Source organism: Vombatus ursinus, unplaced genomic scaffold (assembly GCF_900497805.2).
Source record: "Vombatus ursinus unplaced genomic scaffold, bare-nosed wombat genome assembly UNPS02014863.1, whole genome shotgun sequence".
NCBI classification, from domain to species: Eukaryota; Metazoa; Chordata; class Mammalia; order Diprotodontia; family Vombatidae; genus Vombatus; species Vombatus ursinus.
The window spans coordinates 30,317,145-30,389,233 of record NW_020954641.1 but is presented as its reverse complement, the minus strand read 5'-3'; the positions used below and the strand labels follow the sequence as shown (position 1 = coordinate 30,389,233).

Here is a 72,089-nt window from a genome sequence, read left to right as displayed (position 1 = left end):
TAATATAGGTCGGTGCCTGATCTACAATTTACAGTCTTGTTTAATGGCTCAGGGAAAGAAACACAGCCAGTGTATGTGTTAAAGGCATCTCTTGAACCCAGGTCTTCATGACTCTAAGGATGTCTTTCTATCCACTGTTCAAGGCTAACTTAAGTGCAAGTATTGTTAATTCTTTTTGACAGATGATGAAACACAGGATCTTCAAGGTCATACACTTTAGTAAGTGTAGAAGACCGTACTCATATTTAGGTCTTCTGACTACCAATAGTCTTTCCCCTAAAACCCCAAAGCCATCTCTGCGGACCCCAACTAACTGTATCCTATAAATTAACTCTCTTGGTTATTTTTTTCTGGGCCTTCTATGTAAACAAGGGCATCCTTTTGTATGTTTGAGATTACCAGAATGAGGCTTGGGAGTCAAGAGATCTGTGTTCTAGTCCACCCTCTGCCACTAAGAAACATAAATCAATGTTCATTTATCACCTCTCTGAGCCTCACTTTCCTCATTTAGAAAAATGAGAAAAAGTAAAGAAAATATATTTGAAAAAAGTTACAGCTTTATTACAGATGTATAGTATTAACAGCCCTAGTCTTTGTGTCAGAGTTGGTTCCTAATCTAGGAAATTTTACCAGACCCTAGTAATGAGGAGATCGACAACCTCCTAAAAGGTAGAAGAAAAGCAGTATGGGGAAGCCTCTAGGTAATGCAGGAGCCCAACCTCCTCAAAAAAGAAAAAAAAAATGATAAGCCAGAGATAACGCAGACTTCATACCACAGGTCTTGGTCAGGCCCCATGCACTCCTACATCAAATAAGGTAATATTTGCAAAGCATTTAGCACAGTGCCTGGGTACATAGTAGCATTAAGAAATGCTGGTTTTCCTCCTCCCCAACCACCTCCACCAGGCTCCTTTTATAGCCTCTGCATATTTTCTGAAGGGTTTTCGGACTAGGGCTCAGGGATCCCCAGGGGGCCAAAGAGTATGGATAGCATATGGGCGCCAGGGTCTGAGAGTACTGAATTGAAAGGCTACAGGCCCAAGATGTGGAGGGGCCCAAGGCTTGGCTGGGATCTGGGGGCTCCTCTCGAATTTTGCCCTAGGTGGTCAGGGTGTGGCAGGACTAGAGGACGGAAGAATCTCGGGAGGAAGGACCGAGCTCTTTCACATACCCTCTTCCGGGAGCCCGCTCTTTGAATCCCGGGCTCTTTAAACCTCGGCCCCCCGGCAGGTGCACGGCGGGGTGCAGGCAGCGAAATGTTTGGGAAGGGGCAGGGGCAGCGGCAGGCGCCGGGCTCAGCGAAGGGTCCCTCGGGCCGAGCGGATCCTGAACAAAGGAAAGCGGCGCGAGCGGCGCGACTTACCGGCATGACGGCTGCGGCTGCGAGAGGCTGCAGGCTGGGGACTGCGGACTGGGGACTGAAGGATGGAGAGTGCAGGCTCCCGAGGCGGGGACTGTGGAGTGCTGGGCGCTTCCGGATGCGCGGCTACGCGGGCCCCAAGCCCTGCCCCCGCCCAGGGCTGGGCCACCGCCCGGCCTTCTCTGGTGCAGGGCGCAGGGCGGGGCTGCTGCGGGAGGGCGGGGCTCCCTCGGTGGGCGGTGCGGGCAGCACCGGGCTACAGGGGCTAAAGGCGGTGATGCCACAGATTGGGAAACTGAGGGAGGAAAGCGTCTGGATCCTGGACAAATGTAGAGATGCTCAGAGATACGAGGATGGGCAGAGAGACCGACGAGAAATGGAGGGGCAGAGGCAGGCGCAGGTAGCCAGAGGCGGAGACCCCCTCCATCAGCTTGGCGTCCCCTCCGCCGCCGCTGACGCCAAAGATGCCTCCCTGCAGCCCCTCTCCTGCTCGTCTGTCTGCCTCCATGAAGAGAGGAGCCCACTAATGAGCACAACGCGAGTCATACTGTAAGAGCTTAATAAACGTTTGTTAGCTGACTGGCACGATGCCTGTAGCTCCTCCATTGTGAAAGAGTGCTGACTTTAGGCTTGGTCCTACCAGGTTTCTCCAGGCCACACGTGGCCCTCTAGGTCCTCAAGTGCTGCCCTTTGACTGAATCCAAACTTCACAGAACAAATCCCCTTTATAAAAGGATTTGTTCTGTAAAACTTGGACTCAGTCAAAAGGATGCACCCGAGGACCTAGAAGGCTACGTGTGACCTCGAGGCCGCTGGTTCCCCACCCTACCTAACCCCCTTCAAGAAATGGATCTGACATACAAATAAAGTCAGATCTAAATAATTGTACCCATCAGTTGCTCATGGGTAGGCCGAGCTAATGTAATAAAAATGACAATTCTATCTAAATTAGTTTACTTATTTAGCACCATACCAATCAAACTACCAAAAAATTATTTTATAGAGCTAGAAAAAACAATAGCAAAATTCATCTGGAAGAACAAAAAGTCCAGAATATCAAGAGAACTAATGAAAAGAAATGCAAGGGAAGGTGGCCTAGCTGTACCAAATCTTAAATTGAATTATAAAGCAGTAATCATCAAAACTAGTTGGTACTGTCTAAGAAATAGAGTGGTGGATCAGTGGAATAGGTTAAGTATGCAAGACACAACACTCAACGACTATACTAATCTACTATTTGATAAATCCAAAGCCTCCAGTTTCTGGGATAAGAAATCACTATTTAACAAAAACTGCTGGGGAAACTGGAAAAATGTATGGCAGAAACGGCATAGACCAACATCTTACACCCTATACTAAGATAAAGTCAAAATGGACACAGGATTTAGATATAAAGACTGATACTATAAGCAAACTAGAAGAGCAAGGAATAGTTTACCTTTCAGATCTATGGAGAAGGGAAGAATTTATGACCAAACAAGAGATAGAGAACATTATGAAATGTAAAATGTGTAATTTTGATTACATTAAACTGAAAAGTTTTTGCATAAACAAAACCAATGTGTCCAAGATTAGGAGGAAAGCAGAAAACTGGGAAAGAATTTATATAACCAGTGTCTCTGATAAAGACCTCATTTCTAAAATATGTAGAGAAATGAGTCAAATTTATAAGAATATAAGTCATTCCCCAATTGATAAATGGTCAAAAAATATGAACAGGCAGTTTTCAGAGGAAGAAATTAAAGCTATCTATAGTAACAGTAAAAAATCACTATTGATTAGAGAAATGCAAATCAAAATGACTCTGAGGTATCACATCACACCTATCAGATTGGCTAACATGACAAAACAAGACAATGATTAATGTTGGAGATGTGGCAAAAGCGGAACACTAAGGGGCAGCTAAGTAATGCAGTAGACAGATCTCCAGCCTTGGAGTCAGGAGGACCTGAGTTGAAATCTGACCTCAGACACTTGACACTTACTAGCTATGTGACCCTGGGCAAGCCACTTAACCCCAATTGCCTCACCTAAAAAAAAAAAAAATAAAAAGAGCAAAGTGGAACACTAATGCATTGTTGGTAGAGTTGTGAACTGATCCAACCATTTTGGAGAGCAATTTGGAATTATGCCCAAAGGGCTATAAAATTGTGCATACCCTTTGACCCAGCAATACTACTTCTAGGTCTGTATCCCAAAGAGATCATAAAAATGGGAAAAGGACCTACATGTACAAAAATATTCATAGCAGCTCTTTTTGTGGTGGCAAAGAATTGGAAATTGAGAGGATGCCCATCAACTGGGGAATGGCTGAGCAAGTTGTGGTATGTGAATGTAATGGAATACTATTGTGCTATAAGAAATGATGAACAGGCTGACTTCAGAAAAACCTGGAAAGACTTGTATGGTCTGATGCTGAGTGAAGTGAGCAGAACCAAGAGAATGTTGTACACAATAACAGCCACATTGTGCAATGACTAATATTGATAAACTTAACCCTTCCCAGCAATACAAGGATCTAAGACATCTCCAAAAGCCTCGTAATGGAAAATGCTATCCACATCCAAAGAACGAACTATGGAGCTGCCTCCTTCTTACTATAGATACTATAGATAGCTTTAATAATATAAGCTCTCAAGGAGCTTATATTATATTGCCAGAAGTAACATAAATATAAATACAAAAAATATACAAAGTAATTGTGGGGGATACTGGCAACTGGGGCAATGGCTGGGGGAAGCTAGAGGTTCTTTAAGTCAGAGGGAAGGTGGGAGTGCATTCCCAACAGAGGGGGACAGGTTCTGTGAAGGCACAGAGACTGGAGAGGGAATGTTATGCACAAGGAACAACAAGCAGGCCCATTTGGCTGGAATGTGGGTTGTGTGGAGAGGGATGTGTAAGAATAAGGCTGGCTGGAGCTAGATTATGAAGGGTTTTGTATGGAAAGGGAATAAGCATTTATGTAGCTCCTACTATGTGCCAGGCACTGTACTAAGCAGAATATTCCCATTTTATAGTTGAGGAAACTGAGGCAGCCAGATGTTAAATGATTTGCCCAGAGTCACACATCTAGTATCTGAGGCTAAATTTGAATTCAGGTCTTGCTGACTCCAGGCCCAGCCCTCTATCCAGTACACCACCTAGCAGCTTCTGCTGTAGGCTGGTTGCAAAGTTTGTACTTTGGCCAAAAGGAAATCAGAAGCTTCTTGAGCAGAACATGTCATGGTCAGACCTGTGCTTTTTCAAATATCAACTTAGCTGCAGTGTGGAGGATGGAATGGGGAGAAGAGAGACTGGAAACAGGTGGGACAATTATTAGGCTATTTTAGTAGTCTGGGTAAAAAGTGAAGAGGGTCTGAACAGGTGAGGTCAACCTGGGAACGAAGAGAAAAAAAGGGATAGATGTGAGAGATGTTATGGAAGTAGAATAGACATGCTTGTTCAGTGGGTAGATACGGGTTATAAAGAAGAGTGGAGTCTCCTAGACTGCGAACCTGGGTTACCAGCAGTATCACAAAATCACAGAATTCTAGAATCTGAAGGAACTTCAGCAGCCCTCTAATCCAATCCATCCCTGAAAAGGAACCCCTACTATAACACACCCAACTAGTGGTCTTTCAGCCTCTACTTGAAGTCTCCCAGTGGGAGCCATCCACTCCCCTACACTGCCCACAAGGAAGGCTCTTCCACTTCTGGAGAGCTCTGATTGCTAAATTCTTTTCTGATATCAAACCTAAATCTGTTTCTTTGCGCCTTCTACCGCAGTTCTGCCCTCTGGGGCTAAACAAAATAAGTCAAATGCTTCTTTCATGTGACATTTCTTCAAATACCTATCATGGAATCTTTTCTTCTCTAGGCTAAACATCCCCAGTTACTTCAACCAATACTCATATAATAGGACTCAAGGTCTTCTACCCAATCACATGCCCTCCTTTGGATCCTCTCCAGCATATCTAGGTTCTTTCTAAACTGTAGTTCCCAGAATTGAACACAACTTCCCAGATGTGCTCTGACCCATGCCGAATATAGAGGGACTATTGCTTCCTTTTTTTTTCTAAAAGTTATGACTCTCTGGATCCCAAGATATTTTTTAGCTCTTTTTGGCTGCCATATCACACTGCTAACACATGTTGAACTTTTGGGACAGTGAAATCACCAGATCTTTTTGAGATAAACTGCCGTCTAACCATGCCTACTGCCATCTTGTACTTGTGAAGATTTTTATTTTGAACCCAAGTGTAAGATTTTACATTTATTGCTATTGAATTTATCGCTCATTGCATTCAGCCCAAAACTCTGGTCTGTCTACATCTTTTTGGATCCTTACTCTGCCATCCAGTGTGTTTGTGATCACTCCTTTGTGTTATTTGCGGATTGTACTGTCTTTATCCAAGTCATTAATAAAAATGTTAAGAAGTGCAGAGTTAAGCATAGGTCCCTATGGCACAGCATCCTAGACTTTCTTCCCGACTGACATAAAAATATTAACTACTTCTCGTAGAGTTCTATTGTTCAACCAGTTCTTTAATCATAGTTATCATTTAGTCCACATCTCTCTTACTTTTCCAAAAGGATAGTATGAGATCCCTTCTCTCTACTCACATAGTTAACTACATTAGTTTAGGCCCTAATTGCTTCTCACCTGCTCCTCACCTGCTATAATCCATCCTACACACTGCTGCCAAAGTAATTTTCCTTAAGCACAGATCTCACCATGTCACTCCCTTAATCAATTTCATGACTTCGAGAGCCTCTAGAATATATATATATATATATGCATGTATGTTTGATGTGTGTGTATATATATAATATATATGTATGTATATATAATATATATCATATATGTCATATACACACACATACATACATACGTGTCTGTGTGTGTGTGTTCTTCTGTTTAGCTTTTAAAGCCCTCCATAACCTTGTCTTAACCTATCTTTCCAGGCTCATTGTCCATTACTTCCCTTCTTACTCTCTAAAATTTAAACTGGCCTTATTTCTGTTCCTGACACGTGATATTCAATCCTCTGTCTCTGTGCCTTTTCACAGGCCATTCCCTAGGACTGGAATAAACTATGTCCTGACTTTCACCTCATAGAATTCCTCTCTTTCTTCAAGAGGTAATTCACACAACACCTTTCAAGTGAAACCTCACACGATCCTCTCAACTGCTATTGTACTCCTTTTAAACTATGCTATATTTAAACACTTTGTATTTATATTTATTCTATAATACTTATATATGTTCTTACTATCTCCTCCACTGTAATGTTGAATTTTTTTTCAAGCAGATTTTGTGTCATTGATTGTATCTGCACAATGGCTGGCACATAGCACATGTTTAATAAATCCTTGTTGATTAAGTGCTTGTTTGATTGCTGATGCCCCCTTCAAGGACACTCTCAATGTATGTGTAGATGACTCTCATAAACATTACCCACATATACAGTACTAGTTGTTGACGACACTAAAAGCAAGTGTGGTTGTTCAGTCATTTCAGTCATGTCCGACCCTTGTGATCCCATTTCGAATTTTCTTGGCAAAGATACTGGAGTGGTTTGCCATTTCCCTGTCCAGCTCATTTTATAGATGAGGAACTGAAGTAAACAGGGGTGAAAGTAACTTGCACAGGGTCACACAGCAAATAAGTGTCTGAGGCCAGATTTGAACTCAGGAAGATGAGTCTTCCTGACTCCAGGCCCAGTACTCTATTCACTGTACCACCTAGCTGTCCCAAAGAGCAAGTAACAAAGATAAATATCAGAGCGTGGCACAATCTTATTCAAATTACAAATTGTGTCAAGAATAATAAAGCTCAGAATGAGCTGGGGCTGTCAAGGGAAGCTTTAGTTAATAAAAAGAATCTCATAGCAGTAATCAGTCATTTCCTGCCTATTAAAATACAATCAGGGGCAGCTAGGTGGTGCAGTGGATAGAGCACCAGCCCTGAAGACAGGAGGACCTGAGTTCAAATCTGGCCTCAGACCAAACACTTGACACTTATTAGCTGTGTGACCCTGGGCAAGTCACTTAACCCCAATTGCCTAAAAAAAAATATAATCAGCTTATTATTATTATTTTTTGGTGATGGTATTCAGTGATCACCATGTTTAGCACCTACTGATTTTTTTCTTGAAGAAAGTATTCAAGATATATAGACTTCTGTGTGCTATATAATTCTTTGGCCTCTCTCATCCTTTTTCTTACTGATCCATGTTTTCCAGTCTCCTTCTTGTCATCCTCAACTAGTCCCACCTTTAAACTGAAGTTACCAGGTATTAAAGCATATGTTGATTTAATTTGAAGGGTCTTGAGTTTTTCATGGAATTTCTCTACCTCTTGATTCTCTGCAACAGATGTTGGCTCATATGGTACAATTATTTTCATGACAGTCTTTTTGAAAGTGATTATCATGGGTATGACAATGTAAAATAACCACATATCCCATGAAATAATGTTGTCTGTTGCCTTTGGGTGTTTGATGAAAAACAACTTTGCAAATTCCTCTATTTGCCTCTTTAAGGAAAAACTATGATCCATCCTTTTATTTGGCTGTAACTTCTTTCTTTCATTTAATTTTGTTTACGGAAATCAATTGATATGATTCAGTTCTTTCAATAAAATGTCTACTTATAGGTAGTTGATGGTGCAGTGTGCAGAGCACAGATCATGGAGTCAGGAAGACTTAGTTCAAATCTGATCTCAGACACTTACCAGTTATGTGACCCTAGGCAAGTCATTAACCTCTGTTTGCATTAGTTTCCTCAACTGTAAAATGGGGATGATAATAGCACCTACCTCACAGGGTTGTTATAGGATTCAAATGAGATAATATTTGTAAAAGTTCCTGGTGTATAGTAGACATTATAAAAATGCTTATTCCCCTTCCCTACTCCTTGGTGATTGGACAAGGACTTTTCAGTTAGAGTACCGTCACACTAAAATATATAGATGGCTTATAAATTGTATGATTCTAAGTTATCCTCCACTTCCTTTTCTGCTACTCTGCCACCATCGCTTTAGAAACAGAAAGGGGACCATAGAGGACTTAGTGTTATTTTATATTTTTCTTTGTTTCATAAGTTGCTATAGCCAAAGACTCCATCACCAGGCAGCCAGTCTGCTAATGATCAAGTTTTTCATACTACCTAAGCCAGTCCTCAAAAAGTATTCTGTTGTTGGGACTGTATTTGAAGTCTTTTCAGTGTAAGTGTGGGACCAGTCAATGAGGACGCAGTCCTTGATGAACCTACTTCCAGAAGTACAAAATGGAGAGGCCCTTTCCCTCCTTTATTCAGAGTGTGTGCAGATATCCAAGACCCTTTCTTATCAGCTTGCTGTATGGTGATGAAAAACCTTTTAAATGGCTGCTGAATTGGAAATGAGTATGCATACAAAAGGTCAAATGGATGGAAGAACTCTCTTTTCTAGTGTTTTTCAAGGAAGAAGAAATGCTGTCAGTCTCTAGATGGGGGTAGAGGTAGAAACCAAGATAGCAGGAGCCAGCTGCCAACTCTCCCCACCTAACCATTGTCACGAAGACTTAGTGCCATCTGTTTATTTTTTAAATTAAAAAAAAATTATTTATTTTTAGTTTTCAACATTAGCTTTTATAAGATTTTGAGTTCCAAATTTCCCCCCTTACTCCCCCTCTCCCCAAGATGGTATACAATCCAATATAGGCTATATAGGTATGATCATAGTAAGCATATTTCCACATTATTCATGTTGTATAAGAAGAATCAGAACAAAAGGGAAAAACCATGAGAAAGAAAACACACACACACACACACACACACAAAAACCAACAAAAAAAAGTGAAAATAGTATGCTTCGATCTGCATTCAGACTCCATAGTTCTTTCTCTGGATGTGTATAGCATTTTCCATCATGAGTCTTTTGGAATTGTCATGAATCATTTCATTGCTTAGAAGAACTAACTCTAACAAAGTCAGTCATTGCACAATATTGCTGTTACTATGTACAGTGTTCTGATTCTGTTCACTTCACTCAGCATCAGTTCATGCAAGTCTTTCCAGGTTTTTCTGAAGTCCTTCTGCTCACCATTTCTTATGGAACAAATAGTATTCCATTACATTCATATACCACAATTTGTTTAGCCATTCCCCAATTGACGGGCATCCCCTCAATTTCCAGTTCTTTGCCACTACAAAGAGTTGCTATAAATATTTTTGTACATGTGGGTCCTTTCCCCTTTTTTTATGTCTCTTTGTGATACAGACCTAATAGTGGTATTGCTGGATCAAAGGGTATGTACAGTTTTATAGCCCTTTGGGCATAGTTCCAAATTGCTCTCCAGAATGATTAGATTAGTTCACAACTCCACCAACAATGCATTAGCATTCCACTTTTCCCACATCTTCTCCATTTGTCCTCTTCCTGTTTTGTTATGTTTGTCTGATAGCCACCTCTCTTTCTATTTCCATTGGGTTTATTCTCTAAAACATCTCTCACATCTGTACCCTTATTTCCATCCATACAACCACATGCCTATTTCAGACTCTCATCACCTCTTACCTGGACAATTACAACAGTTTCCTAGTTGGACCCCTGCCTCAACGCTCTCCCCATTCCAATTCTTCCTCTAAATAGCTGCCAAATTAATTTTTTTTGGCAAGGCAATCAAGGTCAAGTGACTTGCTCAGGGTCACACAACTAGCAAGTGTCAAGTGTCTGATGCTGGATTTGAACTCAGGTCCTCCTGACTCCAGAGCCGGTGCTCTATCCACTGCACTATCTAGCTGCCTTCCCCCTCAAATTGATTTTCTTAACACACAATTCTGTCCATATCAGTCAACTAACCATTCAACAAACATTTACTAAGCACTTACTATGTGCTTGACATTGTGCCAAACACTAGGGATACAAAGAAAGACAAAAATACTGTTCCTATACTTAAGGAACTCATATTCTAATGCTGAAGATAACATGCAAATAATTATATACATACAAGATATATAAAGTGTAAATGGGAGTGGTGGTGGAAAGGGCATGGAAAGGCTTCCTGTGGAAGGTGGGATTTGAGCTGTCTTTAAAGAAGCCAGGGAAGCTAGGAGGTGGAGGCAAGGAGGGTACTCAACATGGATGGCCCTTTCTCAATAAATTCTCAATTATCTAGTGGCTCACTATATTCTCTATTCTCAAGTATTAACTCCTATGTTAGCATTTAAAGCCATTCACAATCTGGTCCCAACCTACCTTTCTGGCTTTATTACACATTACTCTTCTTCTCACACTCTATAGTCCAGTCAAAATAGCCCTCATGTTCCTCATACACTGTGTTTCATCTCCCATCTCTGTGCTTTTGGACTGGCTAGAACCCAGTCCCTCTGAACCTCTACTTCTTATCATCTCTGGTCTCCTTCAAGATTTAGCTTAAATGCCATATTCCACAGGAGGCCTTTACTACTCCATCCAGCTACTACTGCCCTTCTCAATGACCTCATATCTATTTTGTATATACCTATACATATATATGTTTTATCTCCACAATAGAATGTCAGTTGCTTGAAGGCAGGCACTTTTACTTGTATCTCTGTATCCCCAGTGCCTTGTAGTAGCTCACCAGTGTGAATGTTGTGAGCTGGGGACACAAGTTCATTTACCACCTCCGTGCAGAGAATGATTTTGCTATGACCACCTGGTTTTCAGAGGAAGGGATAGAAATAAAAGAAGGCAAGGGAGATGGAAATATCCAGAAAGAGAGAGCTTAGCAAGTGTCATGAGATGCAGAGATGTTAAGTATGATAAAGTCTGATGAAGACTGAGAAAAGATCATTGGATTTATCAATTAATAGATTTTTGATAACCTTGGAAAGAATAATTTCAGTTGCGTGGTACGAGGACAGATTGTAATGGGTTGAGATATGGGAGGAAAAGGTGATAAGATACAAGGTATTAAAGAAGATAGCTTTTTCTAGAAATTCGACTATGAAAGGGACATAGCTTGAAGATATCAGGATCAAGAAAAGGTTTTTTGAGGATGGGAAAGATTTGGACACATTTAGGCCTCAGGGGAAAAATGGATAGGTAGACAGATTAAAGACAGGAAGCAGAAAAGAGTGATTAAAAGGACAAGATAGGTAAGGAGATGACATAATTGAACTTTCTATTTCTTGCTCAAGGAGTGACCATTAACTCAACATTACTTTTGCTATTGGGAAGGTTATATCACTGTAATTCAGAGTCATAGGCTGCTAGGTAAAAATCTTCCTTCTCTGGCTACTGTACCCTGCTCTCTCATACTCATCTGTCTCAACCTATTCCTTCTTTGTTCCTATCCCACTAAATCTCTACCTCTGCCTCCCCACCCCCACCATTCCCTTCCAGAGCTCACATTCTTTGTCAACAAACTACCTCTTCCCTTTGTACTCCTTCCTATCTTATTTCAACCACAAAATTCTAACTTCCCCCATAAGATACTGCATTCCTGGTTACCTTCTCCAATGCTGGCTATACCTTTTTTCATGCACACCCACACTTTGGGCCAGGAGAAGAAGCAAGCATGCTTATTCCTCTTCATTGCCACTTCCAGACTCTCTCTCTATCACTGTCACTAAGTAACTTTTCTTCCTTTGAGGCATACTCCATCCAGATTTATGACCCTCTGGAGTTCCTAGTGGCTGTCATCTACTAGCTCCCTGGTCATTCTCTCATTTTTTCCTAGCTCTCCGTGCCCACCTTTCAAACAACTTTTAAAAGCACATCAAATGGAATTTTGAGTGGGTTAACCAACAAAAAGTCACAATGAGTCATTTTTTCCAGCCTGAAGACACTGGGGTGGGGGCTGGATGGGAGCATAGCATGGAGGAAGTGGCACTAGCTATAGGCCTTGGAGGTAGCAGTAGCAGAGGCAGAGGCAGAGGCAGCAGCACTGGGAGCACCTAGCACACAGAGAGGATAAGGGGACTTAACAACTGGTCAGAAAGAAATTCTAGGGAGACCACTGTGCAGCACTGGGCATAGGACCAGGTAGCTCCATCACCTGTTACCCAATTCCGGTTGCAGTTCCAAGGCAAAAAGGAGCAGTTGTGGTTGTGAGAGAACAGGGGCCATACCTGGGTAAGAACCAGAGCACAGACCAGGAGGGCAGTGTCTAGACCTCTCCCCAGACCACACCACGTTGGAAACACTGAAAACTTATAGGTCCTTAGACCTAGCTATGAAAGCCAGAGGACATAAAAGTCAGAAGATCAGGCCAGACATCCTTCCCATCCCCAAAGGTGAGCAGAGCCCAACTCTAACATAAAGCCCCAAAACAAAAAATAGTCTGAAAAAAATGAGCAAACAACAACGAAGGAATCCGACCATAAAAAAAAAAAATGTGACAGGGAAGGTCAAGATCCAAACTCAGAAGAAAACAATGACTTGCATTCCCCAACTGATAAATGGTCAAAGGATGTGAACAGGCAGTTTTCTGAGGAAGAAATTAAAGCTATATATAGTCATATAAAAATGCACTAAATCACTATTGATCAGAGAAATGCAAATTAAAACAACTCTGAGGTTCTACCTCACAACTATCAGATTGGCTAAAATGACAAAAAAAAGGAAAATGATAAATGCTGGAGAAGATGTAAGAAAATTGGAACAGTAATGCATTGTTGGTAGAGTTGTGAATTGATCTTACCATTCTGGAGAGCAATTTGGAACTGTGCCCAAAGGGCTATAAAACTGTGCATACCCTTTGATCCAGCAATACCACTACTAGGTCTGTATCCCAAAGAGATCATAAAAGGGGAAAAGGATCCACATGTACAACAATATTTATAGCAGTTCTTTTTGTGGTGGCCAAGAATTGGAAATTGAGGGGAAGCCCATCAGTTGAGAGAATGGCTGAATATGTTGTGGTATATGAATGTAATGTAGTGAAATACTATTGATCTATAAGAAATGATGAGCAGGCAGATTTCAGAAAAACTTGCAAAGACTTACATGAACTGATGCTGAGTAAAGTGAGCAGAACCAAGAGAACATTGTATACAGTAACAGCAACACTGTGCACTGATTAACTATGATAGACTTAGTTCTTCTCAGCAATACAATGATCCAAGACAATTCCAAAAAACTTGTGATAGAAAATGCTAACCACATCCAGAGAAAGAACTAAGGAATCTGAATGCAGATCAAAGTGTACTATTTTCACTTTTGTTTTTTGTATTTTCTTTCTCATGGTTTTCCCCTTTTTTCTGATTCTTCTGTCACCTGATTAATGTGGTAATATGTTTAACATGATTGTACATGTATGACCTAAAAAAAAAAAGGAATTGCCTTAGATTGTGTCATTGCTGAGAAGAGCTAAGTCTATCATAGCAGATCATCACACAATGTTGCTGTTACTGTGTACAATGTTCTCCTGGTTCTGCTCACTTCACTCAGCATCAGTTCATGTAAGTCTTTGCAAGTTTTTCTGAAATCTGCCTGCTCATCATTTCTTATAGATCAATAGTATTTCACTACATTACATTCATATACCACAACATATTCAGCCATTCTCTCAACTGATGGGCTTCCCCTCAATTTCCAATTCTTGGCCACCACAAAAAGAACTGCTATAAATATTGTTGTACATGTGGATCCTTTTCCCCTTTTATGATCTCTTTGGGATACAGACCTAGTAGTGGTATTGCTGGATCAAAGGGTATGCACAGTTTTATAGCCCTTTGGGCACAGTTCCAAATTGCTCTCCAGAATGGTAGGATCAATTCACAACTCCACCAACAATGCATTACTGTTTCAATTTTCTTACATCTTCTCCAGCATTTATCATTTTCCTTTTTTTGTCATTTTAGCCAATCTGATAGGTGTGAGGTAGTACCTCAGAGTTGTTTTAATTTGCATTTCTCTGAACAATAGTGATTTAGAGCATTTTTTTTTCATATGACTATAGATAGCTTTAATTTCTTCCTCAGAAAACTGCCTGTTCATATCCTTTGACCATTTATCAATCAGGGAATGACTTGTATTCTTATAAATTTGCTGCAGTTCTTTGTATATTTTAGAAATGAAGCCTTTTTCAGAAACACTGACTGTAAACATTGTTTCCCAGCTTCCTGCTTTCCTTCTAATCTTGGTTGCATTGGCTTTGTTTGTGTAAGACCTTTTTAATTTAATATAATCAAAATTATCCATTTTGCATTTCATAGTGTTCTCTATCTCCTGTTTGGTCATAAATTTTTCCCTTCTGGGGGCAGCTAGGTGGTGCAGTGGATAGAGCACTGGCCCTAGAGTCAGGAGGACCTGAGTTCAAATTATGCTGGGAGAAGAAAAATGAGGGTGAAGTGACAGTCAAAAGTACCATGGAAATAGAGGCAGCTAGGTGATGCATTGGCCCTGGAATCAAGAGGATCTAAGTTCAAATCTGACCTCAGACATTTACTAGCTGTATGTCCCTGGGCAAATCACTTAAACCCATTGCCTAGCCCCCCTCCCCAAATTTGTCCCTTCTCCATAGACCTGACAGGCAAACTATTCTTTGTTCTTCTAATTTGCTTATGGTATCATCCCTTGTGTCTAAATCATGTATCCCTTTTGACCTTATCTTGGTATAGGTCTATGTTGGTCTGTGCCTAGTTTCTGCCATACTATTTTCCAATTTGCCCAGCAGTTTTTGCCAAATAGTGAATTCTTATCCCAGAAGCTAGAGTCTTTGGGTTTACTAAACAGTAGATTACTATAATCATTTACTACTGTATCTTGTGTGCCTAACCTATTCCACTAATCTACCACTCTATTTCTTAGCCAGTACCAAGTAGTTTTGATGATTGCCACTTTATAATATAGTTTTAGATCTGGTATGGCTAGGCCACCTTCCTTAGCATTTTTTTTTTCATTAATTTCATTGATTTTCTTGACCTTTTGTTTTTCCAGATGAATTTTGTTATTATTTTTTTCTAGCTCTATAAAATAATTTTTGGTTGTTTGGTATAGCACTGAATAAGTAAATTAATTTAGTAGAATTGTCATTTTTATCATATTAGTTTGACCTGCACATGAGTAATTGATATTTTTCCAATTGTTTAGACCTGACTTTATTTTTATGAGAAGTGTTTTGTAATTGTGTTCATATAGTTCCTGGATTTGTCTTGACAGGTAGATTCCCTAATTTTTTATATTGTCTACAGTTATTTTAAGTGGAATTTCTCTTTCTATCTCTTGCTACTGGGTTTTGTTGGTAAGATATAGAAATGCTGATGATTTATGTGGATTTACTTAATATTCTGCAACTCTGCTAAATTTGTTAATTGTTTCAAATAGTTTTTTATTTGATTCTCCAGGATTTTTGAAGTATACCATCATATCATCTGCAAAGAGTGATAGTTTTGTTTCCTCATTGCCTATGCTAATTCTTTCAATTTCTTTTTCTTATTACTAATGTTAACATTTCTAGTACAATATTGAATAATAGCGATGATAATGGGCATCCTTGTTTCATCCCTGATCTTACTGAGAATGCTTCTAGCTTATCCCCATTACAAATAATGCTTGTTGATGGTTTTAGATAGATACTGCTTATCGTTTTAAGGAAAACTCCATTTATTCCTATGCTCTCTAGTGTTCTGAATAGGAATGGGTGCTGTATTTTGTCAAAAGCTTTTTCTGCATCTATTGAGATAATCATATGATTTGTTAGTTTTGTTATCAATATGGTCAATTATGCTGATACTTTTCCTAATATTGAACAAGTCCTGCATTTCTGGTATAAATCCTACCTGGTCATAGTGTATTATCCTCATGATGAATTGCTATAATCTCTTTGACAATATTTTATTTAGAATTTTTGCATCTATATTTTTTAGGGAAATTGGTCTATAATTTTCTTTCTCTGTTTTGGCTCTTCCCAGTTTAGGTATCAGCACCATATTTGTGTCATAAAAGGAATTTGGTAGGACTCCTTCTTTGCCTATTTTTCCAAATAATTTATATGGCATTGGAATTAATTGTTCTTTAAATGTTTGGTAGAATTCACTTGTAAATCCATCTGGCCCTGGAGACTTTTTCTTAGGGAGTTCACTAATGGCTTATTCAATTTCTTTTTCTAAAACGGGATTAAGTATTTTATTTCCTCTTCTGTTAATCTGGACAATTTATATTTTTGTAAATATTCATCCATTTAACTTAGATTGAAAAGATTTATTGGCAAAATAGCTCCTAATTATGGCTTTAATTTCCTCTTCATTGATGGTGAAGTCACTCTTTTCATTTTTGATACTGGTAATTTGATTTTCTTCTTTCTTTTTTCATCAAATTGACCAAAGGTTTATCTATTTTATTGTTTTTTCCCCCATGAAACAGGCTCTTAGTTTTATTTATTAGTTCAATAGTTTTCTTAATTTCAATTTTATTAATCTCTCTTTTGATTTTCAAAATTTCTAATTTGGTATTAAATTGGAGATTTTTAATTTGTTCTTTTTCTAGCTTTTTTAGTAGCATGCCCAATTCATTGATCTCTTCTTTCTCTATTTTATTCATGTAAGCATTTAGAGATATAAAATTTCCCCTAAGAACTGCTTTGGCTGAATCCCATAAGTTCTGGCATGTTCCCTCATTATTGTCATTCTCTTTGATTGTTTCTATGATTTGTTGTTTGACCCACTTATTCTTTAGGATTAGATTATTCAGTTTCCAATTAATTTTAATATGTCTTTCCATGGCCCTTTATTACATGTAATTTTTATTGCATCATGATCTAAAAAGGTTGCATTTAATATTTCTGCCTTTCTGCATTTGATTGTGAGGATTTTATGCCCTAATAATGGACAATTTTTGTGTAGGTGCCATGTACCACTGAGAAAAAGGTATATTCCTTTCTATCCCCATTCAATTTTCTCCAGAGATCTATCATATCTAACTTTCTAAAATTCTATTTACCTCCTGAACTTCTTTCTTATTTTGTGGTTAGATTTGTCTAGTTCTGAGAGGGTGAGGTTGAGTTCCCCCACTAGTATAGTTTTGCTCTCTATTTCTTCCTGTAATTCACTCAACTTTTTCTCTAAAAATTTGGATACTATACCACTTGGTGCATTTATCTCTAGTATTGATATTACTTCATTGTCTGTGATACGTTTTAGCAAGATGCTGTTTCCTTCCTTATCTCTTTTAATTAGATCTATTTTTATTTTTGCTTTGTCTGAGATCAGGATTGCTATCCCTGTTTTTCTTTTTTTTTTTTTACTTCAGCTGAAGCAAAACATATTCTACTCCAGCCTTTTATCTTTACTCTGTGTGTATCTCTCTGCTTCAAATGTGTTTTTTGTAAACAACATATTGTAGGATTATGTTTCTTAATCCACTCCGCTGTTTCCATTTTATGAGTTCATCCCATTCACATTCAGTTATAATTACTATATATTTTCCTCCATCCTATTCCCCCCCATTTATACTTTCCTTTCTCCTTTCACCCTGTCCCTCCTCACCAGAGTTTTGCTTCTGACTACCACCTCCCTCAATCTGCCCTCCCTTTTACCAGTCCCCCCTTTTCTTTCCCTTTCCCCTCTTACTTCTGCCCTCCCTTTTGCCCTCCCTTCTATCAGCCCTTCCTTTCCCTTTTCTTTCCCCTTTTCCCTCCTACTTCCCTCTAGGGTAAGATAAATTTCTATACCCAACTGAATGTGCATATTATTCTCCCTCTGAGCCAAATCCAATGAGAATAAGGTTCAAACAATGTTCATCCTCTCTTTCTTTTCTTCTGTTGTGATAGATCTTTTGTGCCTTTTCATGTGATTTAATTTACCCTATTCTACCTCTCCCTTTCCTCTTCTCCTAGTATAATCCTTTTTTTTCACCCAAAGTCAATTTATACCCATACCCTCTGTCTAGGTATACTCCTTCTAACAGCCCTAATAGAGATACAGTTACTAAGAGTTGCAAGTATCATCTTCCCATGAAGGGAAAACAGTTTAAAGCTTACTGAATAACATGTGTTGGGTTTTTTTTTTCCCTTTCCCATTTACCTTTTTATGCTTCTCTTGAGTGTTGTATTTGAAGATCGAATTTTCTGTTCAGTTCTGGTCTTTTAATCAGGAAAGTTTGAAAGTTCCCTATTTCATTGAATATCCATCTGTTCCCCTGAAATATTACGCTCAATTTTGTTGGGTAGTTGATTCTTGGTTGTAATCCAAGCTCCTTTGCTTTCTAGAATATTATATTCCAGGCTCTCAGATTCTTTAATGTAGAAGCTGCTAAGTCCTGTGTAATCCTGACAATGGCTCTTTGATATTTAAGTTGTTTCCTTCTGGCTGCCTGCAATCTTTTCTCTTTCACCTGATAATTCTGTAATTTGGCTACAATATTCCTTCCAGTTTTCATTTTGGGATATTTTTCAGGAGGTGATCAGTGGATTCTTTCAATGACTATTTTACCCTCTGGTTCTATGATATCAGGGCAGTTTTCCTTGATAATTTCTTGAAAGATGCTGTCCAGGCTCTTCTTTTGATCATAGCCTTCAGGTACTCCAATAATTCTTAAATTATCTCTCCTGGATCTATTTTTCAGGTCAGTTATTTTTCCCAAGAGGTATTTTACATTTTTTTCTATCTTTCCATTCTTTTGATTTTGACTGATTCTTGATGTCTCATAGAGTTATTAGCTTCCACTTGCCTAATTCTAATTTTTAAGGAATTATTTTCTTCAGTTAGCTTTTGTACCTCCTTTTTCCATTTGCTTTTTTTTGTTTTGTTTTGTTTTTTGGCTAGGCAATGGGGTTAAGTGACTTGCCCAGGTTCACACAGCTAGTAAGTGTTATGTGTCTGAGGCCGGATTTGAACTCAGGTCCTCCTGACTCCAGGGCCAGTGCTCTATCCACTGTGCCACCTAGCAGATCTTTCCATTTGCTTTTAAAGGAGTTGTTTTCTTCAGTGAATTTTTTTCCCCAATTTGGCCAATTCTATTTTTTTAAGGAGTTTCAATTTTTGTGCTTCCTTTTCCAAGGCATTGACTATTTTTTTCATTATTCTCCTTCATAATTCTCATTTCTTTTCCCAATTTTTCTTCTACCTCTCTTACTTGATTTTTAAGACCCTTTTTGAGTTCTTCCAAGAAGGCTTTTTGGGCTTGAGACCAATTCATAGTCCCCTTTAAGGCTTCACATATAGGCACTTTGACATTGTCCTCTTCTGAATTTGTGTTTTGATCTTTCCTGTTGCCATAGTAGCTTTCTATGGTCAGGGCTGTCTTCTGTTTCTTATTCATTTTCAGCCTATTTCATGACTTTTAAAGTTGAGTTCTGCTCTTGGGGCACAGGGAGCACTATCCCAACCTTCTTATGCTGGGGGCCAGGGGTCTGGTCATTGACTTTTCATGCTGGGGCCCACTACACTGGGGGTGGCCCAGCCTAGTCACATCTGTTATGCTGGGGTTCTGGGGCTCACAATTTGCCTTCTGCACTAATTCTGAAGGCCTCATTGTTGGCCTGCTGAGCCAGTACCGAGGGGCCTTGGTTGTTGATCTGTGCTGTGGCTAAGAGCCTCCTGCTGGCTTGCCTGGACACCGTCTATGCTGGGCTGTGCTCCCCTTTTACCCAAGTGAGACAGACCTTTCCTGAAGTCCTTCTAAGTTATCTCAAGTTAGAAAACTGTTTTACTCCATCTTTTTGTGGGTTCTGTTGCTCAGACAGTTTAAAGTCTTGATTTAACGTTGTTACCAAGGGAAACTGGGGAGAGTTCAGGCAACTTCCTGACTTCTCTCTACCATTTTGTCTCTGTCCCAATCCAAAACAATTCCAAAAGACTCATGATGGAAAATGCTAGCTACATCCAGAGAAAGAACTATGGAGTCTGAATGCAGATCAAAGCATACTATTTTTTTTTTTTGTTTCTTCTTTCTTGTGGTTTTTCTCTTCTGTTCTGATTCTTATTTCACAACATGACTAATGTGGAAATATGTTTAACGTGATTGTACATGTATAACCTGTATCAGATTACTTGCTGTCTTGGGGAAGGGGGTGGGAAGAGAAGGAGAGAGAAAAATTTGGAACTCAAAATCTTACAAAAATGAATGTTGAAAAGTATCTTTACATGTAATTGGAAAGCACACTATTAAATGTTTAAAAAAAGAAAAACAAACAAAAACAAAAAACAATGACTTGAAAACATCTACAAGCAAAACCTCAAAGAAAAAATGCAAGTTGAACACAAGCCCAACAAGAATTCCTAGAAGAGCTAAATGAAGAGGTTTTTTTTTTTAAAGATAAAAAAGATTTAAAAAATCATAGTGGTAGAGGAAAAATTTGGGAAAGAAATGAGAGCAATGCAAGAAAATGATGAAATTATGAAAAGAGAATTAACAGTTTGGTAAAAGAGGCACAAAAAACACTGAAGAAAATAACTCTTTAAAAATCAGAATTGGCCAAATGGTAAAAGAGGTACAAAACCTCACTGAAGAAAACAAATCCTTAAAATTTAGAATTAGAAAGTGGAAGCTAATAAATTCTATGAGACATCAAGGAGCAATAAAACAAAATCAAAAGACTGAAAAAAATAGAAGAAAATGTGAAATATCTGACAGGAAAAACAATTAACCTGGAAAATAGATTAAGAAGAAATAATTTAAGAATTTATTGAACTATCTGAAAGCTATAATAAAAAAAAAGAAGTCTAGACATCATAGTTCAAGAAATTATATAGGAGAACTACCCAGATATCTCAGAATCAGTGAGCAAAGTAGAAATTGAAAGAATCCACTGATCACCTCCTGAAAGAGATCTCAAAAAGAATGGTTTTGGTAGTAGTTGATATGGGCAATAAATAGTTCAAGTAATGACTTCTCAATGTGGGAGGCAAAAATTTTCAGTAGTCCATCCTTGATGTGTCCTGCTACATACTACTTAGATTCTTTCTGAACACTAAAAAATGTATCATATTTCTTCTAACAGCATTGGAATTTGAAAGTTTCTTAGCAAGTTCTGTTTTGAGTTGATCCACAGCCCCAAATATCAGTGAACAATTGTACTGGACAGTTGATATTCTGCATCAAGTGTTGTTTGGATACTTCCATTATAAAAACTCTCATAAATCATTCTTTAATGGACAGGATAAGGATGGGGATTGGATCTGTGATTTAATTGGTATAGGGAGCCTCAGGTTAGGAATTTCTTCCATTTTAGGTCAGTACCTTCTCTGCAAATTAGAGTCTTAGAGAGTTGTCTAGAGCACTGAGACATGAAATGATTTACCTAGGATCACACAGCCAGTATGCGTTAAAGATGGGGTTTGAGCCCAAGTCTTCCTGGACTCCAGCTTTCTATATTTCTATATTTGTACTAGCTCATCAGTGTGAATGTTGTGAGCTGGTGACTGCAGCTACTGAATATAAGCTTACTCACCACCTTGACGAAGAGAATGACTATCCTATGACCACCTGGTTTTCAGAGGACAAGTCCATTCTAGATTGCAGCCATAGGATTCTATTACATACAAGCAGTCTGCAGGCACCTTCAGCTTGTCAGCATGTCATTCATTAAGGTGCATGTTGTCTGACAGCATTTTATGCATTGCACATCTATAGTCCTTCAATGTCTCCACTGAGAGGAGGAAAGTGAGGCCTATTATCTATTCCCCAGAATCAAGATTCATCAGTGTAACTATTCAGAGTCCAGTTGCTTTCATGGTATTGTTTCCATTTGTGTGGTTGTTTTATATGTTTTTCTCCTGTTTCTTACTTCACTATGCATCAGTTGATTCAAGTCGTCCCATGTTTCTTTGAATTCTTCATATTCGGTATTTTTTATGGAACAACAGTGTTCTGTTACATTTATATACCACAATTTGTTGTCATTTCCCAATTGATGAGCACACACTTTTTTCCCCAATTTTTTGCTACCACAAAAAGTACTGCTATGAGTATTTTGATATAGATATATGTATGAGTCCTTTGCCTTTGACATCCGTATAGTATAGTCCCAGCTGTGGTATCATTAGATCAACAATTTAGTGTTTTTTAAAAAATAATTTCAATTGTTTTCAAGAACAGTTAGGCCAGTTCTACCAACAGTGAATTAGTGTTCCAGTCTTCCTGCAGCCTATCCAATGTTGACTCTTTCCTTTATTTTTAAATCTCAGTTGTTTTAATGTGCATTTCTCTTATTGGTGATTAAAACAAACTTTCATGTGGTTGCTGGTCATTTGCAGTTCTTTTGAAAACTTTGTCCTTTCACCATTCATCTACTCCATACTCTTTGTACTGTGTCCCACCAAACATAGTTCCAGTGAAGATAAATTCCCCTTTATCCTAGATTTGTTTCTAAACCTCTTCTTTAGATATCCTTTCCTTAAATGAGATCTAGTTCTCTACTGAACATTACCTGCTGCTTCCTCCTCAATGCAAACCTTATCTCCTCCTCCTCTCACTAAGAGGGAAAAGAAGAGTAGTTGGCATTTTCCTTATTCTCAAGTTTCACTTCCAAACCATCAAGCTGCCTCATTCTTACTGATTATCATTATTCAGAATTCATTTATTTCTACCTCTGTTGTCTACCAACCCCCTACATCTTCACTATTCCAGACAAGCTCACATTTGTCTTCTGTACTCTGTCCATTGCCATCCTCCTTAATGATTTCAGAATACAACTTGATAATCCACCAGAATCCTTGATCTCATGGTTTTGTGACTTCCATGACTCTATTGACCCACCATCCCCATTACATATTAATCACATAGCATAAGCATCATACCCTGAATCACATCATCACAAGGTATTATTCTATCTCCAAGGTTTTAAACTTTAGGGTTTGTTTCCCTTTTGTGATGACCAACTTCCATTGTACTCCTCTCTATCGATTACTCAACCTCTGTCATGTTAGTTAGTCTATAGGTATCACTGTGGTACTATTATACTCTATACACCTAGATTCTTTGGGCACCTCTTTAATCTTGCCTTTACCATCATTTCAGATTTCTACATACCTTTGATTTTCTGCTGTGAAAATCCTTGGGTAACTGTCCGGCTTTCTGTACTCCTGCCTCCTAGGCTGGAGAGACCTGCTAGATAATGATATGAAACCATAAACACTAGTTTAACTTCATTCACATTCATATTGTCCAGCTTCAGCTCAACTCTTACAATTGCAGAGTAGTGATTTTATACTTTTCCTATTGGTTCTCCAGCAAGTTTCCTATATCATTTGTCCCAAAGGCTCTACTTTTTCCTCCACTCTGCATCTGCTACACTGCCTGGTTTTAATTAGATCCCCCTTCCAGTTTAAGTGCACCATCTTGTAAACTCAATCAATGATTGACATCACGTCCCTCAGCCTTCTCTCCCATCTGATTAGAGGGCTGGAGGGCAGAGCACCAAATTTCTCCCAATACCTTCCTTTATAGAGGACAAAACCTGGACTTTTTGTCTCACTCTCCCTGCACCTGCTGCTCTGTCTGGTTTCAACTCCATAGAACATGATGTTCCCATGCTGGGTACTTCCTGGTCTGCTTCCTAGGTACCCCCTCCTGACCACTAATGATCCCCCATGATTAATACAGTTCATGGCACATAGTATGCACTTAATAAAATGTATATTGAATTGGATTGGAATCCCCTCTCAATGCTATCCCCTTTCACAACTCTCTAAATCTCTAAATGAAGATTTAGTTTACTTTACTTTACAGAGAAGAGGACTAGCATGAGTTATTTTTTAAATTACCTTCAATACATCTTTCTCTCCATGTGTCTTTCTGTAAAAGGCAACAACATCCTCACAGATTCCTAAGGTCACAACCTCAGAGTCATCCTTCTCTATCACCCTCCATATCCAATCATTTTCCAAGTTTGCCATTTTTTCTCTACAATATCATTAGCAATCCCTTCCCCCGACACTGTTTTTTTTAAACACTTAATTTTTTATTATAAACTTGAGAAATATTTTAAATATGAACATTTCCTTACAGAAAGAACAGAGGGGATTGTATATGATACTGTGAATTGCTAGGTTGTTTTTTTAAGATTGTTTTTTAAGCATATATATATATATATATACACACACACACACACACACACATATATATATATTTATATACACACACACACACACATACATATACATACATATACATAAATCTCCTCCACACAGATCAGAAAATGCATCAGACTGAATCCTGATAGGGAAATCCAGAAAACATCACAGTGAATCATATGTTCAGCCCAGCTTGGCAGAGGGAGACAGACATAGAGGTCTGCTGATACTGGGGCCAGAGTCAGGCCAGGAGCAGGCCTCATGCTGAGTACTCCAGGCTTAGGGAGAGACTGTGCACCAGGGCAAGAGCAGGCTCCAGTTCCATGCCACAACTCCACCAAGGCACTAAATGGTAACAGGTACAAACTGGCAACTTTATGTCCTACTACCAAGCTCTGGGTCACAGACCTAGCTTGCAAAGGGGGGTGGCACAGGTAGGGAATTAATGGGATACCAAGAAAGGAAGAAGTTCAGCTCAGAAGCAAATGGCAGCTGGCAGCAGCAGTGTGACTCAGATGCCAGGCTTAGAGCACGATCTCATTTCCAGCATCTAGCCCATCCTGCAGAGGAATAACCAGGGCATGAATCCCAGACCAATGGGGAACCTATAATTCTGCCACTCTGAACCAACAGAGCTTTCCACCTAGCTGACAGGGGCTGAATCCATCAACAGTTTAGACTTGTTTAGACCCAGACCTAGGTCAGGAACTTGCAGAACTCAGACCAAGAGGAGAGCAATCAGACCACCCTCGGAGCAATGAAAATTTGCTGATCCTCAGCCTGTCCCTGAGATCCTGGAATAATACAACATTCAATATCCCAAGTAAGCAACAACACCACCATCTCAGACCTTCCCTCTAGAAGTGTCACAGAGTCTAGCCCTAACATCAAATCCAAAGTCAGGAAATAGGCTGGAAGAACGAACCAAAAAAAAGAGCTATTAAGGTGGCAGAGAAGCTCAAAAGACAAACCAAGAAGAAATGGCTCCAAAACATCTACAGGCAAAGCCTTAAAGAAAAACACTGCCTGGGCAAAAATTCAACTAGAATTCATGAAAGAGATGAAGTAAGAGTTTTTAAAAAGAGTTAAAAATGTTTTTATAAATTAAATGAGATTGCTTGGAGAAAAAAAATGGGGGGAAAATGAGAGCTATGGAAGAAAGAACTGGAAAGGGTATTAACATAATGGCACATCAGGTATAAAACCTTACAAAAGCAATAAACTCCCTGAAAATTAGGATGGAACAAAAAGAAGTCAATGGCTATATGAGGCAACAAGAAATATTAAAACAAAATCTGAAAAAAAAATAGAAGCAACCTAAGATAACCTATAGCAACAAAACAGACCTGGAAAACAGATCAAGGAGAAAAAAAATAAGAATCATTGCACTATTCGAACACCATGAACAAAAAATGAGTCTAGAAATCGTATTTCAAGAAATCTTAAAACTGCCCAGATCTCTTAGAACTAAGGGTAAAATGGAAATAGAAAGAATCCACTAGTCACCACCTGAAAGAAATCCCACAAATGAAAACTCCCTGGAACATCGTAACCAGAATACAGAGTTTCTAGGTAAAAGAAAAAATTGCAAGGAGCCAAAAAGAAAGAATTAACATACTAAGAAGCTACAGTCAGGATTACATAAAGTTTAGCAGTTGCCCTATAAAGTAGCAGAGAACTTGGAATGCAATATTCCAGAAGGCAAAGGCTATGGGCTCACAGCCAGGAATAATTTACCCAGAAAAACTGAGTATTATGATACAGGGGAAAAAAATGAACCTTTAATGAGATAGAGGACTTCCAAACATTCCTGATAAGAAAGATCAAAGCTGTGTAGAAACTTTGAAGTTCAAACATAGGACTGAAGAGAAACAAAAATGATAAAGGACTGAACTGCTTACATTCACAATATCGGGAGATGATACCCTCTCCTAGTTCTCTTCCGACCTAAATGACCTTTCCTTTCCATTCTTCTTTGCTGGATCCTCATCTAGATCATGCCCTCTAACCATAGGTGTCCTTCAGGATTCTATCCAAGGCCCTCTTCTCCCTCTATATTACTTCATTTGGTAATCTCATCAGCTCCCATAGATTTAATTACTATCTCTATGGTGATGATTCTCAAATCTACTTTTCCTGCCCTAAACCTCTCTGCTCACCTCCAATCTCACATCTCCAACTGCCTTTCAAACATCTCAAAATGGATGTCTAGTAGACATCTTAAACTAAACATATTCAAAACCAAATTCATTATCTTCCCCTCTAAATCCCCTCCCCATTTCACCTTTCCTATCATGGTAGAGGGCAACACCATCTTCCCCCTCCCTCAGACTCACAATCTAGGAGTCATCCTTGACTCCTCACTATCTCTCACACCCAACCCACTCCCTATATCCAAGCTATTATCAAGGCCTGTTGATTTCACCTTAGCAACATCTTTCTCAGATGCCTCCTTCTCTTCTCTGACCACCACTCTGGTACACGCCCTCATCATCTCACGCCTGGACTATTGCAATAACTTGCTGATGGGTCTGCCTGCCTCAAGTCTCTTTCTATTCCAATCTGTCCTCCATTTAGCCACCAAAGTGCTTTTCATAAAGTACATGTCTGACCATTTCATCCCCTACTCAATCAACTCCAGCAGGCTTCTTATTGCCTCCAGAATCAAATACAAAATCCTCTGTTTAGTATTTAAAGTCCTTTATAACCTAGCCCTCTCCTATCTTTCAGTCTTCTTATACCTTGCTCCTACCACATACTCTTTGATCCAGTGACTCTGGCCCCCTGGCTATTCCAAAAAAAAAAATCAAGAAACTCCATCTCTCAGCTCTGGACTGTTTTTCTGGCTGTCCTCCATGGCTGGAACACTCTCCCTTCTCAACTCCACTTACTTCTTGCCCTGGCTTCCTTTAAGTCCCAACTAAAAGCTCATCATTTATAGGAAACTTTTCCCAACCTATCTTAATTCTAGTGCCTCCCTCTCTTAAATATTTTCTATTTATCCTGTATATAGTTTGATATACATGTACATTTGGATGTATGTATATGTTTGTTTGCATGTTCTCTCCCCTATTAGATTTTAAGTTCCTTGAGGCCAGGGACTATCTTTTTGTAGTACCAGTGCTTAGCACAGTACTTGGCACATACTAAGTACTTAATAAATTTTTATTGATTGATATTGAATGATACATGTCCTTTTGGAACCCTATCATTACTAGGAGTCATAGAAGGTGTCCAGTTAGAAAAGATCTGGAAGTGATTCTGTTATGTTTTAATGATCTGAAGAATAGAGAGGGGAAGAGAAATACATTTGCGTGTGTAGGGAAAGGATGGTTAGAGAAAATTATCTCACATAATCAGAGTGTACAAGTACACATAAACACACATACAGGGTACAGAAATACATTTCACTCAACAGGGCAAAAGAAGGGAAAGGGGAGAAGGGAGGAGGAGGAATTTGAGGGAGGGTATTTTAAGGGAGGGATTAGTCCTAAGCAAAACAAATTCTAAGGATGCACAAAAATATTTATAGCCCTTTGAGGTGGAAAGTCAGAGGAATCTGAAGAGGTGTCTATAAATTAAGGAATGGATGAGCAAGTTATATTGTGCTGATCTCATATCAGCATGACAACCAACCATGATTCCAGAGGACTAATGATAAAACAGGCTATTCACCTCATAATAGAAAGGTGAAGGATTCAGATTGCAGAATGAGACAAATATTTTTTGGACATGGCCAATGTGGAAATTTGCTTTAACTAACTATATATGCTTGTAATAGGTTTTGTTTTTCTTATGTTCTCAGTTGGGGGAGGGGAGGGGCAGGACAGGGGAGGGTGAGAAGGCAAATTTTGGCTGATTAAAACTAATAAAATATTTTTTAAACAAAAGGAAAAAACATAAAGCATGTGTAGCACCTTTTCTAGGTTACTTTCCCGACTTCCAATTACATTGGTAGGCAAGATTCCCAGAAGTCAAAAGACTACTATTCCCTCAGGGTTCTCAGCATAAACCTGAGGGTCTAAGGCTTTCTAGTATGGTAGCTTATAAAGTCCCACTGGTGTGCTCCCCACTGATTATTAGCTAGAATTAAATAGCTTTTAGAAAAGGTATTTAATAGGTAAGGACAGTTGTTGCAGAAATATACTGCCCAAACCAGGGGCATACTCTCCCCCTGCATATACAGGGGGTCTAGGGGTCAGTGCCTTTGTAGAATCCTGAAGCTACCTTTACTTGGTGTGTCTAGTTTGTTTCAATGTGTCTGTTAACTCCTGATGTAGCTACTACTTCTCCAAGGGCTCTTTGACTGGCTCTGGTGGACATTTCTACAGACTCTATTATAGGTTCCCAAAGTGGGTGATACCATCCCTTGAGAGGTGCTGGAATGATCCAGGGGATCAGTAGTAGCTTTGGGTACAATTGGGGGCATTGAATAAAAATAAGGGGGCGATGGAAACATAAGGAAAGAAGAGAAAATAAGAAAAATTTGAAAAACCATTCATACATGTTTTATCTGTTGTATTACAGAGTTAAAGTCATAGTGATTACATTATTTTCCAAATAAACACACAAAATGTAAGTTATAACCAATCAATGGTCAAGTCCACCAACAGGTCTTAACAAGCAAGTGTTGGCAGGCGAGTATGTTGCGAATTGTTGGGAAGTCTAGCATGCATTGGCAGAAACATGTGCATATAATAACTTGTTTACAATATGATACTATACAGTTACATGACACAATATTGCATTATCAAAATTTTAGTGCAGGAAAAAACCCACAAATTTACAATAAATTATTAAATTTAAGATGCATCATATATTTTATAATTTTTTGAAATGGTGCAAATTTAAAAAAAAAACTGTTACAGGGTTAAAGAAAGTAGATTTCCAGGGGGGCACTGAATGATTTTTTTTAAAGGGGGCGGTAGGCCAAATAAGTTTGGGAATCTCTGCTCTAGATCTTTTAGAATGCCACATATAATACGGAAAAAATCGAGGCCATTGACTACGAATTCCCTCTTCTCCCTTCCTCCTCATCTCCTATCACTCAGACACCGTCTGCCACTATCTTTTCTACTCCTCCATGGGTCTTACTCCTTACCAAGACTATGTAATCCTATTCTACCTCATCTCCTCCAACAGATTATCCCTACTCTTTCATTTATTTTCAATCTCTCCCTGGCTACTGGCCCATTCCCTACTTCCTATAAATATGCCCATGTCTCCCCCATTCTGAAAAAAACCCTAACTTGATCCTTCCATCCCTGCTAACCATTGTCCTTCATCTTTTCTGTATTTCATAGCTGAACTCCATGAAAAGGCCATCTATAACAGGTGCATCTACTTTCTCTCCTCTCACTTGTTTTACAATCTAGTTTAAGACCTTATCATTTCACCAAAACTGCTCTCTCCAAAGTTACTAATGCTCTTATTTGCCAAATCTGATGCTTTTTTCTTAGTCCTCATTTCCCTTGACCTCTCTATAGCTTTTGACACTGTCAAAAACTCTCTCCTTCACATTCTGTTCTCTCTAGGTTTTTGTGACACTACTTTCTCCTGGTTCTCCTTCTACTTATCTGACTGTTCCTTCTCTGTCTCTTTTGCTGGATCCTCTTTCAGTTTATTGAGTGATGATTCCAACCTTTAGAAGTTCACAAGGTGGTCAATCTGATCAATGACCAAAGATAATACTATCCCCTCCTTCCTCTCCCCCTCCCCATCCCATACCTCCCATCACAGAACAACACCTTCTCTGGAATCTTTCACTGCTGCATTCAACTGACACTGCTGGAATTTGCAATTTCAAATGGGCTAGTTGTATTATTTATAGGCCAAGAGGTATATTTGATTTTTTTCCAATCATAATATATTTCCTGCATGGTAACATCTACACTCATCCAATACCCAAAGTCCCTATGATCTTTTCAAATTGATTAAGGAATTATTCATAACTAATTTACTTTAGATTGATTGATTCAAAAATAGATATATGGGCCTTTTGAGAGTAATTGAGGTGGGAATGTATCTGAACCCTTATATATATTTAAATTTAATACAGTAGTTACAACACCAATCTGCATGTATATGTCCCCTACTAAACTTCCTTCTATTCTCTTTTGTATATTTTTTAAACGTTTCACTTTCTTCTTCCTTGTCTTCTTTAATTTCTTCTTTTTTGGTATCTACATCATTAACCCCTACTACTCCCATAATTTACCCCCTTCCTCTGTAATGAAGTATCTCCTTTTTAACAAATAAACAACATCAAACAAAACAAATTCACCCATTTGTTGTTTCTGAGAACATGTGGTTCCTTCTGCACCTCTAGTTCATCACCTGTCTTCCAACAAGCAGAAAGCAGGATTAATCATGAGCTTCTGGAGTTGTAATTGGTCATTGCATTGATCGTAGTTCTTAAGTCTTTCACAGTTGTTTTCCTTCACATTGTCATAATTATTATATAAATTGTTCTCCTGCTTTTGCTCACTTTATTTTTTATCAGTTCATACAATTTTTCTTAGGTTTCTCTGAATCTATACCTTTCATCATTTCTTGCACTGTTCCATTACATGCATTACATAATTTGTTCAGTACTTCTCCAATTTAAGGTCCTTCACTTTGTCTCTAGCTCTCTTGTACTACAAAAAGTACTTCTACAAACATTTTTGTAAATATGGATCTTTTCCCTCTGGGTTCTGCCATCTGCCCTACTATTGTATCCTTAGCACCTCCCGCCTTTCCACATGCCCTGAAGCTGAACTTTATTTTATGTATTGTTTTCTACATTTAGAGCATGAATTCCTTGAATGCAGTGATTGTCTAGATTTTTTAATGTGTATTTTCATCATTTAGCACAATGCTTGACATATAGCAAGCACTTAATAAATTCTTTTTCAATCATTAATTAATTCATTGGTTTGATCTCTTTGGGGTATATGTCTAGTAGCAAGGTTGATGGGTCAAATGGTGTGCACAGTTTATTAATTTTAGAGGTATAGTTCTAAAATGCTTTCCAAAAGTTTGGATCAATTCACAACCCCACCAGTAGTACATTGGTGTGTCTGTCCTCCCATACAGCCCCTCCAATAACGATCAATTTCTTTTTTTTGGTCATCTTCCAATCTGATGCGTGTGAGGTGAAACCTCAGATTTGTTTTCATTTCAATTTAATAAACATTTATTAAGTGTTTACTATATGCCAGGCATTGTGTTAAGCACTGAGGATACAAATAATAAAAGAAAGTCCCTGCCCTGCAATAGGAAGCTTACAATCTAATGGGGGAAGACAATACAGAAAAGGAAGTTGGAAAGGGGAGGAGAGAGGGGATATCAGAGGGTTATCTGCAATGAGGGCATCTTATTCCATGTAGTTGAAACCAGGCTGAGCTACAGATAGAAAGTGGCCTGAGCTGTAAATCTAATTTCTGCTCTCTATAAAGGAAAGCTTTAGGAGGAGTTTAGTACTACACACTCCATCCCCCCAATCACAGGGGAGAGGAGGCTCAGGGAGGTGATATCCAAGGCTTGAAATAGCAGCATGGTGATGAGAATAGAAATGATCAGCTTATCCTGGGAGGGGCATTTTGTTCTATGGAGTTGAACCTAGGGAGACATATGTCTATATATCCAAAAATCATTTCTTAGTAAATGAGTGGTCAAAGTATATGAACAAATAATTCTCAAAAGAATTGCAAACTATTAATGACTATATGAAAGAATGCTCCAAATCTTAATAATAAAGGAAATACAAGTCAAAACAACTTTTAAGTTTTACTTCATACTATTCTGTCACTTTTTCTTCCTTTTTCTCTTTCATGTGAAGAGATGGCTCTTCTCCCTGCCAAGGCAAACCCCTCTATGTAAACAAATAACCCTATTTCATCATGTGTTTTCCAACAATTTGACCCCTCTATCATCTCCATTCTCTCACTTATCTTCAATCTCTCCCTATCTCCTAGTTACTTCCCAACTGCCTACAAACATGCCCATGTCTCCCTCATCCTCAGAAAAATCAAAACCCTCAGTTGGTCTATCCCTCCCTGCTAGCTATTATCCTATATCTCTTCTCCCTTATGTGGCTAAACTCCTTGAGAAGGCCCTCTATAATGGATACCTCCATTTCCTCTCCTTTCATTCTCTTCTTAACTTTCTGCAATCTCTTTCTGACCTCATCATTCAACCCAAACTGCTCTCTCTGAAGTTACTCATGACCTCTTTATTGCCAAATCTAATGGTCTTTTCTCGCTTCTCATCTTTTTTGACCTCTCTGCAGTCTCTGACATTGTCAAGCACCCTCTTCTTCTTGACACTCTCTTCTATCTAGGTTGCTTTTATTTTTTTTTTAACAGTTCTCTCTTTGATTTCCTTCTATCTGTCTGACCATTCCTTCTCAGTCCCCTTTGCTGGACCTTCATTCAGATCATACTCATTAACCCTGGGTATCCCCTAAGACTCTGTCATGGATTTTCTCTTCTTCTATACTCTTTCACTGTATGATCTAATCAGCTCACATAGATTCAATTATCCATGGACTCTATGCTGATTATTCTCAGGCTTGCTTGCCAAGCCCTAATGTCTAGTCTTGCATTTCCAAATACCTACTGGATATCTTGATCTGGATATCTCATAGACTTCTTAACATGTCCAAAATGAATTGATTATCTTTTCCCCCAAACATTTGCTTTTTTCCTAAGTTCCCTATTACTGTGGAAGGTACCACCATCTTCCCAGTCACCTAGATTCACAACCTAGGTTTCATCCTTGAATCTTCACTGTCCCACCCTCCATATTCAATCAGTTGCCAAGTCTTATTGATTGAACCTTCATAATATTTCTCATATATGCCCCCTCTGATACTGCCCCCGTCCTGGTGAAAACCCTTACCACTTCAAACCTGGACTATTTCCATAGCCTGCAGATTGGTTTCCCTGCATCAAGTATCTCTCCTCTCCAGTCCATCTTCCACTTAGCCGTCAAACTGATCTTCCTAAAGCACATATCTAACCATGCACCCCTCCCCCTAATTCAATAAACTCCAGTGTCTCCCTTTTGCCTCTAGGTTCAAATATTAAAGCCTCTGTTTGGCTAATAAAACTCTCCATGACCTGGCCCCTTCCTCCCTTTCCAGTTTTCTTATACCTTACTCCCTCTACATACTCTGCAATCCAATGACACTGGCCTCCCTTGCAGTTCCTCAGACATGACATTCTATCTCCTGACTCCAGGCATTTTCACTGGCTGACCCCCATGCCTGGAATTCTTTTCTTCCTTTTCTCTACCTCCTGGCTTCCTTGGCCTCCTCTGAATTCCATCTAGAATCCTACCTTCTGCAAGAAGCCTTTCCTAATCTCCCCTGATCTTACTGCCTTCCTCTACTGGTTTTTTTTTCAAATTTATCCTGTATATGTCTTGTTTGTACGTGGTTCATTGCGAGTTGTTTCTCTCACTAGGTTGTAAACGCCTTGAGAACTGGGACTGTGTTTTGTCTTATTTTGTATACCTAGTGCTTAGTACAGTGCTTGGCACATAGCAGGCCTTTAATAAATGTTTGATGACTGACTGACCTTGCATATTGGCAAAGATGACAAAGGATGGGAATAGTCAATATTGGAGGGATCATGGGAAGATAGGCAAACTACTGCATTGTTGGTAGAGTTGTGAATCAGTACAATCATTTTGGTAAGCACTTTAGAATTATGCGCATAAGATGACTAAAATATTCATACCTTTTAACCTAGAGATTCCACTACAAGGCTTACATAACCTAAAAAGACTATTGATTAGAAGAAACCCTCCATATACACCAAAATATTTATAGAAGTACTTTTTTGTTACAGCAAAGAATTGGAAACAAAGTAGATGCCCATCTATTGGGGAATGACAAAACAAATTGTTGTACATCAATGTAAGGGAATATTACTGTGCTGTAAGAAATGATGAATATAATAAATACAGAGAAACATGGAAAGATTTACATGAACTGATACAAAGTAAAGTAAGGAGAGCCAAGAAAACATTATATACAATGACTACAACAATGTAAACAGAAATAACAACTACAAAATAATTAAAAGTAAATGTAAATTTACAAAGAATAAGCATGGCTCCAAAGAGATATTTGATATCCCTTTGCAGAGGTGGGAGGTTCATAGATGTGGTACATTGTATACATTTTCACACTTTTTGGTGCACTGATTAGTTTTGCTGATTTCTTTTCTTTAAAAATATTGCATAGCATATGGGATGGGTCTCTGGGAACTAGGGAAATTTTGATTATGTAAAAACTGAAAGTTATCAAGAAAATTTATTTAAAAGAAAAAGAAGAAAAGGAGGTCCATTTGGATCATGGATTTAGAGCTAGAAGGGACCATGTAGTACAATGTTCCAATTTTACAGATGAGGAAATTTGAGATTCAGAGAGGTTAAGTGACTTGCCCAAGGCCTCACCTCTGGTACTTTACTAGCCACATGAGCCTCAATAAAATGATGTCAGAATAAGTGACCTTAAAGGTTCCCTTCTAGCTGTAAGTCCAGGATCCTGTGATATACTCTATATTTATTATCTGACAAGGTCCTTATAACAACCTTGTGAAGGAGTCAGGACTAGCATTATTATTATTATGCTGTTCAAAATCTTCTGTCCTAAAAATCATTCCTGGAGGCAACATTATATGGTGCAAAGATCATGGGACTGAGAAGTCAGAAAACCCTTTGGTTCAAGTTCAGGCTTGGCCATTTACTATTTGGCCTGGGGCAGGTCACTTCCTCTCTCTCTGGTGCTTAGTTTCCTCCTGTGAAATGGAATAACAATGTAAAATGGAACAATCAAATAAGGCAACTAGGTACTATAGTGGGTAGAGTGCTGGATCTGGAGTCAGGAAGATCTGAGTTCAAATCTAGCCCAAGACCTATGTGACTGTGGGTAAATCACTTAACCTCAATTTTCTTATCTGCAAAATGGGGATAATAATAGCACCTACCTCCTCAGCTTCAAATATGAGTTGACGTGGAATAGGAAACAGAGACCTTTTTGAGTAATTTTAGAAGGAATTGATTCCATAGTTATCTGAGGTTCTTTTAGCGCAGAAGGTGAGACTGTAGGACCTAGGTGGAAAGTATCAGAAAATTTAAATAGGCCAATCACTCAGTGCTGTGGAGGTTGGAAAAAACTATAGCACTAACAGTTGAAGCTCCACTATAATAGCTCCAGCTACTCAAAGGCTGGAGAGACAAATACTATCTGTAAGAGGAGAACCAAACTGTAGAACTCAATAAGGAAGATAGAGAACGGTAATAGTAGTGCTCTTAACACCTATTGGGAAAGGCAGCTAAGTAGAGCACCAAATGGAAGAAGAGTTGCCAGTGAAAGAGCATTGATGTTCAGAGAACAAATGTGGAAGAACAAACCCTTTTGTTCTCTTGCTGGGGCCCTACCTAGTCTTGTATGTCACAGTTTTCTATAGATAATTGTGTAGGGAGGTAAGCTTCCAGTTATCTATGGATTAGTATACATGTCCTTTTTGTGTCCCTTACTACGTAAACAAAAATGGTCTATTTTGAATCCTTGGGAGCCTGACTGCTATAAAGGAGAACTGGTGGTAACATGTGAGGAAATCCAAATACTTAAGTTCCCAGTTTCCACCTGAGATGGGGCAAAAAGTCAGAGCTCCCCAAAGGTTACAGTAAGGTTAAAGGAAGAAGTAGTATTTTATGAACCAGAAAACTATACTAAAGGAGTAATAACTGCCCACATGTTTATAGCACTTTCCTTATGATGACCTGTAAGGCTGGTAATCTCCAAGTATTAGAATTCTCATTTTACAGATAAGGAAACTGAGGCTGCTGAGTGGCTAATTGGTTCTCTCAAGTAAGCAGTTTAATAGTTGCCTGTTGAGGGGCAGTTAGATGGTGAAGTAGATAGAGCACAGGCCTTGGAGTCAGGAGGACCTGAGTTGAAATCCTACCTCAGGCATGTGACACTCGCTAGATGTGTGACTCTGGGCAAGTCACTTAACCCCAATCACCTCACAAAAACAAAACAAAACAAAAAAAACAAATAATTGGCTGTTGAAAGGTTGAATAAATGCTAATTAGTGGATCTCTTTAGAGGAGTTCTGCCTTAACCAACAGATAAGAATGGCTTGAACTCTCAAAATAAGCAGTCTGTCATAGTGCATAAAGCTCTAGATTTGGAGTCAGAAAAGATTTGGATTTGGATACTACCTTTAACCTTGAGCAAGTCACTGAACCCTTCAGAGCCTGTTTCTTCATCTGTAAAATGGAAATAATAATACCTGTAGTACCAACTTCATAGGACTGTTGTGAGGGAATAATGTATTATAATTTGTAGTGTATTATAAAGCATTTGCAAGCATTAAAGCAATATATAAATGTCAGATATTACATCAACATGTTAATTGCTTAACTGATGTGACGGAAAACAATTACTTATATAACATACATTCTTTCATTTTTTTTCATTATTCATTTGCTTAGCCATTTTTTCATCAGCTACCTTGTATTTGTGTAGTACTTTATACTTCTCAAACCACTTTCAAATACATTTTTTGCACAATGGGGTTCCTGCTCAGGTGTGGGCCATGATTCTTTGAGGTGTAATGTATGAAATCTAAAGTCTCTTCCTCATATAAGATTCTATGACTCTAAACATTATCTCATAAAAACCCTGTGAAATGAGCAAGGCATCCATTAGCTCCATCTTACAGATGGAAACTGATGCTTGCATTAAGTGACTTGCCCAAGTTAACACTACTAGTGACTAGTGCCAGAGCCAGGCAGAGCCAGGACTGGACTCCAGGCCTCCTGACTGCCAATTCAGTCACCTAACTCATAGGGCTGTTCTGAAAAAGTCACTTGGCAAACTACTACTAGTCCTCAGTATTTTTTCATTACACCTAAGGTTGACCGGGCATAGGTTAGAGGGGTTACATAGGTTTGCCAATTTAGTTTATCCTTGGTTCTAAGGAGGTGCTTAGGAAACAGGAAATAGTGTTTCTAATAGACTCACAGATTATTAGAGCTCAGAGAAAATTTAAGAAATCATCTAGCCCAAACCCTTGATTTTGCAAATGAGGAAAATGACCTGCCCAATATCACCAAACTAGTTAGCAGCAAATCTGAGACTCAAACCCAGGTCTCCTAACTGTTAGTACTTTTGTATGTGGCTTCCTTTTTGGGTCCTTGTCTTTTTTGCCTTTTGGACATGAAGCCTGAGCCTCTAAATTTACAAGCTGCCAACAGCTGGTGATATGCTGGTGATGTATTCCAGTTCATGTATAAATAGCATGCAGCTAGGATAGTAATACAGAAGATGGCTTAATGCCAGCCTAAGGCCTATAAAGCTCAGGAAGAAAGAAGGCAGATAAAACAATAGCTGTTCTAGAGGGTAACCCTGTTCTATTTGGGAGGGCACGTGAGAGGAAAGTGCCTTTATCACTGTCGTCCATCATTCTGTTTACTGCTTACTGGTATGCAGAACTCCGAGAAGGCTTCCATGTGAAACACAAGAGGAGGTGGGGGAGCTTCTCACGTCATTTCCTTTGTCACTTAACGTCTTTCTTCCCAGTCTCCTTCAAGGTGGTGGTTGCTACAATGAAGAATCTCACTTAGCATCACAAACTATTCATGTTTAGATAGGTTCAAAATATAGCTCCTAGTAAATGTAGCAGGTGGGACCCCCAGAAAAGCTTCTTTACCTTTAAGTTTTTCTGTGAGTCCACATTTTCTCAAAAAACATAGCTTACAGGCCTCTCTGGATAAGTATAATCTTACTAGTTAGAGGATTAATTCAAAGTAAAAACATTTAATGAAATAGAATAGCAAGAATAGAACATTTCTCCCATAAATCTGGAGCACTTTCTCCCAGGGTTCACATAGTAGAGAACAAGTATAGCTAGGTACATGTGTGAAGGGTTATGCATATCGGGAACATGTGTTGCCACTACATATTTGTGGACTGGGTAACTCATACTTCCAATGCTATAGGGTTCCCAGGTCTTTTGGGTCTACTCCTGGCTAGTATTGTGGCATCTGACAGGTATCCATCCATACCTGTCTTTGCTGGTGATATGCACGTGTCTTTGCTCTATAGCACTTTGCTGGTCCTGTATGGCTTTAGTTGTTTCAGCATTAACATACCCGGTATGCAACAAGGGAAAATCTTAAGCTGTTTTTCTCAGCATAAGCTGAGTCTATCAATTCTAAGAGCTCTGAGTGTGGTGACTATTTTTTCTCTCTAGCTCTATAGGAGCTAAGTTCTTTGATAATATAGAACAGCCATCCACCTGAGTTGTGCCTGCAGGCATTGTCTGTCTTCACCTTTCCTTTCTTGAAGAGGGTGTGGGGTAGAGGTTGGGAGGGGTAGTTCTTTCAGGGTTCAGCAAATTTTTGTTGCATTTAAAAACGTAAAAACCATTTTTGTTTGCCTATAAAAACAGGCCTTGGATAGTTTGCTGACCCCTGCTCTGTTTGATTGAGGGTTAGAGAAAGTCCTTGTAACTCCAGCTTAACTTCTTATTGGCCATCTGCACCCTTTCGGAATAATTTCAGGGGTCCCATCCTTTCTACTGGCAAAAAGATTTGAGCCACACTTCTAGAGAGAGTCTGTTCTCAGTAATATTGCGAAAGGAGTCTTGGATTAGAAAATACCTGGTTTTGAAACCTAGTTCTTCTATTTACTACCTATGTAACCAAACACATTTAAGTCTTCCTACACTGCAAAATTAGGTTATTCCTAAGATAACTTCCAGCTGCCTCTGCCTCACCTTCCAAATTTCTAAAATAGATTGGGTCAAGCAATCTTATGCAACATGTGCTTTCCTTCAAATTATCAGTAAAACACTTTGGATTTTGGATCCCACTTTTTCTTAGAACATACAATGAGAGAAATCAGAAATGCTTCTAAAAAATACTGAAAGATTGACCTACTTAATGTTCTCTCCACATTTCACCCAAACTTCTGCTGGACAGAGGTAGCAATTTCTCTTCCTCCCCTTCTCAACCATGGAGACAACTTCTTATACTGCAAAGAGAACTGAGCACTGGACTTAGATTCAAGGGATCTGGTGGATTCACATCCTAGTTCCATCGTTTACTGGTTGTATGACGTTAGGTAGGTTGCTTAGTTTTTCTGAGTCTATTCTCTTTCTCGTCTGTAAAATGGAAGAGTTGGACTGGATCACTGCTGAGGTCATTCTGACTCTAAAGGTGTATGGTTCTGATAAATAATTGCAATTGTATGTTGCATTATAGTTCTAAAACTATATTAGGCATCTCATTTGATTTTCAGGAACATTCCTACCAGATGGTGAGATCAGGAAACTGAGGTTCAGATGTTGGGGTCTTGTCCAAGATTAACTGGTAGGAAGAACCTAATTCTCTCTCTCCTCTGTATTTAAATATATCCTTTATATCAACATCTATATCTTATTTACAGCTATACTCACTCACTCTATCTGCCTGTCTCCAGCATTCTTTTTCTTTTTCCCCAAGCTGTCTTTTCGTTCTGATGTTTCTTTGTATTCCCAGTGTTTAGCACAGTGCCTTTCACATAGTGGGTGTAAATGATTATGTTTTTGGCTGGGCTTCTTTTAAGAGTGCATTTGCTTGAAGCTCTATGCCTAGAGGTACAGAGACAGTCAAAATAACACGTGGACTTTTAAAAAAATTAAGTCACTAAGCTTCTGTCTCTAAACAAAGCTGTAGAAGGATGACCTCATCATCTTCATTAATGGCTCATTAGTCCTTCACCAAGCTACATTTTTATTAACTTGATCATCTGCCAAACATTATCTCTTCTGGGGGAACTCTGTGTTTTATATATTAAAAGTATGCATTTAGTTAATAAGTTAAGTTTGGGGTCCTTGGCCATTTGGGAGTGATGGGTGAAGTTGGTAATAGGCTAGGGCTGCTCAGAAACCTCAAAGCGGTATATAAATGCTCTTACTATTGTGTATTTGTGGATGGGCAAAGGAATGGGGAAGGAGAGAAAAAGAGGGGGAAAGAAGGGGAGAAAGGGAGGGAGAGAGTGAGTGTGAGAGAGTATGTGAGTGTGTGTGTGTGTCTGGCGCAGGCTCACAAATTTAAGGGGTGGGGCAGGGATCAGCTGGTCCGCAGCAGTGGGTCCCGCAGGCTGGACTCGGGGTGCCCAGAGGCGCAAAGGGCACGGCGAGTGGGAGAGGATTCTGGGGGTTCTCGAGCACCCAATCCACGCAGCTAGCGCCTCTGCCGCTGCCTCAGGCCCCTTTACAGCCCTTCATACCCCTGAAGGGGCCGACCCGCCTTCTCCCTCACGGTCAGAAGAGCCCAGGCCTGGGACAAGCTCGAGCACCAAGCCCACAGCACCGTCGCTTTCCAGAACTCTAGAGAACCTGGCACTACCTACCCCGTCCCACCCCCCCATCCCGGTGTCAATCATCGACTACTTGAACCCCAATTGGTTCTGAAGGAGCCATGGTGTTTCCCCCCCCTTGTCCCCGCCCCTTGATGTTCAGGGTTTCCTACGCCGAAATACACGGGTCCCACATTGCGGAGCAACCGCTCCTGCACGGAAAACACTCTCCGCCCCAGGGAGACGTTTCACCTAACAAGGGAAGGTTTATGAACCTATTGGCTAAGAAGATTGTCGATCGAGTCTCATCCCACCTTCGTTTCCGCTCTGTGCCTCAGCTACTGGTTACTATTAGTGTCAATCCGTTACTGGGAAACCACCTCCTCCTAGTGTCACAGGTTACTCCTCATGTCAATCAATAGCTGTACCTCCTTCCTCGAGTTATGTCCAATTGACACTCGTAGATAATTAAGGGCGAGCTTTCGATTGGCTATTGATTCGAACGACACGGCAGCAACAGGGTAGGCTGAGTCCTGGTATATGTACCGGCGGCTGAGCACGCGTGTGTGCGGACGCCGTTGCGTGAGAGAGTTTTGCTACCCGGCCTACTTCGGACTGAAGACTCTTCCTCTCCCGCTCAGCCTTGCAGGTAGGTGAGGGAAGGCCAATGAGGACAGAGGAGGGGATGAGCGAGACCATTTTCACTTGGAGCCTCGCTGCTGTCCACAAAAAGAAAGAAAAAAAGGAAAGGGAGAAAAATAGCGCCGCCGCGAGGCGCGTCCTCTTCTCCCAGCTTCCCCCCTCCTCTTCCCCCACTTCATTCCAACGGCCACGAGCGCGCGACCCTCTCCCTCCCCCGCCCGCCCCGCGGCGCCCGGAGCCGAGTGCGCGTCTCCTCTCGGCTCGTGCTCGGAGCCCCCATCACTTCTCCTCGGGACCTACGCGGCCGTTTCCGGCACCTGCACGACAGGCTTGCCCCTTGGCCTCGGATTTCCTGGGCCCCGGGACGCCGGAGGAGGGCAGGGGAGGGAGCGAATACGTGTGAGAGCGTGGGGAGGGTTGGAATGCCGGGATTTCCCTACCTTGGGCGGGAAAGAGGGGGGCAGCCCCCGGGGCGACCGCAGGGCTCTTCCCGGAGGCTTCGAGGGTCCCGTTGTCGGCTGCCCCGCGGTCCCTTCCCTGGGGCCTCCCTCCGCGGGGAGCGTGGCTCTAAGATGGGTATTGAGCAGCGCCGCTTCCGGAGGGGTGGAAGCGGCCCCTGCCCCGCCGGGCCGGCGGCGCCGCGGGAGTTACTTCCTCTCTTCACGTGTGCTAAAGGAAAAAGAGGCCTCCGGCTCCGGCCCGCGCCTCCTGCGGGAGAGGCCGCGGAGAAGAAAGCCCCCGGCCGCCTCGGAGCGACGAACTGCAGCCGGTGCCGTGGGGAGAGGGCTTTGTAGCGAAGGAAGTCAGGACGGAGCGCGGCTCCGTTAGTTTTCAGATGCAGAGTCAGCATGGAGGAGAGGAAAGAGCCCCGGATCCGGCGGAGCCTTTGTATTCAGAACTGTTGGAGGCTTCAGGGATTTCTCCAAAAAATCTTCCTTTTACTCCTTAGACATCGATTTTCAAAGTCACAGTGATGTTGGGGGAAGAGGGGCAAACAAAACTTGGGCAGGCAAGGTAACATCTCCACGTCTCAAGTTTCCTCATCTGTAAAATGAGGGGGTTGAATGCTGGATGAGATATGAGGTGTTTTCTGGATCTCAGTCGTCAGTTATTTGGGGAGGAAGAGCTGTTCAGTTGGAGCGAAGTGGGAAGGGAAACGGGTTAGGGAGAATTTCAGAAAATAAAACCTAGATGTTTCTGATGTATAGCTCTTAGCGACTTGAACGTTAACCTTGTCTTAATTTATGCCTAGCTAAATATGTCATGGAGATGATTTGTAAAATCGGTACTGGTGTGCAAATAAAAAACAATTCTTTAATGCAAAACCTGATTGTTGGATTAGAAATTCTTTTGTATGTTTTTCTCTCAGAATCCATGGAGAATCTGTTTAAGGGGAAGGCTTTTTTTTTTTATACAAAGACCATTTCAGCCAGCATCTTAAAAGAGTTTGAGTGGAAGCCAGCACCTACTGAAATTAATATTCTATTATTATTAATATTCTATTAATATTCTTCTTAAAACTTGCCTTGAAAATAACCCTGTAACGTAGCTAGCACAAATATTCTGCTTCTTATTTGGAAAGAACTGTTAAAAGTATACATTTGGCAGTACATTTTTGACTGAAAATTTAAAACTCTAGATTTTTTCAAAACAAAATCGAAAGTATGATACATGTGAATAAAACTTAGGTTCACTACAAAAAATATTTGTACATAGCTGCTCGAGTTCATTCTTCCCTGATTTTTTACTTTTTAGAGCAAGTATTCTTAAGTCTGAGGTGGGAAAATTTGGTTATAATGACTTTAATAACTATTTCAGTACATTTGGTTTCCTTTGTAATGCCTGTATTTTATGCATTTAAAAACATTCTGAGAAAAGTCCATAGACTTCCCCAGACTGCCAAAGGGAATTCGAGACACATTTTAATAAACTCTGGTTTAGAGGGAGTGGCTTTTAGGAAATAGAGTACTATCAGGTTTATACTTAAGTTTATATTATGCCCAATACATTGATTTAACACAAAGATACTCAGTTTGTGCAGCATATCTGAATTCATTTCAAATTGCAACGTTAGAAAAAAAAGTGCTTTAGGTTAACAAAAGACTTAGTCTCAGGTATGAGTTAATTAACATCAGTTTTAGCATCCCTTTGTTTATTTATACCTATCTCTATTACATATGTCTAATCCTCAACTCCTTTATCCCTCCGCTTATGATGTAAGCTCTTTGAGGGCAGGGATTATATCTATATTCCTAGTACATAATTCAGTACATTGCACTGGGTACTTAGAACATGTTGGAATATTAATAGAAGTAAACTTAGCAGCCTGGAGATATTAAGTATATATTCCTGTTATTGGTCCAGGCAAATGGCTTATCTGCTGGATAACTGAACCTTTATTTTACAATCTTCAAGTAATAACTTGTCAGTAGGCAAGCTTTCTTAAACATATAATAGTAGGAAGTCTTTGGATTAAATGTTGCTTAGTGCACATTCCACAAATTATGTTTACCTGGGAGAAAGCCCAACATAATGTAGATTTGGTATGCAGAGTCTTGGAGAATTATTATCTTTTCTGTGATACAAGAATTGTGACTTTCATCATTTTGTTTAAGGATTTCTCTCAATTTAAGAAAAAGCAGCAACTTTGCAGCCAAGAGATTCTATTTTCTGCATAAGCAATAGGTTTAAGAAAAAGGCATGGAGGGTTAAATTTTACAGAAAGACTGTATAAAACTTCTTGGGCGTTTGATTTAATAGGTCAAAACTAGCGATTTCTTTGTTCTATATTGGAACTCATACTCTATTGGGTTGGCAGCTCTCTTAGGGATCTCTAGGAAGATTTGATAATGTTCTTTTTATGATCTCCTTTTGGCCTACTTCTTTAACAGTGTACAGGTTTTTTCCTTTATTAACCACTGCTTCATATCAAAGGACTTTAAGGATTTGCCAATCTTAGTTTTGTTTTTGAGCATGAAGAGAAGTGAAGCTAAGGTGGTGGGATTTTAATCTAAAACTCAAGGTTTGTGATAAAAACCAAAGGTTTTTTTTCCATTTAATGAAAGTGCTTTGTCTTCCCTTATGAGTTTACTGTGAATTAGACTTAACATTTATTTGATTGCTACATTTTTTTTCCCCTAGTCTCATTTTGGTGAATTCATTTTCTTGATATTGGAATGCTTTCAAGGCTTCATTGAAAACAAAAGTCTTGACTTTATCTAAAATTTTGTTTTGCAGGGATAGTCTTGCTGGTAGTTAGGAAAGTATGAAGCTATCTAATTTTATCTTACTGGTCAACCTTGAACTGGTGAGAAAAATCTGTTGATTGAGGCTGCCCTTCCTAGAAGTTACTAAATTTTGATTTTTTTTCTAGCCATAAAAACTGCAGTAACAAAATATTCATTGTTTCTGCTCAAGTGTATTTTTTTCAAGTAACTTTGTGCTTACTCATGGTATTCCACCTACCATTGGGATGTATAGTAATGGTTCACCTATACAACAGTGCTGGAGCCTTAGCAGTTGTGACGTGACCTTGTCATACAGCCAGTGTCACAGGTGGCAGTTGAACTTGGGACAGCTGAATCTTTCTGATTCTAAGTTCACTACTTAATTCATTACACCATGCTGCCTTTCCATATGCATGTATGCAGAGTGAAATTTGGTAGTGATAACAATTTGCCATAGATATCACATATGAAGAACAAAAAAGTTTAAAAATTGTAGTTTTATCATTTATGAAGACTCATTAAAACTTAGAGTAAGCCTCTGACCTGCACTCTGAGCCACCTGCCAAAGGGTGGGGTGGCTGCCCCAGGCCCTGACCTGAATTGTGGCTTACTCTGAGTTTTAATGAGTCTTGCAATATGACCTGAGAGGCAGTGACTGCTCTTCTTCCCTCTGGATGCCGTGAACCACTGCTCCTTAGATCTGGGGATTCCCTGTCACGCAGTCTAGGTCGAGGGGGCCTAAAATCCCAGGATCCTTTTCTCAAGACCTGCTCTGTTTGTAGGACAATCTTGGACCCTCAGCACAGACTGGTCAGCCTAAGTGTAATTTCGTCTCCTTCAGTCTCCACTGGGGGAGCCAGCAGGGGAGGGACGGGGTGAGGACACCCTCAGAAGATTCTTCGGTTTTCAGAAGGACACTTTGGATGACAAATAATGGCCGTAACGTGACTGACGTGGGCAGGGAGCAGAAGATGGATAGAGGAGGGTGGGCTTTCAGGAGAGGATCAAGGAATAAGGAAAAAATATCAGCACGAACTGAAGCTGGTCGGGGAAAGAAAGGTTCCAAGGGAATAAGGGAAGACAGGACAGGAACAGAGGCTCCCCTCTAGACACACTACTCAGTTTACACATGAGGAAAGAAGAAGCCCTGAGAAAGTAGCCCTGAGTAGTTTGTCAGGTCAATCAGATAGCCAGTGACACCACTGTCTCTCTATTGCTTTAGCTCAGTATTTCTGACATACTACATTGCTTCTTCCTTTATACCTGTTGAATTAGCCTTGCTTAGAGTACCAGAAAAAGCAAGACATTAAAAAGTAGATCCTAATGATGTTGCAAAGGGAGAAAATCTGGCATCTTGGGATACTTTTTTAGTCATATTCTGTTTTGTATCTTAAATTAACTTACTTGAAAATGTGAAAACTTTGCATTTTGGTGCAGTTGTTACAATGTACAAAGAGCTTTAATATTAATTTGATCTTTATAACTATGTAAGGTAGGCAGCAGAGTCAGTGCAATTCCATTTTCCAGAGAAAGATGATTACTGGGATTATGATCAATGTCTCTTGAATCCTTAGCTAGTGATTACCAGCATTTTGTAATTTTTAAAAATTGCTGCACCAAATTTCTTAAAAGACATTTAAAAACAAAACCCAAAATTCTCATAAATGAAGTTTCATTCTGATCATGAAGAACTTCAGATACTGAGGCTGGAGATTAACGTGCTTCAATTTTTATATGAATTTCTGTTTCCTCAGGTAAATTCATTTTGCTTTTTTGTGTGTGTGTGTGTGTGGTGAGGCAGTTGGGGTTACGTGACTTGCCCAGGGTCACACAGCTACTAAATGTCTGGTGTCTGAGGCCCGATTTGAACTCAGGTCCTCCTGACTCCAAGGCTGGAGCTCTATCCACTGGGTTGCCTAGCCCTCAGGTAAATTCATAAATAAACTAGGGAAATCAAAACATTTTTAGAATTTATCAGCCACAAGCCAATTTTCATCTAGAACATGAAAAGTGAGAAGCTGGTCTTAAAGATTCTATTTGGTGTGCATGCCCATAAGGGATGAGGAGAGGCAAAGCTGCTTTTAAAAAAAAAATTTTTTTTTAAATTAATAGCTGACAATAGTTTGAGAGGTCTGCGGTTCCCAAACATTATCCTATTGAGCTGATGCAGTTATCATTCCCTCTTTCCAGCCCTTTCTGTCAGGAAAAAAGGAGATGGAAATGGCAAGTGTGTAGGTATAGAGGATTGAAAGTGGGTTAAAATGAAGCAGATCTACTCAAATGAAGTGTCAGTAATGCTAATTACTATGTTTGATGCTGTGTTGTGGTTTGAATCATTTGAGTTATCAAGTTATCTCTCTGTGCCCCCCCCCCCCTTTTTTTTTTTTGAGTAAGTTTCCACCACAACTTAGAGACCATGTCTAAAACAGAATGTTAGAACTGAAGGAGACTTCAGGTCACAGAACACTCAATCTTTGCAATTTAGAAACTTTTTAAGTAAAGTTTAATGATAATATGTAACTCAAGGGTAAGTTGTTATTATTCCATACTGTAGCAAATGATTACCTTATTGGAGTCATCATTGTTGTTGAGGCTTTTTAAGATAGCATTTTTATTTTTTGAGGGCTATATATATGTACTTAGAAGTGCAGTTTTCCTGGAAAGTGCACAGGTCATTCTATCCTTTCTTTTTTTGTGAAAAGAGATGGCTGAACTAATCAGTGCTTCTTAGCTTTTTATTCAGTGAACCCCTTTTAATAAAAATGTTATGAACCCTTAGGGTAATTTAATACATAACTTATGATATTCTTTTAAATCTATTAAGTGCTTACAGTAACTGCAAAGATAGATTCTTGTTCCTAAAAGTTCCAAATAAAAATTTACATTATATAATTGCAAGATAAACTAATGTGCTACATGCTTTAAGAATTGAAGTAATCCAATAAGACCTTATATGCTTATCTTGTTACTTCACATTAAATTTATTTTACAAATTATGTCATGGTATTTTTAATGCAATATGTTAAAATTTGGAAGGTGTTTAATGTAAACTTAATTTCTGTGTTGGGATTTTTATTTGAATACAGTTGCAGTATTTTGTTCCAATAACAAATATACTCTTGTCTGGCTTTGCGTCAAGTTTATTTCTGTATTTTTATTTAAAATGGGAATAAGGTGAAAATGCTTGCTCACACAAATATGTAATGGAAATGGTAGAATTTTACAAACGCTTCCTGAGAAATCATTTATTATTTGCCACCTAACCAATTTACAAAAATGAAGGCATGATATAAAGTGTTTACTATTCCACTGGTTAATGACAAGTGCATTACATAATAGATGTGCTGGGTTCAGTTGTACATATGTTACTTCATTTTTAACAATGTTACATGTAAACTAACCCTTAGTAAGGAAACAATCTCTTCAAATGTTACTTTCTAAGCTCATGGAAATTTATCTCAATGAATGACTGAGAAGTGTTGCTAACCAGTTCATTTGAAAATCTGCCGGAAAATTGCCTTAATACTGCAATGAGAAGCAATATAAGGTTTTGTTTCTGCAAAAGTTTGTGATGGTTTCAAGATGTCTTGTAGCACACATGCCCAGGAATCATAGTTTTCAAAATAGATTGTTCTTTGTGCTACCAAAATGTGAAGTTGGTAACATCTTGGTCATAGGATAGCTAATGAGGTACAATTACAGGCTAATTGAAACAAAGTGACTACTCTGGTGCTTTATACAGTGCACAAATGGGGTATGCATATGCATCTGACCATCACCATTGTACAGAACACTGAGAGTATGTGCATACATTTGATTGTTTTGTTTGCACTCATGTCAAACCCTTATTTGTAGCAGTTTTTTAAAATTCAATTTTGTTTTCAGTTCCAAATTCTCTCCCTCACTTTATCTCCTATTTTCCCAATCTTTAAGAAAGCAAGAAAAATAAAACATGCTCCAAATACATAGAGATTTACAAATCAAATTTCTGCTTTAGCCATGTTTGTAGCATTTTGGAAACAATTTGATGATAAGTTGAGAAAGTGCAGGAACATGTGCTTAGAAGTAATCAATTTGCAAAATTGTTGTGGGCGTGATCATGATAATTTTGAATTGCTGCAGAAACAAACCTATGCTTCACATATGCAAGTGCTTGTCACAGAGTAAAAATATATTTATAACATATGGATAATTATTTACTGCTTAAGGTACCTTGGACCAACATCAAAATATCCCCACAAAACCCTAACAAGGAACCACTGGGCTAGATGTGACAGCTGAGTTATGTCAGTCTATACCTTGAGTCAGGAGACTCAAACCAGTTGCTTTATAACGATGGGAATGATCCTTGCCCTTAAGTTTCCTTATTTGTAAAATGAAGGAAGGTGATTTAGATCTTTTTCATTTTGTCACAGAATTCCGTAAGAAATAAAATACCAGCATCAATTTAGGTGAGGATTTAGTAGAACAAGAAACTGTTTATAGGTGCCTAATGTTCGAGTTTCTAGAAGGTTATAAATATATACTATGTATTTATATTATCTGTAGGTGTTTTAGATTATCTCAGTATATCACTATTAGTTTTTGGCAAAGTGATGGCTCCAATTTCTTCCTAGTTAAGAAACTATCACAGAAATATTTTCATGGTAAGAGCTGTTTCCAACTCAGTATTGAATGGTATAAAATATATTTTACTTACTGAGCTATACAAAACAAAATCAGATTTTGAAAGGTACTAGGTGATATAGTGGAAAGTGCATTGGACTGGGAGTAGTCATAAGGATTAGGATTATTTGCCTTGAATCTTACAACCCACCTGTTTGAATTTAGAAAGTTACTTTGCCTCTTTCTTCCTCAATTTGGGTTAAATGGAGGTCGAAAAGGGAAAGTCCCTACAAACTCTTTAGACCTATAGCTGAAATTATAGTTAAGTGGAATGATAGTGGTATATGCACTTTGAATCACATGAAGAGTATGTTAAATTGCCATTAAGAATCATTATAGCTCTTTATGGAGATTGTTGAGACTCATTCCTTAATAGCGAGGACAAAGACTAGTGGAAAAATAACCAATCATGGAAACCCTTTTTGTATATTGAAAAGATTTGGGTTAGCCAGTATTATAAATATAACGCATACAGTGAGGAGAAATGTGAAACTCAACAGTGTTTTTAGTATCACTCTGTAGGATCAGAGCTGGAAGACATATCTTCTGGTCTGACCCTCTCATTTTTGTATATGCAAAAAATGAGCTCAAAATAACACAAATTGTTAATATCAGAGCTGGAATAATAACCTCAGGCCTTCTTACTGGAAGTTCTATGTTCTTTTGTGCTACAGTACATAACCTAGTAGGTTAACTAGAACAGTAATAGATTTGTTAGTTTCTACTATTATGGTATATATCTGGAATATTGTTCTTAAACCTAGTGAGTTTTACTCTGAGTCTCAAATGTGTTGGGAAATTTTACTCAGAATCTGGGTTTATAATGTTATTTATAGAAATGGTTGACTTGAGAAGTGGGAAGAGGGTAATAGTGAATAATGATTAGGTTGCCAAGTTTTTGTAATCCTGTTTGCCTTTAAGGCACTTAAATTTTCCTTATTTTTATTAATGCTTTGTTTTCATATCACATTTGTTTCTGAATATATCCCTCTCTTCCTCTGCCCAATGAGCTACTTTTTATAAACAAAGGTTAAAAAAAAAAAAGTTTAGTAAGGCTAAACAATGCATTAGCCTATCTGACAAAATAAGTGGTATTCTACATCCATAGTCTACTTCAGCAGTGAAGAGGAGGTGAATTTTCTCCAAATTTTTTCTTTTTAAAGCATGTTGACAGCAAAGTAGGTTGATTTTTCTCTTTTACATGACTGACGTTTCAGTAGGTAACCTCTCCCTACATTTCTCTGTGAATGCTTTTGTAACAGAGTTAAGCAAAACCATCACTGTGTGACCATGTGTGCAACTGTATTGCACTGTATCTGCTGAAAGGAGGGAAGTTAAGTGTCTTTTAATGGGGGAAAGTTGCATTTCATGGGTCTACAAGAGTGATTTCTCTTGGGAGAAGGGAAGGCTTTCTATCATTTGGAATCCTTTTTAAAAATGTAGGAGCTAATTTCAGGGCAGTTATGGTTGTATAAACTGAATATCCAACATGTAAATAAGTTAAACTGAAGATAGTATAAAAGTAGTGAAAAAAAGCTTTGGGACTAAGTTTTCTTTTTTTTTTTTTAATAGAGGAACTGTTTTTACAGATCATCAAAAAAAAAAGCAAACTCTTTTACTATTTAACTTAATTACTTATTAATACTGAGTTCACAACCACAACTGCCCTGAATTTAGGTACTAAATTTAGGTGTTTTACAGTATTCCAAATGACTTGAAGCACAGGGTAATGGTGGGATAAGACATATATCAGTTTCATTTACAAAAGTTAGGACATAGGTGTATGTAAAAATTTTTTCTGACTTTGAAATAAAATAAAATTTCCATAATCTACTTAGTCTTTCCTACCAATTTTAAATTTGGATCCCCAAGTTCTTGAAATATACATTCTATCTTTTGGCTTTTGTTAATCTATGACATTGGCAGGTAATGCCTTATTTAGGTACCTTCTTGTTCTTAAGTGACTTTTTTTTTTTTTTGGTTAGGCAGTTGGGGTTAAGTGACTTTCCTAGAGTCACACAGCTAGTAAGTGTTAGGTGTCTGAGGCCAGATTTGAACTCAGATCCTCCTAACTCCAGGGCCGGTGCTCTATCCACTGTGCCACTTAGCTGCCCCAAGTGACTTTTCTAAATGAGAGATTTTCTATTTTTATGGCTTATAATGGGGCAATTTGTACTCCTTAGCTTGACTTTAAACTTGACCATTGTGTAAGGGAAGCCTGTGTAAAGGTAGTAATTAATGCTTGAAACCTATGAATTAGTTGTCCTCTGGGCTAATTTATTTAGGTACCCTGTGGAATTTTTCCATATTTAAAGGCCTCCAGATTAGAGCCACTTTTAGTTTTCTTTACCATTGGTACAGTAACATTTCAACTGAGTTCAGAAGTCATCTGACTAAGGTAATGATTGAATAAGAGTCTCTGGTGAAAGTTGGTTGGGATTTGTTCTTTGATTTATCTTTGCACTGTTGGAAATCCATGTTGAAAATGGTGCCTCTCAAAGTTTATTTGCCCTCTTTGATAGTACTAAAATTAGATGGCCTTGTTAAAACTAATCTGTCTACTTTTAATTAGCTCTTAGATTAAGACAGTTCACTTAGAATTAGTGTAATGTACCTTTTGCAATAGTGGTTTTAATTGTCTTGTAGAATTAGGAAATTGGTTAGTATTTATTTTGCAAAGAAGGATGCATATATTTTTTTCTAAATTCTTTGTGGGTGGTGCAGTGGATAGAGTGCTGGGCTCACACTGTCTTCTGAGTTCAAATCTGGCCTCAGACACTTACTAGCTGTGTGACCCTGGGCAAATCACTTAACTCTGCCTCAGTTTCCTAGAAATGGCAAACCACTCGAGTATCTTTGACAAGAAAACCCCAAATGGACACACGAAGAGTTGGACAAGACAGTTTCTGAATTTAGAGTTTTATGGTTTACTTGGTTTGTGACAGGCAGCATAGTACTGTGGAAAGAGTGGTAGTTTTGGAATTTAGAGGATCAGGATTCACATTACATCTCTTCTACCTATACCACCTTTGTGCCTGGGCAAGTTGCTTCACCTCTCTGGGACTTAGTTTCCTTACCTATAAAATGAGAGTGGCTTGGGCTTGATGACATCTAAGGTCACTCTCATTATAAACTTATGAACCATGATGATTGGCATTGTTTCATTTCTAGACAACAAAATACTGGAAAATTAAGCATTTAGAATAGTTTTAATCACAGGCTTTAGTGCCTTTTTTTTTTTTCAGTCAACCCAACAAAGTAACTGATTTTTTTTCCCCACTCTCCAACTCCCATTTTATTTTGTTACTTTGACCTTAATAAGCCTTAGTAATTTTCCTTATAGTTCTTTCAAAGTTTTTTTTACCTCTGTGTGTCAGAGGTAAGAGGATGATCACAAATAGAATCTGATTTCGAATTCATCTTTTGGAGAAAGCTTATAAAAGAACTTTTTTTGGACTGTACATGTGTCTCTGGGCCAAGTTTCCATCCTTCACGAAGATAAGTTCAAAAAGTTGGGAAGGGAGGGAGGTAATGGCTTAGCTACTTGAAACTAAAGGTCATTTGCTGTGATTTGGTGTAACTTCAGGCTCCTAAAGTCTTTAACAACAAGGTGTTCTTGTTCGGTTTTGAAAAATTTCCATAGTATGGTAATGCCACAGGAGGGTAGTTTACAGTGAGGTGGAATAATATGAAGTTCCATAAAACATTTCTGGAGACCAAGTGAAGTTTTTAATGTGTTATGAAAGACTGAAGTCTTTTTTTCATTTTTTAAATTTTTAAAAAATTTTTTGAAAGACTTAAGTCTTAATAGAACATTGCAGTGGTGACATACTTGCAAAATGAATTTTTTTTAAAAATCTGGCCTTCCTAGAAGTTGTGGTATTAAAGATAATAGCTTGAGATTTTCTTCATATTCTGTTAGGTAGAGAGTGTTCTGGAGTATTAAGTGATAGATATTTAGACCAAAAAAAAAACAACTGCCTGACCAGTGACATAGAAAGTGCCACAGAGGTCTTTCCTGGTATCCTGTTTCCCTAATTGTTAGTTTCTCTATATCATCTTTTTCCCCTGTCACTTTAAAACAAATTTATTTTGTATGTATTCTGTTATTTATGAATGTGTTGTATTCCTCTGGTATAAATGTAAACTTCTTGAGGTCTGGAACTGTCTCACTTTTCTATTTGTTTTCCCAGTGCCTTCTGTCAGTATCTGATACATAGTAGATAACTTGATAAACACATTGGTTGATTGAAGGAAGGAATTTAGATGGCAGAGATGAATGTAACCAGAAATTCAAGCAATTTGTGGTGGTGGTATAAGACATATATACAAAGGATTTGATACAAGTGTATTTACAGTCCATATGCAAGACACTTCTTACCATACCTTCCCCCCCCCCCATTCTGAGTTAAGTAAAATCAGTTTTTCTAGAACCTGACCAGAATTTTTTTTCCCATACTTTGGAACTAGTAACTAGGCTGGTTGGGAGAATTGTGGTGTAGTGGGAAAGAACACTGGTTTTAGAGTTAGGAGGGGATTTTAAAATCTGTTTCTTATTACCTTTGGCCTTGGGAAGGTCACTTTACCTCATTGGTTTTGTTAAATTTGTAAAATAAATTTGTATGTGATGTCTAGTTTTTCTCTATAGATTTTATAAGCTGGTAAAACTTTATGGAATCATCTAGGGCGTTTTAGTCAGTTATTTGGTCTGTTCCTATATCTATTGGCACTAGTGAGCCAGGTAGGCTGAACTGTCACTGCTTGATTTGGGGCTGGGAGAGAAGGAGAAAGTCCCAGAGGAAGAAATGATTGTGTTTTAACTCTTAGCCTGGGATACTTGCTTGTGACTGAGATAATTGGAAGGAATTTGGCCCTAATGACATTCACCTTTTCCCTCTAATGCACTCAATTAAATGTATGGCTCAAGCCCTCAGCCAGTTTTCACTGATGAAATACAGAATAGTTTAATATTTTACCTTCTGCTTCCCTTCCAGCTGTCTTTCCTCTCTTTATCATCTCACTGATTGCTTTCAAGTAAACTGAATTGGCACCGATTTAGTTGGCCATTTGGATTTTAATTCATGCATATTAAAAAAATACTTAAAATACTATTTACAAGAATGTCAGTTTTAAAAGTAGCTACAGTATGTCACCTATTAGGGAAGGAGTACAGCAAAGGGAGTAAACAGGGGAGTGGGTCTCAGTTTCAGGAAAGGGTAGGAGAAAATTGTCATGGCAGTTTCACTAACTACCTTGTTCCTCTGTCTTAGATGGTAGTTGGCCCGCTGGAATTCTGTCCCCATCTTCCTAAGGCTTGCCCCTCTGCTGATAGTTATCAACTCAATTGTGGATGAATTCCATAGGAAGACTCCAGCTGTGATGCTCTGTTCTCTCTAACCTCAACATTCTCCTTGTCCTGCCAATGTCAAAGTTTCCCATCCTTTCTGTCTTCTTTACTTGGCTTGGCTTTCAGCCTTTGTTGCCTACAAACTCTTCCCAAGGTCAGGGTCAAAGACCGTATGGGTAGTTTGCCCTCAGGTAAAGTCTAAAATAACCCTAAACACTGGGAAAGGGAAAGACTGTTCATCATCATCCCCTCACCTTCACCCCTTAACCCTTACTACTACCCCATCCCCATGCTTTTGTGTCCAAGCCTTTTGGCAGAGCTCTAAAAAAGAGGGTTTGCATATGCAATCTACATTCTTAGTGTTTAATGAGAGATGTCTTGGTGTGGTGAATAGACAGCTGGCTTTGGAGCAGGGAATGTCCTGATTTCAAGTCCTGTCTCTGACACAAGGCTCTGTAATTCTGGGCAAGTCATTTAACCTCTCAGTGCCCTAGGCAACTCTGAGATTAAGTTGTAGAGCAGGTGTCCATATACATTGGTAAAGAGAGTGTAAGAGGAGTTTCTCATTCCAGTCACAGGTCTGGTCCAAACAAAAGTCTCTACTTAAAGGATCTGTGAATTCTTTTGAGCGCTTTTCTTACACAATTCGTTTTGAAACTTTCTCTAGCCAATAAATACATTTCCCTGTATCCAGCTTGGTGATGTGTGATAGGCAGCTCTGTACTTAGCTAGTCTTCTGATAATATATATAGAACCTTTCTAGTTTTGTAGCACCTAAAAGAACCTGAGATCTACTGGATAGCCTAGGACAGGGGTGGGGAACCTTGGGCCTCAAAGCCCTCAATTGTTGCCTTTTGACTGAATCCAAACTTCACAGAACAAATCCCCTTAATAAAAGGATTTGTTCTGTAAAATTTGGACTCAGTCAGATGGCTGCACCCAAGGACCAAGAAGGCCACATATGGCCTTGAGGCCGCAGGTTCTCCACTCCTGGCCTAGAATCACCTCCACACATACGGCAAGGCAAGTGAATAGGACTTTAGGGGAGGGTATTTATTTGCCTTTTTAAATTAAATTTTCCTTTTCATTATGAACTCAATAAAAAAGATTAAATGTGACATTATTCGCCTTGCTTATTTATCCCTTTCTGACTGTTCACTGTCTTTTCCATATTTTTAAAATGCTTTAGTTCTTTGATTTTTCTTTTTTTTTTTGCATCACTATTTCTCAATTCCACCCCACGACTACCCCTCCCCCAAGTCATTTCTTGTAACGAGTAAGCATAGTAAAAAAACAAACAACACACACAGAATGTATTTCATTCTACACCTCTAAATTCATCACCTCTGCCTAGAAATGCTTTGATTTATTATCAGTTTTCTGGTGGCATAATTAGTCATTAAATTGATCATAGTTCTTAAATTTTCCAGTTTTCTTTAGGTGGTAGTCCTTTTATAAATTGCTGTCCTGGTTCTGTTCACTTTACTCCGTATCGGTTCGTGTAAGTATACTATACCCATTACTCTGTTCGAATTTTAGTAACTTTTAGTTTTAACCTTTGAATACTTGCTCCACTGGTATTAACTAATTGATAAAACTGGCATGAACTTAAGGAGTTAAATTAAAAAGACCTAGCCATTCCTCTTGCCATATCTGCCATTTTGCATTTTTTGTTGACCAGCATGTAAAGTAGCTACCGAGGAAAGACTTCAGTTGACTTATCTGATGTCTTGTGAATCTTTCTTTTTATTAAACTGCAAGGGAAATGACAAGGATATTTGAAGGAAATCTGATACAAACAAGAAATTATAGCAGAAATACTTTATTGAAAAAAAAAGAGTTGGTTTTACATGGTTATTGCCTATTTTGGGCACAAACTGATGGAGCATCTGTTTGCTAGAATTAAAAATGCTAATCAGTTTGGTAAATTTGAGTCTTGGTTTGCTTAATATTTTACTTGCACTATCAAACATTTACATAACTGCAATTTGGTAACTTGATGGATGGACTACATTGATTTTCTTCCAAGCTGCAGGATTATAACAGATGGTAGAAAATTCCACAAAGCAGGTGAAAATTAGTTTAGCATAACTATGTCTACGTTTAGCGATGTAGCTTTAAAAAGATACCTGGATTGAGGGGTAATTAATTTAGTTCACAGGTTTATGTTGCCTTTATTTGGATTGGTTACTTAGATAATCATGAGAATGGGTATGATATTAACAAGGAAAAGGATGGAAGTTTGCAGATATTTTTATTTCATTTAATCTTTTAAACTTACTTGACAGGAGGTTGGATGTGAAAGATGCTTTTATGGAGGCACTAGGGCATAGTTGAAAGTGTTGTAACTGGAGGCAGGACCTGGGTTCAAATTCTAGCTTTGTCACTTAATGACCTTGGTCAAGTTACTTATTCTCTTTGAGTCTCAGTTCTTAGTAAAATGAGGTTGGATGAAATGTTCTGATGTCCCCTAGAACTTTAAATTTATTAGCCTGTGGTCCTGAAGGAACCCTAAAATAAAGCTATTCTATAATGGCAATTAGCCACTGAATACAATGTTCATTCAAGGTGTCAGTCGTATAAAGATGAAGCTTGTAAAGTTACAGTCAGTTATTGACTAGGAAGTGAGCAGATGGTGCTGGCACATAAACAGCAGATACATCTAGAGAGAAGATGGGAGTCCACTTAATGTGCTGTGTATAGCCTACCACCCAGAGTCTGTCTCAAATATTAAGACATTTTTAACCATATTTTGGTATTGCAGGTAAGAATAGGAAGCAATCCTTGATTTAACGTTTTGCTTCTTTTTAGAATTAAATATATCTTCCTTCACATAGATTTAAATATACTTCTGATGAATATCAAAAGAACTTGGGTAGTGAGATCTTGGTATGCTTTTAGTTTGAATTAAGTTCTCTTGTGAGTATTTATTTTATACTTTCAAATTAAATTTTTTTAGCATTGTAAACCACCTAGGCTTTTTCTGGTAAGAAAGTCAGGAATGGATCAGCTATCTCAATGCATTTTCTAAACTGGTTGAAAAATCAACTGAGTTAAGGCTTTTAAGGCCAAAGTTTTTCATCTAGGGGAATATAACTATTTAATATAAATCCAATTTTCTCTTCTCCCTATACTTATGTATTTGCCACAATTATGGCATTTCAGCCCCATATATCTTATGGTCTATAAAACTTTTTGATAATCTTTACATCACCTCACTTCCCACTGTTTTCTTTCCATTTAAAAAATCATCCTGTATAAAAAGGAGGAAGATAAAGCAGTTCAGCAGAACTGAATATATCAATCAAGTCCAATAGTAATAATGTAGTGTTCCATGTTGAGTTACTTAACTCCACAAAAAATGGAAGGGAAAGTACTTACCATAACTCCTAGCCTTTAATAAGGCAGAACCAAAGGAATTAGTAAATAACAGGGAAAAAAAGATGGTTTGCTTTTTCCTCTTATATAGACCTGTCTGAAATTCTGAATCTTTTTGGTCCTTCCTTTTCCCTATCCCTGTTAGTATGTATTTAGCTGTGGTTTTGCTTATTTCACTGTTACCTCATACTGACATTTCCATATTTCCTTTTAGGTTTCAGTATTTACTGGTTTTTTAATTAGCCCCCACAGCATTTTCTTAATTGGATATACCATAATTTAGCCATTCTCCAATTTTTGGACGTACTGTTTCCATTTTGGGGTGTTACAAATGAATTAGCCCTGAATATTTGTAGAGAGGTTTTTTCCTCCCCGTGATATGTGTATGTGTGTGTGTGGGGGGGGAATTTGGTGGGGATAGAATCTTAGCAGGAATTGCTGAGTCAAAAAGTATGACCAGTTTTGTGAGTAATTGATGATTCTCTTTAGAATATTTATACTAGTCTATACTGGACTTGCTCTTTAGGTGAGCCTCCACTTCAGTTCTGCAGGAATTGTATTATAGACTGTATTATTTTATGACTTAGAATTTTTATTTATAAATTCCATTGTAAATACATTTAATTCTATATTTGAAAATTGTGATTTTTTTTGGTAAATTTTATAAATATTTTATGTGAATCTGGTCTTGTTCTATTTTTCCTTCATTGATAAATACATGTATATGTAGAATCTCTGAATTAGGAAGGTTGGTTAGTCCAATCTAGCTTTTATTTGATCACTCTCAGTGATAGAAGATTTATTACTTCCTGAAGTAAGCCATTTCATTGTTTTATGACTCCTTATTTAGAAATTTTTCCTTATTCATTTGAATGCTTCTTCCTTGCAATTTTATTTTGGTTATGGTCCTGCTCTTTGAAGCTACACAGGATGTTTGCTTTCTTATGGCAGTCCTTCAGATATTTGAAGGGCTATTTTTCAAGTGTCTTCCCCTTCACCAACCCCACAATACACTGTTGTCTCAAGAATCCCATACAGGATAAAACAGCCCAACACAGTACAATACAAAACACTTCCATGGTACAATAAAAACATTCTTCCTTCCATCCTAGACTTTATAACTGAATCTTCTTATCTCAGTGTGGAACTTAACCTGTAGCTTTAAAATTTATTTTAATTGGTTTCAGTCTCATTCTAGCCTTTGGAATTTTTTTGGAATCCTGTTAATAGTATATTGGCTAATGTCACCACAAAGCTTGTAAGAATTTTTTTTTTCTAAACCCTGAGTTTTTCTTATGGTTGCTGGGTAAATGATTTCAGAGAGAATGAAAAGCCCACTTAGTGCACAGTTGTTCTTTTGAAATGACCTTTAGAGTTAAGTGTGCTCTTCTTTTTTAAGTTGCTTTTACTTTTGATTGAATATAATTATCTGTTTTGTGTTTTAAGTTATTATAAGTATCCCATCTGGATACAGAGTAAATACACATTAGATTTGTCACATTTTTTTTTCCTAGGTTGCAGTTGACCAAAGAGATGGTTATGGAGAAGCCAAGTCCCCTGCTGGTCGGGCGGGAATTTGTGAGACAGTATTATACTTTGCTGAACCAGGCACCAGACATGCTGCATAGGTAGGCATTCCTTTTTGTTAAACTGGACAGTTATAGAATGCAGAATGTTTCCTCTTCATCAGTAGAAGTGTCATGATACAGTAGAAAGAGCCTTTGAATCAGAAACTAGATTGAAATCGATTGTCGCTTATTAGCGTGAATTAGGAGACTTTTGTTTCCTCATCTGTAAAATTAAGGTTATTGATACTTTTACTGATTGTATGGCTGTGGAGGAAAGTGCTTTCTAAATGATAACTAGCCACTGAATGCACTTAAAAAAAGTTCTCAGGTTTGCCCTACTTGAGGACTATATAGGTAAAACAGGCATTGGTTCTTTTAAAGTTCCACTTCTAAGTATAAAGAAAACTTGGGTAATTGAATTAGAAGGCAAGTTTTAAGAATAAAAAGTTAAGCAAGATTTTTGAGGGTCATCAGGTCTTGTTTTACAGGTTTTATGGAAAGAACTCATCTTATGTTCATGGAGGTTTGGATTCCAATGGAAAACCAGCTGATGCTGTCTATGGACAAAAAGTAAGTATTTTGAAACTTTGGTTATTGTAAAATCGAATTACTTCAAAACAAAATTTAAAATTATGAGAAATAACTATTTCTAAATAGACTGACTTTGAACTGACAAAAATTTATTGGCGTGGTTTTAGTCACTTAGCTGTAATTAATTTAAAAGAAGAAAATCTTTAAAGCAAAATAATTACAGGATAATTGTTTTATGCAGATTTTGTAACAGAGACTTAGTTTTTAGTTCTTTTCCGTACCTTTTATGATAATTTGGTAATCCTAGAAATCATGATTATTTTTGGTTCATTCAGTGTTTTTCAAGTACCAGTTATGCAGTGTACTATACGCTCAGTGATAAAGATAATTCTTGCCCTCAACTAACTTAGAAGCAGGTTGGGCTAAGTGGAATTTCTGCAAAAGGATATGATAAATGTGTAAGTAGAAGGAATCAGGTTGGGAAACAAGGACAAGGTGGCATTTTATTTTTTTATTTTTTGTTTTGTACATGTATATTTTTTTGTGAGGCAGTTGGGGTTAAGTGACTTGCCCAGAGTCACACAGCTAATGAGTGTTATGTGTCTGAGGATAGTTTTGAACTCAGGTCCTCCTTACACCAGGGTCAGTGCTCTATGTGTGCCACCTAGCTGCCCCTAAGGTGGCATTTTAGGTAGGTCTTGAAGCTGAGTGGAGACATGGGAGATCAGAGAAAGGAACTATTAATGTAGTGAAATTATTAAGAAAACCTGGGGCTTTTAGCTATAGATAATAGAATTTTCTAGGATAAAAGCAAAAAAAGAAAAGAAAAAGAAAGGTACCCTTGAAACTAAACTACAAACTTACAAAATGAATTAATTCAACTTAATTTGGTCTCTTGTTGAAACTGACTGAATAAATTTAAATTGGGTTAGCTGACTGTTGCCTGGCATCTTTAGGAAATCCATCGGAAAGTGATGTCCCAAAACTTTACGAATTGTCACACTAAGATTCGTCATGTGGATGCTCATGCTACCCTCAATGATGGTGTTGTGGTCCAGGTGATGGGATTGCTGTCCAATAATAACCAAGCATTTAGGAGATTCATGCAGACATTTGTACTTGCACCAGAGGTATGTATTGATGTGAACTGTCATTTTTAATGTGTGACAACCTCAAATCTAAAGAAATAGTGAATTGGTGCATAACTATTGAAAAAGACTTAAAACCACTTAAAACTCACAAGTTGAACTGCTTTTATAATAATCAAATTATTAACTTCTCTTTTGTTTTGTCTGTCTCAGTAGCTATTGTTTTAGTTGTCTAATTTGTAACTCTAGTCTGTTGCTTTGGGTTTTTTCTTGGTGGACAAGAGGTCAATTAAAAAAATTTAGAAATATAAAATCATAGCATAGAGGCATTGAATCCCCTATCTGCAACAAGACATGTAAAATTGAGTATTTCTTGTAAGGGAAACTCATTGTGATACAGCCAGTTTCACTGTTTGGCAGCTTTGATTACAGTAGGAAGTTCTTGACATCATATTGGGCTGGTATGAACTTCATGTAACTTGCTTACCAGTAGTCTTAGTTATGTTCTCTAATTCTTTGACTTGATGGCTCTTCAGTTATGTTTCTTCTGTCACTCGTGGGGATGCATTCTTCCTCCTGTGACCCTCCTCTTACAGAACATGATTTTGAGGGCCTTCCTTACCATTGTGGTTATTCCCTTTTAGATAATATTTCAGTTTGTCAGTGTTCTTACTAAAAGGTGAGACCTAGAATGAATTGAACACAACTCATTGCACTTGGAAAAATTGTTTACATGGTACTGCTTTAAGTCTCAGCTCAGAGAAAGTCTTTAACATTCACATAATTAGAATAATTTCTCCATTTTACTAAACCTCTAGATAAACCAAGTACAAAGTACTGTCCAGGTCATATTTCCCACATCTACTTTAATGAATTCCTTAGAACCTTAGAGTTGAGATGAACAGTTCCTTGACTTAAACCATGTCCAACAACCCCCCCAACCCCAAGGCAGTTAATAAAAAGTAGCCTGGAAAGGAGAAGGACCTTGACTGAGGAGATTAAAAGTAATGTAAAGGGAAGTTCTCTGGGATCTTGGGAGCTTTCAGCCAAAAACCTAAAACTTTTTATGCTTCTTTGCCCAAATTGCTCATTGCTAGGTCCCAGATCAGTCCACCTCAGGGCAAAGTTAACTCAAACTGCCCCAGGACTCCTCCACTTGATTCCTGGCTCACAATACCACTCCCAGCTCTGATCACCAGTAATCTAAGTGGCCAGGGTCACATGTCAGCTTCACAGCACAGTGACTTCTGCCCCCTGTTCCTTTTAGCAAAATTGTGAGGGCTTCATCAAAATAGCAACAAAGGAGAGGCTTGAGCCCTTCTTATTGACCTATTTAACCATCTGGGGCCTTCCCTTGGAGGTATCTGGGTCGTATGTGACCCCATTTGGTTCCTGCCTGTAGCTGATCAGGGCTCTGGTGCTGTTTTGCCCAGTTGCAAACCGGGGTGCCATTGCCTTTTCTCTTTAACTTCTGGCGTTATCAGCTGCTACTTGCAGGCTATATGCCTCGCTCTTGGAGGTGCCAGGACGTCACTGTTTTCCTTATACTGTATTACGACCGATGCTGCATTGCTCCCAGAGCCTCCTACCTTCACAGTCAGCTTTCATTACTTTCCTTATTTAGCCTTTTGTTTTTGGCCTTGTTTGAACTTCTGCCTGAAACTTTATGTTAACTACCCTCATCACTGCTGGGTAGTGTAAACTGAATTTGTTTCTGAGTGCCTGTGTCCATCCATACCCTATTTGTAATTTAAGGGATCTTAAATATAAATTACAGATCTGCAAGGATGTTAACATGTAGTATTCAAGAAGTGTTGATGCATGTGGTTTTTTAAGAAAATACTTTTAGAGCTTTGCTGGTGTTTATAATATTGAGCACAATAGATTTTACACTAAAAAATGGTGTTAAGCTCATTTTAGTCAATCTTCATACTTTAGATGATCAGGTTCTTGAAATGCCAGCTGAGTAAGTGAATATATTTCCCCTCTTGCATTTCAGGGTTCTGTTGCAAACAAATTCTATGTACATAATGACATCTTCCGATACCAAGATGAAGTTTTTGGTGGTTTTGTTACTGAACCCCAAGAAGGTAAAGAAAATACATACTGACTTTTCTTTTTATATGCTGGTTTATTGGTCAGCTATCAGTGTCTCAGGGCTACCACATAGAGGCTAACATTTTTAGTTCATTGACCACTTTTTGAATCTTTGTAATTGTAACTTACCTGAAGAAAAGGTTTTTTTCTATTTAATTTGAATGGGTCAGGATCTACATTTTCTTTTTGTTAACCACCTTGTGCTCGAACCAGCTCATGGGAGCTGATTGTTAAATTTTCAAAGAATTTGCCACTTGGTAATTGGCAAACCTACAACTTCAGGGCTGGGTTTATTGTTTTGTTTGTCCAGATTTAAGAAAGTGATAAAGAAAAATGGTAACAATGCAAATTAAACTTAAAAGTATAAACTGTATATACCATTTCCCTCCCAGAGAGCCAGTTAGTTGTTAGTTAAATATTACCAGCACACTGCTGGCTCCAAATGACAAGACCATCTAATGGATTTCTTACAGTGGTCTTTTTGATGTATGAGTAACTCAGTCCTCCTAGTTGAGGTTTAAGATGATTCTGCCATATACTCCATCTTAATTCATTTTTATTTAGAGGGCAAAGGAGGTAACACAAGCGACTTTATAAATAAGAAAGAATGTAATGAATGCCAGACATTGTACTGTATACTCTCAGCTATACCTTATAAATTCTTTTCACTAGTGAAATTGTAGTTTTCACTGAAGGATGCTTCCACAAAGAGCTAAAGCCTTAAATTGATTATAAAGGATCTGGTAAATAGGGTTGCTTTCTCATGTATTGTGTATCTCTCCAAATTTTTTTTTTTGTTTTGTTTTGGTGAGTCAGGGGTAAGTGACTTGCCTGGAGTCCCACAGCTAGTAAGTGTCTAGTGTCTGAGGCTGGATTTGAACACGGGTTTTCCTGACTCCAGGGCCAGTACTCTTATCTACTGTGCCACTTAGCTGCTGCTCCAAGTGTTTTACCTAATTTTTTTTTTGTTGCAAATTTATACCTCTTGATTGAATAGTTGCATAATTGTTTTAATTAATATTGTTCCCCAATACAGAATCTGAGGAAGAAGTAGAAGAACCAGAGGAAAGACAGCAGACCCCTGAGGTAGTTCCTGATGACTCTGGAAATTTTTATGACCCGACTGTCAGGTAAAGAAACTTTTTTATAACCAAATAGAAACTTGTTTCTATAGTCAATTTCCTTGAGTTTTAGTAGGAATTCGTAAATGAACCTTAGACTCATAGATTCTAGAATCTCAAGAATCTTTTCTAAGAAGGAAAACAGTGCTTTGGAGTGTTTTGAGCTCTGAATGGTAAAATAACCTTGAATTTATATTTTATAAATTGTTAAGAGACAAAGTAGCACAATGAAGACTTGGAGTTGGGAGGAGGTTCATCATTTCCTATCTGTGGGATTGTTGTTCTGTTTCATTTACGTCCAACTCTTTGTGACCCCATTTGGGGTTTTCTTGTAAAGATGCTGAAGTGGTTTACCTTTTCCTTCTCTAGCTCGTTTTATAGATGAGGAACTGTGGCCAAGGTTAAGTGATTTGCCCATGGTCACACAGCTAGCAAGTGGCTGAGGCCAGATTTGAACTCAGGTCCTCTTGACTCCAGGGCTGACACTATGCAGTGCGTCACCTAAGTGCCCCATCTCTGAGATACCTCCTGGCTCTTCATATCAAATATGGAAAAGTCACTTAATCTCTCAAAGGCTCAATTTCCTCATGTGTAAAATGGAGACTCTCTGAACTCTGTACCTCATAGGGTAGTTGGGAGAAGTTCTTTGCAAACCTAAATGTGAATTGTTATTGTTATAAAATAAGTAATACCTTTCAGCGTGTTTTATTTTTGTTTTACACTTAAAAGAATTCACCAAAACTACATCAACCATATGTAAAGATAAAAAGGTTTAGGGGCAGTACTCCCTTAGGTTTTTTAGTCACAGTTATTGAGCATTGTTTTAAATGCTTTGTCTTCCTTGAGCTTGGAATTTAACTGGAAGAGGCAAAGCAGCATGACAAACAACAATAGAACTAAGTATTGTAAGACAGGATTATGCTGAATGAAACATTGTTTTTGATATTTAATTTGATCCAATTTTGAATGGTTATAAAATGCTTTTATGTCTTGTGTGTACTATGAAAGAGAAAGATGACTATTTTTTAGAAAATTAATTTCCAGTTTAAAACAAACCAACAAGCATTTTTAAAAAATCCACCAACCTGTGATTCTTTTTCTCCAGTCTTCTGGAGAATTATTATTTCTTGTTTTTGGTTCATGGCTGGGGTCAAAGCCCTGGAACCAAGACACAGTCAGCTTTACTGTTGGACTCCAGGAAATAGAATGACTTGTTGTTGCTTCATATTACAAGCAATGACCTGGAGGAGCACCTGGAGGAGCCTGTTGCTGAACCAGAGCCAGAGCCAGAACCAGAGCCTGAGCAAGAAGCTGAACCTGAAATTCATGAAGAAAAGTCTGAGCCAGCTTTGGAAGAGCCTGTTTCTGAGGAGACTCAAAAGAGCTCCTCTCCTGTACCCGTGGATTCTGCTCCAGCAGTACAGGAGGACTTGAGGGTAAGGAAGATTAATAATTACTTCTATCTGGCAACACCAATTCTTAATGATCCAGTAATTTGTATAGTATATGTGTAGAAGGTTTTAGTGAAAGTTGCATGTTAAATTCTCAGTCTTGCTTATCTGATAACAAAATTCAAGATGCTTAACTTTCCTTTTTTAAAATAAATTTTGTCTTTTTTAAAATCTCACTAAAATCCTCTGTATTCTTTCCACTATTCCTTTTCAGAAAGTCATCCCACATAACAAATGTTTTTAAAACACAAATAATAAAAGGAGAAAAAAGAATAACTGATCAACTCATTGAAAAAGTCTAAAAAATGTAATTTATTACTACTGGGGACCTCTCCAATTTCTACAAAAGAACGGAATGGGATGTCTTCTCATATCTCTTCTTTGGAGCTATGCTTGCTTGTTCTTTGTAAATTTGCAACATTCACTTTTATGATTCTCTTTTTTTTTTACATTGTCATTGTATATATTGTTTTCTTGGCTCTGCTTAATTCTCTGTGTATCAGTTCATGTAAATCCTTCCATGCTTTTCTGTATTCATCATATTGGTCATTTTTTAACTGCACAATGATAATCCATTATATTCATGTACCACAGTTTATTTAGCCATTTCTCAATTGATGGGCATTTGCTTTGTTTTTAATTCTTTACTATTACCAAAAAGTGCTGCTATAAGTATTTTGATCTATGTTTGGACTTGTTAACAATGGCCTTCATGGAGTATAAGACTGATATTGAAATCTCAGGGCTTAAAGGGTATGGACGTTTTATTTTATTTGCATAATTCCAAATTGCTTTCGAAAATGTTGTACTGATTGACAGCTCCACCATCAATGCACTAATTGTGCCTGTCTTTGTACAGCTCCCATAAGATTGACTATTCCAAATTTTATCATTTTTGCCACTTTTCAAGATGTGAGTAATAAGCTCTGAACACTATATGCATAGTGTATGAAAATTCATCTTCATGAGTATTTAAAAAATTTTTTGAGTTCACCATAGCCTTATAACCCGTACATCCTTCACCCCTTCCTTTTAACTTGATTTGATGGATTGTCACTGTATTCTTGACTATTAATAGTCTCCATGTCCTCCTGCATTTTGCTTGTTCAGTACTCAATACCCATAGCTGTTCTACTTAGCCCTTTATATCAACCTATTAAAAATCAACCCCTTGATTCTTTTCCTTTGCCAGAGGAACATATTTATCACCTCCCCTCCTCCCTCTTTTTCTGCTTCCCCCTACACATAAGTGGCACATTATTTCATCTGTAGTCATGTTCTGTTGAATGTCTTGTCCTTATTTTTCCCCCTGACTCCTGTCTCCTCCTCCTGCCTTCCCTTTTGTATTTTGACAAGCTCAAGGTATCTTGAGCTGATTTATCTTGAGTTCTAGAATGAATCCTTTTTCCTGGGGAGAAGTATTCTATATTATGCCTTGTTACCTTTAATGAAACAATAATTCTGTCCTAAAGCAGATAACATTGTGGTCACTCTCCTTTTAAAGATTGCTTAGGTAGTATTATCTATGTTTGGGACTCTATCCAGGCTTTAAGGCAAACCTTAAGGCTGAAAAACACTCTTGAAAGTGGAGTGGGTGAGTATGTAAACTTGTTGCATTGAGATTATCTGCAAGGATGGTCTCTGCTTCTAAGAAACAAAAACCTATTATATAAAGTTGTATGTTATGGCTGATCTTTCTTTGTTTACATTATTTCTTTTAGACATTTTCCTGGGCTTCTGTGACCAGTAAGAACCTTCCACCTAGTGGAGCTGTTCCAGTGTCTGGGATACCACCTCATGTTGTTAAAGTACCAGCTTCACAGGTGAGGTTCTAATATGAAAGTTGGATGGACCTACTCTTGATTTGGCTTTAGAAGCATTCTTTTTGTTGGTTCTCTAGGACAGAGGAAAAAAAATGGTCCACAGATTGTCACAGATAATTTAGATCTAACGTGGTGAGATTTGATTATTTACATACAAATTAAATTGTTTTTAATCCAGGCTCGCCCAGAATCAAAACCAGAATCTCAGACACCACCACAGAGGCCCCAGAGGGACCAGAGAGTGAGGGAACAACGAACTAATATCCCACCTCAAAGGGGACCCAGGCCAAGTAAGACTTTCGAAAGTGTGCTTTGTCTTAAAGGTTTTGATTTTTGTGTTTCAGACTAGATGATAAGGAGTCTTTTTTTCTCTAATTGTTAGTAATAGTTGGCTGGAACCTTTATTGATATGTGATATATGGGCCATTGAAATCAGTACAAACTTTTATTGATTTTTTTTTTAATGACTTGAAGCATTTTGTTTCTTTTCAAGTTCGTGAAGGTGGTGAACAGGGTGATATGGATACAAGGAGAATTGTGAGATATCCAGACAGTCATCAGCTTTTTGTTGGAAATCTTCCACATGATGTGGACAAAGCAGAACTAAAAGATTTCTTCCAAAGTAGGTTACTGAATTGTTGAAACTTGGGTTGAAAGTGTAAGTTCTTTTGGCATAACAACAGGCCTAACAAATGACCAAAGGTTTCTGTGTTTCGTTCAAAGGTTACGGGAATGTTGTGGAACTTCGAATTAATAGTGGTGGGAAGCTACCCAATTTTGGTTTTGTGGTGTTTGATGACCCAGAGCCAGTTCAGAAGATCCTTGGCAGCAGGGTAAGAATATTTTCCATACATATATTATTGTATTTCTAAGTAATTGTGGCATATTGGTAGTGAAAGTTTGTATGTTTTAAAATATTTCATGGCTCTTATTTTATGAGAATATTAATTTTTCTTGTTAGAATTGACCAAGTGATTGCTGAATTCCATTTTGGTCTCTTTAATACTTTTTTTTATATGAAAAAAGTATTAAAATGTTAAAAAGTGCATAAAACTACATAAAGCACCTCTACCCTGTTTTGCAAACAGCGACTGTATATGCATAGCGGCTTTATAGCTAAAACTCAAGATGTTCAAAAATACTACCATTCATTCCAAAATCTTGTCCTGTTGCCAAGCATAGTTTTGTGTACAAACAAATAATTGTAATAGATATAATGTGGAAATAATCATTGTTTGAATAAATTACTTGAGACTGATTAACACACCCATTTTTTGTGTAGAGATGAGTTCCTTACAGAAAAACTTCTATACAGCAACCCAGCACTTCTATTAGGAAGATTAATTTGGTGTCAGAAGAGAATACTTACTTATGTGACTAGGGTGGTACATTGTTTTGTCTTTTGTGTTTATATACACAAAATTTTGTAGAAAAACTACCATCTACAAAACATTGTTTTTGCAGAAGATTATATTGTGTATTTTTTTACTAATAGTTTAAGCAACCAGTAGAAAAATGATGCAAAATTTGAAGCTAATCCAAAATTTGGTATTCTTACACACTTTTTAAATTAATTAATCTATTCTTTTCTAAGCTCAACGTAGTGTTTGTTCTTTGTGTTTTGCCCATATTACCTTCTGCTGGATTGTAAGGGCCTGGCAGTAGAGCAGTAGTGTGTTATTATCTGGTATCCGGCAAAATGCTTTGTCCACACAGCAGGCACTTGATAAATGGTTTCTGAAAGAGTAATGAAATCCTGGAATTGGGAGGGACCTTAAAGATGACATAAGCCTGAATCTCCCCTAGAAAGATCTTTGGCAAATAATCATCTAGCTTCTGCTTGAAAACCTTGTGTCAAAGCATGGTACCCCTCAAGATAACCCATTCATTTGTTGGTTAACTTTTAAGTATTAGGAATTTCTTTATGTGTCCCTTCCTCTTCAGTCTCTCAGTTTTATTTATTAAATGACTGAATGAATCAGGCCTATTTTAACTTTTCTTTTCCCATTTGTATGTTAAAACAAATTAAGCAATAGCCTTTCGGAAGCTTACCTTTTCTCATCTTTAAGAACTCAGTGTTTCTTCTATTATTATATCACTCTGAACTCTTAATAGACTTTATAGTTTACCTACCTTTTGTGGCAGCTTGGGTTGGGGGGAATGGACCACATATGTATCCTGAGGCCATTTTTTTGCAATTGTGTTAAGGTGTAAAGGCTTTATAAGGTTAGCCTAGAAATTGAACCAAAGTACTTTGAAAATCACAGTGTTATATAAATGTCAAATGTCATTGTTTTTAGCCCACTTGCTTTTGCTTTTATGTTCTGAATTCCTAACAGCCAGCTCGTAAGTGAATTTTTAGAACAAGCATGTTGCATTTTTGTCTAACTTACACATTCAATATTTGGTAGCATTCAGGAACAGTAATTTTAGAAATCTTTAACTTTTACAGCCCATCATGTTTAGAGGTGAGGTGCGTTTGAATGTTGAGGAGAAGAAGACACGAGCTGCCAGAGAAGGTGATCGTCGAGATAACAGACCACGTGGACCAGGAGGCCCACGCAGTGGGCTAGGTGGCGGAATAAGAGGGCCTCCCCGTGGAGGAATGTCTCAGAAAACAGGATTTGGAGCTGGAAGGGGGATTGGTCAACGTCAATGAATTCGGCACACAGATCTTCACATGATGGCACAAACCTTTGCTCCTGCAGCGTTGTGAATTTCAGCCTTGGGTATCTTGGAATGTGACCCTAGCCTGTTATATAGACTGCCTACGTTTGATACAATTTCAGGCCCTTTTTTGTTTGTGTTAATGGTTTTTTTGTGTGTGCTGTTTCATCCCCCACTGCCCCCCTGAGTCCTTTCCCCCAATTCCAGTTTTGTGGAACAATATTTTAGGAAAAGTTGATTTTTAAAGAAGAAAAAAACTGAAATTCCTTGCTCACCTCAAATACACGGACTAGATTTTTTTCTTTTTTTCTTTTCTTTTTTTTCTTTTTACAACAGCGGTTTTATCCCAAAGGACTATATCTTTTGCTTATAACTGAGATTGGAATAATTTTCTTTTTCCTTTTCCACGTGTTCCAAGAATTGGTCAGAAACCCAGGATTTGGCAAGCATTTTGAGGGCAGGAAAAACCCCAGTTTTTCATTGAGGGCCATGACTACTCTCTGGTTTGGAATTGTTGCCACTGGAAAAATTGACAGTCACACTTTTCTCTGTGGCATGGTTAAAAAACGGAATAAAGGGTATTCATAGAACTTTTTTTTTTTTTTTTGCTTTTGATACGTGATCACACAAAAATGAATTCTAAACTACTGTTTTTACCACTTGGAATTTTGGATTGTGGGATAGGTTTTAAATGTGTAGAATTCAATTCTTCAAAACGCTTTTCCTGAATTTGTGGAAAAAATTTTTTATTGAAGTCGGGAGTTTTTTTTCATGTTTTAGTTTGTATTTGTAAAAAAACAAAACAAAACAAAAAAACAGCAAAATTGTTGTGCCTTCTATTTATCTCTCATTCCAGTCTTGGCAAATTGTTTTAAAATAAATAAAAAATAAAAACATCTAGATTTGCTTTATCAGGTTCAGAGTATGTGGGAATTTTTCCCTGAAATGTTTGTTAGATTCTTTTCATCTCAAGTATTATCAAATTATATTATTTTATCAAGTGTTCATACTTAACTACCTGGTTCCTAAAGATACAGAAGAAGAATCTAAACTGGAATACTTCTGAGGCACTCTTGATTGGAAGAGAGACTATTCTTTTAGGTCTTTACACCTAAAATTTTTCATCTTATCAATTAGTCATAATCCATATCTGGTCTATAGTCACAACATATTAGAAGAAATTTGAAACCCTTATACTGGAATTCTGGCTAGCTATCACAGAAATTCATAGCTGCCTGATAAGTTTATTTTTTCCAGTTCTGTTCTTAGTATATAGGTCGTATTTTCAAAGTATGAACAGTTTTTTAAAAAGTTTTTAGGATGAAAGGTGCATGTAAAGGTAAGAACTAATTAAATGGCAGTGTGTATTGTGATTAGTTGGTGCTAGGAGGTGGTTTATGTAGGATTTCATTTAGATGCTTGTGAAATCTAGCCTTGATTTCTCTGTTATTTATCCATAGAGCAAAGCTATTCAATCCTAAATACTTTTTAGGGGATCTTTATATATTTTTTTGTCTACATTGCTGGTCATATTCTACTTTGGAAGGGGAATGGGAAAGTTCACTTTATTTTGAAACTATTGAGCAGATCATGTTATAACTTGGTTGGTAGTATACAATGTGTATTTGGGAATTTGATTGAACAATCATATCCAAAGAGTAATGGATTGAACTCTGGGTGGAAAAGGGGAGATCTCCGGTCTACTCAGGACTGTGTTCTGTTATCCAGCGTTTTCATCCTTAACATACATGAAAGGCAGAATTACTTAAAATTTACAGATAACATGAAGCCAGAGTCCAAAGATCTTTGCAG

The 72,089-nt window shown here is 38.2% G+C and overlaps 2 protein-coding genes across 4 annotated transcripts in view; one reads left to right on the top strand and one right to left on the bottom strand.

Annotated features, from left to right (window-relative positions):
• The window catches only part of ATOX1 (antioxidant 1 copper chaperone), a 19,577-nt gene extending 18,103 nt beyond the window's left edge, over window positions 1-1,474 (bottom strand). The window contains exon 1 of the mRNA XM_027841699.1: window positions 1,364-1,474. Coding sequence (XP_027697500.1) covers window positions 1,364-1,369 — 6 coding nt within the window. The 5' untranslated portion in view covers window positions 1,370-1,474. The remainder of the gene's footprint in view (window positions 1-1,363) is intronic.
• Window positions 1,475-41,194: 39,720 nt separating this feature from the next.
• On the top strand, window positions 41,195-70,867 carry G3BP1 (G3BP stress granule assembly factor 1). Of its 3 annotated transcripts, XM_027841799.1 has the most exons (13): window positions 41,195-41,321; window positions 55,984-56,054; window positions 59,446-59,559; window positions 59,988-60,069; window positions 60,987-61,160; window positions 63,118-63,208; window positions 64,252-64,345; window positions 65,571-65,772; window positions 67,509-67,610; window positions 67,789-67,900; window positions 68,104-68,232; window positions 68,313-68,443; window positions 70,063-70,867. In XM_027841799.1, exons 3-13 carry the CDS (start codon window positions 59,465-59,467, stop codon window positions 70,267-70,269), a joined length of 1,419 nt encoding a protein of 472 aa, XP_027697600.1. In that variant the 5' UTR covers window positions 41,195-41,321; window positions 55,984-56,054; window positions 59,446-59,464; the 3' UTR covers window positions 70,270-70,867. The 3 variants fall into 3 exon arrangements, with proteins under 3 accessions (XP_027697600.1, XP_027697601.1, XP_027697599.1); XM_027841800.1 differs by lacking the exon at window positions 55,984-56,054 and having other exon boundaries at window positions 68,334-68,443; XM_027841798.1 differs by lacking the exon at window positions 55,984-56,054 and having other exon boundaries at window positions 41,196-41,321.
• The last annotated feature ends 1,222 nt before the right edge of the window (window positions 70,868-72,089 follow it).

Coding starts and splice junctions, on each gene's coding strand:
- G3BP1 (XM_027841799.1), top strand. CDS start 59,465: ATGGTTATGGAGAAGCCAAGTCCCCTGCTGGTCGGGCGGGAATTTGTG. Junction 59,560..59,987: donor GCACCAGACATGCTGCATAG/GTAGGCATTCCT, acceptor CTTGTTTTACAG/GTTTTATGGAAAGAACTCAT. Junction 67,611..67,788: donor TTAAAGTACCAGCTTCACAG/GTGAGGTTCTAA, acceptor TTTTTAATCCAG/GCTCGCCCAGAATCAAAACC.